The sequence below is a fragment of the Thalia democratica genome, chromosome 2, assembly GCF_965202585.1.
Source record: "Thalia democratica chromosome 2, ktThaDemo2.hap1.1, whole genome shotgun sequence".
Classification (NCBI taxonomy): Eukaryota; Metazoa; Chordata; class Thaliacea; order Salpida; family Salpidae; genus Thalia; species Thalia democratica.
In genome coordinates, this window is record NC_139166.1 from 28,875,628 (window position 1) to 28,947,716 (window position 72,089).

At 24.7% G+C, this 72,089-nt stretch overlaps 3 protein-coding genes across 5 annotated transcripts; 1 reads left to right on the forward strand and 2 right to left on the reverse strand.

Moving 5' to 3' along the window:
• Nucleotides 1-2,907: 2,907 nt before the first annotated feature.
• Nucleotides 2,908-7,996, forward strand: LOC145828517 (gap junction delta-2 protein-like). Its single transcript, XM_082936273.1, has 7 exons — nt 2,908-3,033; nt 3,288-3,416; nt 4,120-4,256; nt 5,685-5,775; nt 6,919-7,057; nt 7,283-7,548; nt 7,819-7,996. The coding sequence occupies exons 1-7, from the start codon at nt 2,939-2,941 to the stop codon at nt 7,964-7,966; spliced, it is 1,005 nt and encodes a 334-aa protein (XP_082792399.1). The 5' UTR covers nt 2,908-2,938; the 3' UTR covers nt 7,967-7,996.
• A 3,912-nt stretch (nt 7,997-11,908) lies between these two features.
• LOC145829829 (transmembrane protein 237-like) lies at nt 11,909-36,789 on the reverse strand. Of its 2 annotated transcripts, none has more exons than XM_082937698.1 (11): nt 36,682-36,789; nt 33,204-33,311; nt 30,875-30,939; nt 29,445-29,508; nt 22,792-23,018; nt 21,838-22,028; nt 15,818-15,948; nt 14,224-14,273; nt 13,704-13,848; nt 13,501-13,604; nt 11,909-12,227 (listed from the first exon to the last, which is right to left on the reverse strand). In XM_082937698.1, the coding sequence occupies exons 1-11, from the start codon at nt 36,756-36,758 to the stop codon at nt 12,166-12,168; spliced, it is 1,224 nt and encodes a 407-aa protein (XP_082793824.1). In that variant the 5' UTR covers nt 36,759-36,789; the 3' UTR covers nt 11,909-12,165. The 2 variants fall into 2 exon arrangements, with proteins under 2 accessions (XP_082793824.1, XP_082793823.1); XM_082937697.1 differs by having other exon boundaries at nt 14,197-14,273.
• Nucleotides 36,790-48,102: 11,313 nt separating this feature from the next.
• LOC145829866 (uncharacterized) lies at nt 48,103-54,970 on the reverse strand. Of its 2 annotated transcripts, XM_082937742.1 has the most exons (5): nt 54,861-54,970; nt 52,591-52,689; nt 49,853-50,046; nt 48,669-48,818; nt 48,103-48,582 (listed from the first exon to the last, which is right to left on the reverse strand). In XM_082937742.1, the coding sequence occupies exons 1-5, from the start codon at nt 54,913-54,915 to the stop codon at nt 48,574-48,576; spliced, it is 507 nt and encodes a 168-aa protein (XP_082793868.1). In that variant the 5' UTR covers nt 54,916-54,970; the 3' UTR covers nt 48,103-48,573. The 2 variants fall into 2 exon arrangements, with proteins under 2 accessions (XP_082793868.1, XP_082793867.1); XM_082937741.1 differs by having other exon boundaries at nt 48,103-48,818.
• Nucleotides 54,971-72,089: the final 17,119 nt, after the last annotated feature.

Sequence of the window (72,089 nt, forward strand, 5' to 3'; positions counted from 1 at the left end):
ACCACAAGGGCGACCAGTTTTAATAAATTCAGACCGACTGGTATTTGGAAAGGTCTGAGGTTTCTTATGTATTACGTCGATTACACTTATAACGACCTCGAACGTGAAATCGATAGTTACCGTAGAAAAAGTTCGATCAAACAAAAAGTTCAAAAAGAAAAAAGACGACTTGTTTTGGACAAGATTCGCAATGAGGAGTTGACGCCTGAAGTTGATACTTCTAAATCAAAAACTTTTACTCTTAAGGAATCGAAAGACGCCACAAAAGCTAAAAAAGTTGCAAAAAAAACACAAACCTCTTCAGTGAAATCATCCAAAGAAGTTTGTTCTTCAAAATCCAAGCCTGTCTTAACAAAATTAACAAAAAAGGAAACTCTACAACCAAAAGCAGCTAATAAGAAGTCAACTTCTACAAATTCCTTTTCACATGGAGAAGATACTTCAAAACAATCTTTTCAAAAGATGACACTACAAACGACAAACAAAGACCAATCGGTTAATCTCACACCAAAAACTGAAAACCAATTGTCAGTTTCTCAAAACACTACAATGCCTTCAAAATGTATAACAGCTCCGGTTACGTTCGGTGATGCTGCTAAAACTCCAATTGTTTTTAACATTAATATAGTTGTTAATGATGAAATTTTGAAAGGCATAACGAGTCAGGGACTTACAATGACTATCAATCTTGCTAAAGAGTAGAGATTGATAGTAATATTTTACTAGTTTACATCTATTAAGCAGAAAAAGAAACAACTATATAAAAATACATTTATAAATAAACTACCCGTGTGTGATGTCACTTGTTTTGTTGTTATAGTTTATGTATAAAAGTATTTATTAAGTGTTTTTTTTTTGCAAGTGGTTTTTATTACGTAGGTCTATGCTAATAACATGAATCTATGTGACACCTCCACTATAAAAAAGGTAAACCATGTCAAGATGCTAACCTCTACGTGGTGACATGGACCATTAGCTAATTAATGTTAAGATTACCGAATAGCAATCATAACATTAGTTGGTGAAGCTAATAGCATCGCTTATTACTGTTATAAGTTACATAAACTATTTAAAATAGCTGCTTTATGAAGCAAAACTTATGTGGTTATATGCTTTAACAAAATATTTTATAATATTACACTTTTGTAAGTTAGTTAAGAGGTAGATTTAACTTTTTTTAATCTGAGAGCTAGATTTAATAAAAAAATTCGGGCCATGTAATTTGGAAACATTAACAAAAAAAAATTCTAAAAACCTAAAACTTTATTTTTTACAACTCTTTAGTAGAAAGAAAAACTTTAATTGTAATATATTTTGTTAAATTTATTAGTGTTTGAGCTTTTAAATAGATTAAATCAGTGGCTCAAGTTATAGCATTTATGTTTTTAATTTTGCAAACTTTCTTTTTACTCTCATAAACAATCATATTTTGATTAACTTAAAAGTTCTTACTTCATTTACATAAACGAAGTTTTTTTTTGTTGCACAAGTTCATAACATAAACCAGTAAATTAGTTTTTTCTCATACAAAATTCTTACACAAAACTAATATGTTTTCTGTAAATGAAAAAAACAATCTTGGTGTTAAAATTTCAAAAGACCACTAACTCTAGCGTAAAATTTACAAAAAAAAAAAAGTAAAATGTTGAGTATTAGTTTTAGCAGTGTTAAGACTTGAATTTGTTATTAGTGTATTTGAATTCGATTGAATTTGACAAAAATATGCCAACAATATAATCAACTTTTTAAAAGAAAATAAAATAGATAGAGAATTTTTTGAAATTTTTAACTAGCTATAAAAATTAAGAACGATAGTAAAAATATTTTAAGCTAGAAGTAAGTTTATTAAACAAAAACGTAAAACCAAGGTGCTCAAAATAAATTTGGTCTAAGGAAATAGGTATGATGAGCTAAAAAAATTAAAAAAAAACCCAACAGTCAAAATTTTAGTAAAATTACAGTGAGATTTTTATAAATAATGAACTTGGATTACATAAAGATGACGGGCTAGGGATAATAAGAAGCAAAACACCTATATAAGCTGAAAATACTGCTAAGTACCTAAATAGATTACTTATACAAATATTTAAGCTGTTATAAAAAGAAGTTAAAACTTGATAGTCTAACAAAATATTTACTACACTCGATACTAGTGTCGAAAACTTATTTTAAATAGTTTATTCACTAGAAAGATCTTTAAAGAGTCTATAATTTTTAATGCAATACAAGAATAATTTTATAAAAGTATAGACATTTGACCAAAAAATTTTCATTATAAACAAGTCTATGCTTTACCTATATGTAAGTTTTATGCATTCAGACAAACGTTATGCGTTATTAAATTTGTTATTTAAAAGAATTAACCTAAAATCGCTTCTACCTACTATAAAAAATGTATTTTTTTGTCTTAAACTTTCTTACTTGTATTCATAAAGTACTTTATCAACAATTATATAGATTGTTTATTGTTTTTACAAAAAAAAACTTATCACTTAAGTTCAACAAATGTTTTAGCTCAACATTAAGAAACCAATGTCAACTATTTACCTTAGGCTAAATTAATTGAGAAAAATGTTGATATAAGTTAAGAGAAAAAATTAAAAGAAAAAAAATTAGAAGTACATACTTGAATTCATTTAGTTCATTTCTTGTCTACTACAAAAAAAAAAGTAGATACAAGACTAAGTTTTTTAAGGTTATCATAGCTCCATATTTTTACATTATGTTGGTATATTAATACGTCTTGAAAATTAAAAAAATGTTTTTTTTTCATAGTAACAATATTAGTTGTTTTTTAGTTTACTTTAAATTTGAAATAACACAAAACACTTGATTTTTTTTGAAACACACTTACAACTTGAAAAAAACTAACTGTTCTACTTTCTAATATTTTAGTTTTTAGGTTATAGCGTAAATTCTAAAATAAACACGATTACATATGGGGTGGCATATATATGAAAAATTGCTAGAAAAAGTTGCTAACTACTCACCTTTTGCTGGTAAAGTATGGATTGTCTTTATATTCATTTTTAGGTTAGTAACTTTAGTTTCTTTAACACATACTTTGTTAACACATACTTAACACATAACAGCAAAATTTATCTTGTTTGTTTTTTTGTTAAAAAAGAACTTAGATTCTTATTTTCAGTTAAGTTTATTAAAACTATTTTCTATTTAAATCTATAGGGGTAGTTTAATAATTAAGAAAATTACCGAAATTTTCTATATTTTTCTTTATATTTTCTAATGTCTTTGATGATTTGAAAAAGTATGAAAGTATAAAACAGGTTAATAATAGTGATAAGTGTAGGCGACACAATATACGATGATGAACAAGCTGAATTTGAGTGTGACACAAACGATCCAGGTTGCAAACAATATTGCTTTTCACAATTTACTCCTCTGTCACAAATCAGGTTTGAAATAGTAATAAACTAAAGTTGTTGTCATTTTGGTTTATCTATACTTTTATACATGCTAAAGCTTTTAAAAAATGCTTGCACGAAAAATACAACACACATTATTCACAGTTTAAACATATTTAGTTTTTTAAAGCTTTAATTTAAATTTTTAAGGAGTGTTTTTGATTTTTATTCAGTCAAATTAAAGTTTTGTTTGACTAACAAACATTTAAACTTTAACTTTTTCTCTATTTCTATTTATCTAAAATAGTTTTGTTAATAAAAAAAACTTTTTGTAAAACTTTTTTTTTTAATCTAATTTGTAAAAACGAACTGTTGGTTATTTTATACTGCCATTTCCGTTTTACCGTTTTGTTTTATATAGTATCGAATTATTCAGAGTTTGACAAAAACTATTTAACCTAAACACAGTTCTCAACATAAACACATTTGTATAATGAAGTTTTTGTTTGTATTTATGTAAAGTGACTAAAACGTATTCTATACAAAATAGCACAAGAAAATGTTTTAAGTACTAACTGTAAAAAGGTTATTTGAAACTTAATTTTTAGCATGTAAATTTAGTCTTTTAATAATAGTGTTACGATTAAAGAAGAAATCGGCGAAATTCTACAAAACTTAAGCCTAGACTTTTGTACTTTACATATCAAATGTTATGATCAAAACTTTATGTAAATGTTGTTTTCTAAACTTTTAGATTTTTTGCTCTTCAACTGCTGTTAGTAGGAACTCCATCGATGATCTTCATTGTTTATTCTCTCCATAAAACAACTCTTCTTCCCATACAGAACCAGAGAGACCAGTCGTCTCAGCAAACTCTCTTTTCAGCAGATTGTTAATATTTTAAGTTATAAAAAAAGTACAATTTTAATTAAAAGTAGAAAAAAAAATCAATACTATAGATCATGGCTTAAATAGTCTCTTTCATTTTTAAAAGTACTTGTTAAGTTTGCAGTAAAAAATTTTACTCAAATAACTTAAATAGATTTATGCAAATTACATATTTTATTTGCGACCGGTGTTGGTGGCAAAAGATTGCGACCTTTTCAAGCAAAAATAAAATATTAAACTGTATTCTTTATTATTTAAGGCAAATAACTATACTTAAATAATTTATGAAAAATATATTATTGAAAACGTTGAAAATTATTTTGTAGTTACGAAACTTAGTCTTTGGAATTACAGTCAGTAAAATAATTATAAATGACAAACGCTTAAAATAATTTTTGTTTGTTTAATAAAGTTTAAAAATTAAATACGTATTAGAAAAAAACTTTTAGTACTCGTTTTTAACAATAAAGTTATTTAATTAAGTTACATATATAAGTGAGCTTGTTTTATTTCATTTCCTTTTATTTTAATTTTGTTTTGTCGAAAAATTCTAAGAACCTTATTTAAAACTTTGATTTGTGTTAAACTAGAAATACTATCAATTCCATACTAAATAAACACTTTGGTTTTTGTTAGCACGGTATGTTTAGGTTATAAAAAAGTTTACAATAAAAAGTCACGTATATAAGGTATGTTAAACATAATCATAATACTCCAAACACATTATTTTAAATGTCAGTCAGACTGCTTGTAAAATACAACCATACACATTTTTTAAATTAAAGTTAATGCCAAAAATCACTTGACAGAAATTAAATGTTGATAATGTTTTTAAGTTTCTTGAAAAACATTCCTTTTGCAGTATACGGTATTTTTATATTTACAAACATCAAAAAACTCTTTTTCAAATACTATAAATTTTTAGTTCTATACAGTAATTTTTTACTGCTTTTGTTGAAATGATATTAAAAATTTTTATTTGCATACACATTTTATTGATTTTAGCTAAAATAATTTTTGAAAACATATATGTATAGTCTTGAATAAGTATTTTTACTTAAGTTTAGGCAAAATGAAGGCTTCTTATAAACTTATGATGATAACACAGTAAAAACTTATTTATATATTATAATAAAGTTTCATGTACTACTTACTCTGTCTAAAAAGTAATAGTTTATGTACAATTTTTAAAAAGAAAAGAAATTAAAAAAGTTGTAGTCTTTTTTAAACAGGTAGTATGTTTGTTTGTAGACAAGAGTCCAAAATAACTTTTTCTTTTAAAAATTCTCTTAATTTGTTTGTTGTAAGTAGTATTCAGTTTTAAAACGAACTTGAGTAATAAAAAAATCACATTTTCATATAAAAAATGACTCAAAAAATTATACTAATCAATTAATACGGTTTAACCTCGTTTTGAATAAAACAAATCAGATTCAAGGTACAAGCGAAGGAGGCGTAAAAAGAGGAAAAGAAGGAGGAGAGAGAGGAGGTTGAAATATATGCAGCATGAATACGACGATGCGTATGAGATACTTGAATTTCCCCTAAACAATGACAATAATTGTAGTAAGACTAACTAGAATGAGAAAAAAACACTTATACACTTTGTATTTTAGTTTTAATAATTTCAAATTTAGAAAAAAATGTAGGTTAAGATGTAAAACTATTTTAAGATGTACTTAAAATATTAGAAAACATTTATTTTACATAGTTTGATCATAAACTTGTACTTTTAATTCGTTCAAGAAGTGTAAAACGTTATTTTCAAATTTAATTTATATAAAAAACTTTATTTCTTTAATATAAGTTACATATTAAATTAAGTATCTAAGTATTATTTCAAAAAAATCGGTGTATAGTCATGTCATCAATTTAATTAAACTTGGCTTTTTTGGGTTTAAAATAACTTTAACCACAAATAAAAAACAACAAATCAGCTAAAAATATTACTTTGTAATAATTAAAAAAACATATATTCACACTGTTTTATAAGCTTACAAATCTTGAATAGCTTTTAAGTAGTTTTTAATTTTACTAGGTAACCAAGACCTTTTAAAAGTGAATCTTCCTTTGGTAAAGAATGATAAGTTAATGAGACCAAGTAAGGAAAAATTGTTGATATCAAGTACAACAGATACAACTTCTAATGACTCAACTACAACTTCAGATGAGTGTATAGTAAAAAGAAAAAAAGTGGAACCTCAAAAAAAGTTGAAGAAGTAGAAAGGTAGTTACAACAACAGATACAACTTCTAATGACTCAACTACAACTTCAGATGAGTGTATAGTAAAAAGAAAAAAAGTGGAACCTCAAAAAAAGTTGAAGAAGTAGAAAGGTAGTTTAAAAGTTTTCTAAAATGGAAAAAAAAATGTGATTTTATTTTACATAAGGTTATTCTAATAAAATTTTTCGAAAGTGTTTGTATTCATTATATACATAATTATTTAATGATATAGTTTAAATAAGTAATTTTTGTATGTTTGTTTGATAGAAAAAATACAACAACTTGTTTTTCATTCTACACATAATACGTTAAGCTTTGTTAAAAAAAAATTTGGTGAGCTTTATTCTTTGCATTGAAAAATAAGACAAAAATTAAAAGAACCTTCTATATATTTATGTAAAAAAAATATTTGTTTTATAAAAGTATTTATTCTTCTTAAGTACGAAAAAATTCAAAACAAAGACGGTGTATCATGCAGATGGTAGCGATGATATTTATCAAACAAGATCCATCAACAGAGCCTATTTTATACAAGCAGTTTTAAGATTAGTATTTGAAGCTGTGCTTATCTGGTTTCAAGTTAGTTTTAAAACCTGTTAACTACATCAAAATTTTAGTAGCTATTTGTTCAAAGTTAGTTGTGATATTTTTAGTTACGGCCAAATTTTACCAAAAACTTTTATTTACTAACGTAAATAGTAAAGTTTATCTAAATTATTTTTAGTACCAACACAAAGAGAAGTAATTAAAAAAAAAAAACCAATGCATTTTACAAGTATGTATAAAATAATAGCTACAAAACAGCACAAAATGTACGGTTTGGACGTCCAGTGGTTCCACGATTGTGAAGGACCTCCCTGCACTAAAGTGATCAGGTGCTACCCGTCGAGGTACATCGAAAAAACTTACCTGCTTCTGTTCATGTACGTCTTCGCCATCATATCTTGCGTGCTCTCTCTATTTGAGATCCTGTCGCTGATGTACAATTATGTGAAGAAGAGAAACAGAAAAGGCGGTGACGATGAGAATGGAATGACTGATATGCCTCTACAGAGAGTCGTTGATCTAAAGTTAGTAAGTATTGCATATCTAATTTGTAGTTTAAATATTTATGTTTGATGGATCAATTTATATTTGTAAGAATTTTTTGTGCAAACACATGTTTTTTTAATTTGATTGTTTCATCTTCGAATTTTTGCAATTTTGAGTTTAATATTTCATCAATAATAGTACTTTTTTGTATGGGGATTAAAAAAAGTAACTAAATACAAAAGCATTCTTTAAGTCTGCGTTTTATCAATTTCGTCATTTAAATAATTGCAATCAAACTTTTCAAACAGTCGACGTAATCCTGCAAACTTTCATCGAAGATTTGTTGGACTCAACACATTTCCCGACCTTGGTCCATATCCGCTTGTGAGGGACAACCAAGTTGGTGGATCGAGAAACGAGGTGATTCAATCAAATCACGCTGGATACCACTATTAAGTCTGTATCTAATGATTAAAACTACGTAAAAGTTTTAGTTTATGAAACTTTTTAGGCACAATTTTTTAGGTACACAAAATAGAAAAGTAGTTAGCATCTATAAGTACTTTTATAACATTTTCTTTATAAATAACATCACTTAAAGATACAGATTTTATTTTTTCAAATTTTATTAATCAATCGAGGATCTTGAACGAGTGAAACATTATTTTGACAATAAAGTTTGAAATTTGAAGTACTATAATTCTCATTATTCTTAAATTGAGAACTTTTATTGTAGTCTCAAAAGTTAAAAGTACACATAAAGAAATATTGTTTGATAAAATTAAATTTTTTCAAAAAAAAAAATTGTCTTCCTTTTTATGTTCTACTATGTCTTTCTTTCTATTTCCTACATTTGCATGCTATAGCTATGAATTTTTTTTAATACGATGATGCTAACTTTAAAGATCTTTTTTTAGAAATTACAAGAATATTAGATTTTTTACTTTTAATTTGGCTTTTAGTGTTATTAGTCATTAGTTGAATATTTATTTACAATACAATTTTAATACTTATTTTTCATTATGCTATGTAATTTTGTTAAAAACTGAATGACTAAATTTGAATACTGGTAAAAATGTACAGTGTATAAAAAATGTTTGTGAACTCAACTGTTAAATTTATTAAGTTTATTCTAATAACTTTGTAACCATCATTTTGTTTCTGAGTTTTATAAAAATACTTGCTACGAAAAACAGCTTAAATTTTTCATGAGAGTTTTTTTGAATTTATCTTTTAATTTCATATGTTTAATGTTGGTAAAGTTATAAACACATAAATTTTGTTATTAAATAGTGAAGTTAATTTAAGATTAAAAAAAAAACACTTTTGTATAAGTTGTTTAGAATTATATAAAAAGAAAATTGTTTATTTGTTTCTAAGCCTTTAATTCGATTAAAGACAACGTTTAACTTCACAGTTAAACATTGAAATGTTGATTTGAATTATTGGATAAAATTTTCTTTACTGTGAACACTACATAGTAAAAAATAAAAATCTTGTTTTATATTGAAAAAAATACAAGGTTTATAAAACAAATTAAATCACGGTGATTATTAAGTACATAACTTGTTTCAGAAGAAATTCTTTTTACACAACTTTTTTTTTGTTAAAATATACTTTGTTATGTTACAGTTTCATTGATTTTTCTTCTTTATTATTTTCTCGTTTTTCTTTTTGTAATATTATTTTCCATTTCAAACAATCTTAAGAAATAAAGACTGTACGTAAAGTGACGACCTCACGAGACAACGCTTACTGTTTTTTAATTATATTTTTTTAAATCCGGTACCAAAAAAAAAAAATTTTTTAGAAATGTTACTTGTAGAAAGTAAATTTTAAGTGCATGTTAAGTCAAAAAGCTATAAAACACATTATGCGAATAAAAAAAAAAGTTGTATTTTAAAAAATTGCTATTTAATAAAAAGATGATAATTTAAACAAACTTGTATTTAAAAAAAAAGTATTGCTAAATTGATTTTGACACGCCTTCTTCGTCTAATTAATTGTTAACATAAACAGTGTGTGTGCTACTTTTAATATCAAACCATTTCATTTGTAAACTTGCTGTGACAATTTCTGATCTTAAAAACTACTGCGAATACGATGAGAAAGCAATAGCAGTAACGAGAGTATAATTTATTAGTTTAATTTACTTTTTGATTACAATCTTATAAAAAGAATTTTTTAAATATTACTTTTAACCGTTTGCAAAGCAAAGTTCCTTATTATCCTAAACTTATAAAAGTAAAGAACATCTTACCTTCCGATAAATAAATTTATATTGTTTGTGTTTAGCATATTTTCAGTATACCGAACGGGTTTTGTAGCATAACTTTTTATACAAATAAAAACTAGTAGTTATTTTGCCTATCTTCAGCAAAGCTAAAATGTTACACCATCATTCAATAAACTCTAAATAAGAATTGCCACATGGGCTGTTGTTGATAGTCTAACAGTGAAGTCTAATGCTTATTAACTATGTAAACGAAACTTTCAGAGAAACTCATATTAAAATAGGTTGTGAAAAGTCTTTATTCATAAAAAATATAATAAAATGCTGCTGAATGTTTCAATTTTAAAGATATTATATAAATATTTAAGGATATTTTCATGTAAATAAATTACAATGAAGTTTTCAAGTACTTTAGTTATCTTAAGTTATGTTTTCTCTCCGTGATTCTGTAAACTAGTTTTCTTCATCAAAGCTGATGTTTTACACCATAGTTCAATAAACACTGCTCACCATCAACAACAGTCCATGTGACAATATGCGACCTGGTCACAATGAACCGTTTATATTTTCACAGTAATCATGCATAGTTTTTTTTATACCAATATTATCTAACTTTATATTTTTACCAATAAATTTTGATCTAAAACTGTTTTACTTGTGTTTATTAAAGGATTACACATATTTTATATTGAATTCTCTCTCAAAAAAAAAGAACTTACGACTTGATTCCTAGCTAAAAAAATGACCTGCATCTGTGAATAGTAGGTTCTTGAAATATCATAGTTGAAATAAATTATCTTTATTTAGCTGACAAATATTTTATGACAACAACTCAATATTGTTTTGCTCAAATGATGTCTTGAAACCATAAACTTTTGCCATGCTCCAATAAAAAAATTGTGCACATTTTTGCCCTGCTGGCTAAAACAAAACAACTTTAATTTTTGATCAAATCTGATAACTAAATGTTTTTATTATTTTACTTTAACTTGTAGACATGTGAGCTATGTCTCATCTAATTATTTTTTCTTTTTATTCTATGCGTTAAATTTATTACTTTTGATCCTTAATATTACGTGAGAAGGTCTTAATCACACATTAAATTGCTTTTACTGTTGTACTTGATTTTAAGAACCTCGACTTGAAAAAAAAATGCTACAGTATTTGTACCTGTTTAATAGTTTTTCAGCGCTATGTTTCGCTTATACAACCTTTGAAAATGGAAAAATACAGCAAAAAACACAAGAGTTAATACTTTATTATTGATAGAATGAGAGATTTATCAAAATTGCAAACAAAATCTAAATATGTATATAATTAAAGCTGAAAGTCTCGTATTTTATTGCTTAAATATTTGAAACCTTCACAAGTTTAGTTTGTTATATAGTTTTCTAAATAATTTTAAATGTCTAGAATCTAAGTTGAAATACTTAAGTTAAACATTGTAATTGAACGTTCTTTATTATATAAAACTTTTAGAAGTTTAATCGTTTTAAATGTACTAAACTTTTTTACAACTTAACTAGGTATTTAACAATTCTGTGTTTATAATTACAGTAAAATTGTTATTTACTTTGCTAAGCTCTTTAATTAACACGTTTAAAATAGACTTCTAGGATGTAAAAATAAAAGAAGTTTCCCTCTTTGAGATATAAAAAACATGCAAGCCATTAAAATATTAAAATATTTAAGCATTATAATTAATGATTTACCATGTAAAATATAAAGCAAACAGTTTTTTACTTATTATAACCTCCAATAAAATTAATTTAAATGAAATAAATTAGTTATTGCTAATAGTTAAATTAGGAGAGTAAAAGCAAATAGTCGATAAGATATCTTATTATGATAGTAATTGAAACAAAATAACTACTGAACTATTACTGAATTTAAAACAATAATCTATTAGTTATAAAATGTTTTTGTAAGTTAAACTGTGCACTTAAAGTATGTAGAAAAAAGGTTAAGTTTACAAGATTAGAAAATATTAAAAAACATGTGAAAAGTAAATATACAGTACACTAAATATTTAAAAACTTATAATTACACAGGTAAAAATGTAAACAATTTTGTGTTATTTTGCTTAGATGACAAGACTATAAAAGTTAAAGAAAGTTTATATTTAAATATTTTGTTGGTACTTAAAGTTTTAAAAAACTATGCATAATAAAATAAAGAATTACTCTAAAACTAAAAGTAAATTAATATAAGATAAAAACAAAATTAACAAAGAAAGTAAAAAGGTGACAATTGTACAATAAACAGCAAAAAGCTATTTTTAAACTTTTAAGTATCTAGTTTTTTAGGTATCAAGAAATGACTTGTTTTGATTAAAAAAAAAATTCTTAAAGATTAGTGAGGTAAAAAACTTATACAGTGAACTTGAATTAAAAAACACAGTGCCAAAAAAAAATATCAGTGATTAAGAATTGGATTCAACAGCATCTACTGCATTAGAAACTTTTCTTAAGTTAGGAAACAAATCTGTTCAAGATAAATTGTTGTTATAATGATGGTATAACTTAACTTTTAAATAACTAAACTTCAGGCAACTTTAATAACAATATTATGTATTATTTTATATTAATTCAATAACACTAGTTCAAGTCACTTTAACTAGCCAATTTGTATGGGTAAAACTAAAAAATAAAAATTAATGTAACATTTCAAATACAAAGTGCAAGACAATACAATACTAAACACTAGTTAAAAAGTATTATTTCAATAACTTAGTTAAAAGTTAACAATTTGATAAAATGAAAAGCTTAAATTTTTTAATAATATATAATCGCATGGTGCGTAATGTCACCTTTATCTAATAGCACTATTGTTTAAAAAGTTATTATTCTTAAATAATAAACATATTAAGAATGTAGTACACAGCAATTGATGTAATTCGAAACAACTATACATCTTGCGACGGAACAACTATAAAATATTTTTAAAACTTATCGATTAAGAAGGGGTCGCTACAAGGTAAACAAGTTTATCAGATAATTAGGATTGAACATTGTATAAAAAGTAAAAAAAAAAGATAGAACTTAAGCTGTACAAAAATGTAACATAAATTTCCTCTGAAGAATATTAAATGTCGAAAAGATTTTAAGACACTAGTCTGAATTTAGAATGAAAAAACTTTTAAGGTATTTAAACTGGGAACGGGTTAAATATGCACGAAGAAACTTTTGCACGAAAGGTCACTTTTACACGTAAGTAAAAAAAAAGTAATAAGAAAATAATAAGTTAAAAAAATTAACTTACCGACCGAGGGTAAGGGTTAGGGGTAACAGTGATAATAAAATAAAATAAATAAAAAATAAAAAAGTTGAAATTTCTTTTAAACCCGTTCAAAAGTGTATTAGTGCAAAAAAGACCCTTCTTGCAAAAAGTCTCTCCGTGCATTTTTGACACCTACCTATTTAAACTAGCCTAGTCTGTGGCAACCCTGATGTTGTTTGATGTAAATGGCTTAAAGGTGTCTTTAAAACTTTTAAATCTACTACATGTATAATATTGTTAAACGATTGTTTTAGTTACATGAAACAGTTAATCAAGAAACCTTAATTATTGAATGACCTATTTAAAACTAAATATTGTTGATACAACTTACAATACCAATCAGATCTAATTTTCATACGATAAAATCAAAGTATATATGCATTATTTTTCAGATAAAAATATTAAAACAAAAGAATTCTATTCACTTAATTAAAATACGATTTTAATATATACTATGCAGTATTTGCAGTAAACAAACTTTTTATAGTGTTGTTCGATTTGTGGTCAGTAGACAAAAGAAGCCACCCAAACAATGTAAATACTGTTCTTATGCAGTTTAGTACCAGCCATGTTGTGAAATTTCTGGTTGATGGTAATGTTAGTAATTAAATTTTTATATAACTTTTACAGTTTGTAAACATTAACAAAGTATAAATACAATAAGTTTATGTAACCACAAACTTCTCAGGGTCTTCATTAAGAAAATTAGAAGTGAATGTGTTGTTGTTGAACAAATTATCACCGCTTTGCAATGTTGGATTGTTGGTTCCTATCCACACAGTTAAGTTTGTTGTTGAATACTCAAATACCACTGCTAGGAAGTTTACTGAAAAAAATTTGGTATGGTATAACAAAATGAAATTATAAACAAATTACTTGCTTAAAAGTATTAGTATTGAATAATATTGTTTTTTATGTAATTATAATTAAGTTTAAAACTGAAGTTTAAAAAGTTTTACAAACATTTGAGAACGACAAAAACACTTTTTGTACCATTTAATCATAAAAAAGTTTTAGCAAGTTAGTAGAGAATCTCAAAAAGCAATCATATATAAAATTAAAAACAGTAAAATCTTTAAAGTACATAAAAAGTATTTTTAAGATAATTTACTATTAAAATAAATCAATCCAATTTTATGTTATTGAAATTAGGTTATTCAAGCATAAAACAAACCAACTACCACCCAAGCTTTAGGATCACCTTTCATAAGCTGTGGAAATATCAAGAACCCGTTTCCACCAAGATCAAATCTATTGAATATTACATAGAAAATACAGACTAAAATCATGGTAAAAATAAAATGAACAACAGTCGAAAAAAAAAAACGAATGATATTGTTTTTAAAAAGTTTATAAATAACAAAATTCTACATCTGATACATATTACTAGGATTAAAAATTCAAAAGCAGTAGAGGTAATCAAATATTTTTAGAAATAATTGCTAAAAATCGAATTATCACTATAGTTTAATATTTGAAAACTATTTTCTCATGATTTAATATATTTATCTTTTAATAATTTTAATTTTAATTAACTATAATTTTAATATTTTTAATAAAATTTTGAATCTTTATAACAGCTAGCAAAGTAAAACTAGGTTAATCTAGTTAGGCTTTCAATGATAAACAAATAAAAAAAAGAGTTTTAAATTTTTAAAAGACATATGATATTATATTTAAGGGCAAAGGGGGGTAAACACCCTTTTTTGGTTTTTGATCTTATTTTATATAGTTTTTACTAAGCTAAAAAATGATTTTTACAGATTAAAAAAATTCAAAATAGTTTTTGAGATATAGCCGGTCAAAGTCGGAGCTAACAATAGGTTCCTTTTGGGAGGCGAAAACTAAAACGGCAAAAATAAACTATTTCACTAAAAATCTATCTTCTCCTACGTTTTTTGAGATAACTACCTCAAACTTTCAGGAAATGTTTCTTGATATATTTAGAACATTATGTTGGAAGGAATTTAAAAAAAATTAAAATTAAAAATTTTATATAAAAAAGAAATAAAAAAACTTTTTTTTTTTTGTTTTTTTGTTATAAAACTTTTACCTTTTAATTTTTAAAAATTCTGTTCCGACAGAACTTTCTAAATACTGCAAGGAAAATTTCCTGAAAATTTGAGGTAGTTATCTCAAAAAACGTAGGAGGATATAGATTTTTAGTGATTTCTAGTTATTTGCCGTTTTAGTTAGCGCCTCCCATAAGGATCCTATTGTTGCCTCCGACTTTGACCGGCTATATCTCAAAAATTGTTTTGAATTTTTTAAATCTGTAAAAAGCATCTTGTAGCTTAGTAAAAACTATATAAAATAAGATCAAAAACCAAATAAGGGTGTTTACAACCCCCCCTTCTATGCCCTTAATGATAGAAATGAATTAAAAAAAATTGTCACAACAAACTTACTTAAATAATTAGGCAAAATTTAAGTAATTAAATTAAAAAATACAAAAGCTATTAAATAAAAAGTAAATTGATTATACGACATTCAAAAAATACTCCATACTTTGTAAATATTATAAAAAAAAATTCAAATATAAATATTAATACAACATTACTTAGTTTACAACTAAGCAAACAGATATATGTTCATCTCTCGAGTAAATTTATATAATATTTTGTAAACTAGCAGAGCGTTTATGATATGAGTGAATGAGTATTTTTTTAGTTTATATAAAATAGTTGTAAAAAACTTTAATAAAACTAAAATTTTTCGTAAAACAGAATTGATAAACTTCGACAAACAAAATGATAGGTTCATAGATAGAGAAAAATATTGAAACAAATACAAACTTATCAAGAGCAGATATGAAACACAGCAGAAGGACCACTTGAAAGGCAAGCCCAACTCCTATTGCCACCTGTTCGTACTGCTCAAAAAAATTATCGACTCCCTTGGCTCTCAGAACAAATATGTAGAATATCTGTTTAGAAGAAAGGTGATTTAAGATAGTTTAATATCTCTTCAGTTAATATTATATTTTCTGTTAAAGTTTAAGAGAATAAAATTTAAAATTAAGGCCATAGGGGGGTCCACTTTGTTTTTTTACAACTTGATCTTATTTTGTAGAATTTAATCTCAGCTATCAGACACTTTTAACCGCTTAAAAAAACTCAAAGTAACTTTTGAGATATAAGCGATCAAAGAAAGGGCGTTCAATAGGTTCCTTATGGAAGGCAAAAACTAAAAATGCGAAAAAAGACTATTTCACTAAAAATCTATCTCCTCCTTCATTTTTTGAGTAATCTTTCTCAAGTTTTTACAGAATGTGTATCATTAAACTTTAAAGAGATCTATTGTAGGAGTTTTTTAAATTTTGAGTAAAAAAAAAATTATTGTCAAAAAACTACCCTTTTTTTTAGTTTTTTGTGGATAAAATTTTTATTTTTCAAAATTTCAAAAATTCCAACATTCAGATTCTTCAAAATATTAAAAGGAAAATTTCCTGAAAATTTGAAGTCTCTAGGTCAAAAAATGAAGGAGGAGATAGGTTTTTAGTAAATTTTTAAATTTCTGAGAAAATTGACCCCGAAAAATTTGCGGTCCATACGTTTGTATCGGAAACTTTTTACAAAAAATAAAATATCTCAAAAGTTAAATTATATTTTTGAATTCTATAAAAACAGGCTTGTAGCTTGTATTTAAAGCTTTTATATAAAAGCCAAAGTTTTTTTTTGTAAAAAAAAAAGTCGGACCCTTCCCTATGGCCTTAATTAAAATTTAGTTTTAAAGTAGTAGAATAACATTACTTTTTGTTATATATACTATAAAATTATAATATGACCAAACTTCATTAAATCTTATAATTTTACTATAGTTCCACATGTTAAACTAAGAGAATAAAGAAAATATAAAAATTTATATTCTTACGTGTAAAAATAGTATAAAAATAATGATGGCAAGATAAAGTTTTTTATAGGGCTTTTTTAAAGCTCTCAAACAAAATTTAAGAAAAAAAAAAGTGGAATCAAAGGAAAAATTTTGGTACTTATATACAGGGATATTTGGTATTTAAATGCTTAATAAGAGCTTTTTGCATGTGGTAGATAAACACCGTGTAATTTTACACCATTGACAAAACAACTTATAACTATTATCAGAAGACTTTTTAATTCAACTTTAAAACCATTCCTGTCTAGCCAGAAATTATTATATTGGATTTCAGCCATACTGATATTTAATTTATTCCTGACAATATAAAAACTGAAAATTATAAAACTTGCGAGTGAAACATTGTATTGTGAATAAAATTTATAATTTATAATTGATCACTCTCCTTTTATTTAAGTTGAGAACTTTGATTGTCATCTTAAAGTATAAAGTACACAATAGAAGACTTACTAAATTATGAGCACTATCTACGTTTACTTGTATTACTGTGAAAAAACGACTAATTGAGAAACGTTAAAAACTAAACCGTTATCTAACTTTTACTCTAAAATTTATAAAAATAATATAATAATAACAAATTACACAGAATCCTTCTTTTATTACACTGACATATGTTTCTGTGTGTTAAACGAGTCTACACACTTCAACATAGCTCTGAAGAAAAAGAAATACTGTAAGGAAAGTAACAGTAACTAAAGTAGATAAACTAAAGTAGATAAAATATTTACAATTTGTTTTAGAAAGGAGCAGTCGGGTATCTAAATTAAAGATCTTATACAGATGTGTGAAACATATAATAATTTGGTATTATATATATTAATAAACAAGGTGGTTTTATGCATGGCGCTGTAACTAAACTATTGGTCAGGACTTTAAAAGCTTAATAACAAGTTTGATTTTTGTGCTTTGTATTAAAAGTTTTTAAATTTAAATTCAATCTGCTTCTTAATTGTATATAACTTTCATTTTATCATAATTTAGATTTAACCATTATAAACAATCTATTGAATAATTCTATTTGAATAAGATTTTAAACAACTGAAGATCTCGTTTTTTTTTTTTTTAAATGAGTGAAACATTGTATTGTAATAAAATTTTAAAAATTTATCATTGAATTATAAACAATCAATAAATAATACATACATTATACTAAGTTTCAGTGGCTTTTATTGCCTTTACTATTGTTTAATTTATAAATCCAACAATTAATATTGTTCTTTTACTTTTTAATCGCAATAGATTACAGATCACTTTTAAAATTAAAGCGCTCTACTACTTTTTCCAAAGATAAGGAATAAGTTATCTAACTTTGTAGTATAAATTAACTAGCTAGTCCTAATGTTCATATATATTGTGACGTAATTATTAGATTCATTTTTTTCACTGATTAGTAACCAGTAAATATTTTTGAATTAGTACTTCCTTCATTAAAGTGCATGTAAGTAGTTTATATTATGATTTGTTATCTTATTTTGTATTTTTATTTTAATTTATTTAATTTAGACTTAATAATTACAAATATTATATAGTTTTATAACAGTCAGATTTAACATTAAAGATTTTATCTATTATTAACCTATAAAAACCTATAGCAACTATTTTTATTTTTAATGGACACATGTATATACCTACTTTAGCATTTATTCTTTCCCTACAGCATTTATTTTTTTACAGAGCTCAGTTGAAGTGTGTTGACTCGGTTAACACACAGAAACATATGTCAGTGTAATAAAAGAAGGATACTGTATAATTTGTTATTATAATATATTCCAGTGAACTTGTTTCGCTAGGATCTTTTGTTAACAAACGCTTAAATTTATATTTTAAATAGTTAAAATAATATATTAATATATTTCAAATGTTGTTAAAAATGTTAATGGATAAAACAGAATTATTTAAGTTTCCTTAAAATAATTTTTTTCTTTAAATTTTACACTAATTAATATAAACAATATAAAAAATTATTTTAGAGCATACTTTAATTTCTAAACAAAAACATTATTTAATTTATTTTCAAAAAATAGGAATAGTCCACTGAGTACATTATTATATTTTTACATCTTAAATACTTTACCTTAAGTTCTTTTAATCACACAAAATAAAGTTAAAACTAACAAAAATCGAAATAAAATTACTGTGTATAACCCCTTTGATTTAAGTTTTCAAACTCTAAAACATAACTATCTTTTATTAAACAAAAAAACTATATCTGATATATTTTGACCAAAATTTCTAGCAGTAGGAAAAAAAGTTAAGTCTTTGGAAAACCAAAGGATTTTTATGATTTTTCAATTTTATTTAGGGAAATCCAATGATTTTTCGGAAATGTGCAAAAGTCTAGGAAAATCCAGGGAAGAAAAGAACCCTGTATGTACATAAATATATGCATCTTTTACGAAATTACAGAGACAAAAATCTAAATTTATGTTTCTTATGTTACTTCCTCATCATAATATATGATTTAAGTATGTTTTTGTAATATAAAAATTGCAAAAATCCTTTTAAAAAATTTAACTTGAAAGTCTTTTTCAGGTAATCCGCAACTTTGTAATTTATAAAAGTTAAGTATTCCATAAGTTTAAACTAAATGGAAAAATCGAAGTAAAACATAAAAAACAATAACAAAATATTTTTGTAAGTACATACTTTTAATAGTTTACCATTTAAATAAAGATACAGCCACTTCTCACAAATCTACGCACTCGTTTGGTTACGCATTTTAGAATTCTCAGAAAATTAAGATAAAAAATTTAACTTTTTTTTTTTTTTGGAAATCTATATATGTTTTGATTTATCAATATATATTATATTTCATATATAAATTGTATATCAAAATTGTCTAAAATTCCAGTTTTTTTCGAATCTTCTCAAAATGTAGGTTTGACCAGTTTTTTTTGCCTAAACTGTCAAATTTCAGGTATTTCCAAGTTTTTACAGAATTTCAGGTTTTTTTGCAACAATACGAAAGGAACATTTTAAGAAAGTTCAAAATAAATATTTAGAAAAATGTAGAAGGCAATACATTTTTAATAACCTTGAGATTTTGCATCATTAGTCTGTGCCTTCTATAAGAAATTCATCAAACTCTATGGCTTCGCTCTTTATATTTTAGGTTTCCTTAGCCCTCTTTTATACCTTTAAATTAAACGAGATACAGTTCCTCACAATATCTAGGGCATAGAGTTTCATTTAAACTCAGTAAATCTCTAATTTTTAGCTAAATTGTTTCTTGCCCACCTAAAATTAAACTTTCCTTGCATGGTATTAGACATTTAGAGAAAGGTCTTTTAAACTGTATTTAATCAATTGCATCACAGGAAAGCAGTCAAAATAGTAGGTATATTTGCTACCTCTCGTTTAGTTACGTTCTCTAATTTAGTTACGCAGTATTGCTGTGGACACAATGTGCGTAGATTCGCGATAGGTGACTGTATTGTACTTAGAAAGATTAAAAATGAATGCATCGTAGTTCCACTATTTACTACCAAAGTATTTTGTAATACAAAGCTTTAAATAATAAAAGTTATTTGTAAAACTTTTAAAAGTTCATAGCTTGTTAGCTAGGGATTTGATAATTGTTAAGGCCACAGTTTGTTAAACCAGTCATTTTAATTCTCATTTTTTACATTATTAATTAACCTACTAGTGGCTTTGAATTTAAAAAGAAATTTTTGAGGTATAAAAAGTAAAAGTGGGAGAGTTTGTTAGCTTTTTCATTAAGGAACACGAAAAAAAAAACTATTTCATTTAAAACAAAATATTGAAAAAAAAAGGAATTTTAAAGATATGAAAAAAAGGTGTTTTAGTTTAACCTTTGTTTCAAAATAAAATATTTAAAATAGATAAACAAAATAGTAAAACTTTTAATGTTGCTTTTAAGTGAAGAAGAATATATGTGTTTATAGTAAATTTTTTTTTGTTTTTTTTATTTGCTCTTGTCATAAGAACCCTATCAAACTCACCGAATTTGATCCCTTATATCTCAAATTTTACTTTAAATCTTTTTAAACGGTAAAAGTTGTGTCAAAACTATTATAAAACTTAATGAAATAAGACAAGCTTTTAAAAAACAAGGTTGACTTCTCTTAGGACATTTTTTGTTTTACTGTTTTCAGAATAAATCTTATAATCTTTAAAAAAAGTTGGGGTTTTATTTCTTCATTAAATATAACTGTTTCCTATAAGTTTTTATAATTTTTGCAAGGAAACTTTCCTAAGAGTTTAAATTAATTGATTTAAAAAGTAGAAGCAGATGAACTTTTAGTAAAATTTTCAAATTCTAATCAAATTAACAAAACACCATTTTTTTAAAAGGTTATTTAGTTTTTTAATTATTTTATAGTACATACATATAGTTTTGAAAGGTGGGCTAATTTTAATTAAAAATAAACTAGACTGCTATTACCTTTTTATAGTTGAAGTTTTGAAGCGAAATGACGCAAAAATGTAGTAAATAACTTTCACCGAACTAAATAAAATAAGTGCTTATACCTGAATTATAGTTTTAAACAAAGTAAACTATTTTTTATACAACAAAAAAATATTCAATTCAACATTTTTACAAAAAAATAGTGAAATAAAAATGATGGTCTGAAGGTAGTCTGCCTCTTTTGAATTTGAAAACTAAACAGTTTTTTAAAACTTGACTAAACAAAAATAAAAAATGGTTAGGAACCATTAAAAAACCACTGTCTCAGTCTAGTACAAAAACACTAACATTGAAAAGATCTTTCGTTTACTAAATAAACGTTATCAAATCATATTCAAATAGAATATAGTTTAGTAGTTATATAGTGTAGTTAAATAGATTAATATTTTTTTTCAATAGTGAAAGATAGACAAAAACTACAACTGAACTGTGTTGTATATTTTGTAATTGAATAATACCATCAGAAAAAGAAAAAACAGTTGAAACACTAACATGCCACAGAGAGATACCAGCTAGCAAGGAGTGCATCAGGTAAGCAAACTTGTCAAACCCGAGTTGTATGGAAGTGGCTATCAAGCAAGATTTGTTGATTCTTGCCTCCATTATGACATCATAACCTGCTTCGCTTTCCTCCATCTTTCGCCTTTGTTGCAGCCACTCAGTAGTGTGACCTTTGAAACCGTCTACAAAAAAATTTGTTATTTAATACTTTTAAATTTATTAAAAAATTTGAAACTCGTTATGGCTTTAAATTAATTAGAGAGCTAATTTTAATTGTTTTTAATGATGGATTTAAAATTTTGTAGTGATCATTTAAAGTTAATTTAAATTTCTGTTTTTTAAAAAGCTTGTAGATTAGAGCTCTATAATGTAACACTGTACTTAAAAACACAAGCTATGAGCTTTAAAATGAGAAAAGTGGAACAAATTGTTCAAAAATATTTAATTTACAAGAGGTTTGTAAAACAACCCACGTTTTAATTATTAAAAAAAATAAAAAACTATTTTTTTATAAATGAAGCATACTACAAGATTATAAATGACTTCAATATTTAGAAATCTTTATTTTTAAGTTGATAAAAAATATACGTTTCAAAAATAGGTTTTTACAAAACAAGTAAAAAGTTTTTTTTTTTTAGTTTGAGTCTCTCTACTTCTCATCGGTTCAAAAACATAATTAATTACAGAAAACTAAACAGTGTACGCGTAATTTTAGATGATTTTCTTTTACTAATAGTAAGTACTTTTGAGTCATGATTTGATTAACTTCTGATAAAATTAAGTAGAAGTAAATAGTTAAGATTCCTAGCTATGAAGAAATCCTTGAAAAAGTTTATTTTAATTCATTTTATCTTCTGATTAGTACAAAACTTACATAACTAAAACATAACTGTATGAAAATATCCATTATAAATGTCTTTATTTAAAACTTAAACTCTAACGAACTCTGCGTTTGTATGTATACTTTGCCTGTTTTGGTGCTGGCTGCTTGCTGTTTGACCTCCTTAACACTTCTTCCCTCTGCTATGTGCCTGTTGACAACGACATCTTCCTCGTTTATGATTGGTTCAAGCGAGTGATTAAACTGATCACGTGACCTTCTCGCATCACTTGACTTTCTTGCAGACGGTATTGGCTTTTCATTAATTGAAACTTCTTCTGAAGGTACATGCCTAAAAACAAACTATGTTAAAATTTTTCTATAGTAAAAAAACAGTAACAGTTGCATCTATTTTTTTTGCAATAGCTTAAAGATTAATAACAAGAATAACTTAGAGTAGATTTTAGAAAATTTAAACATCAGTTGATAGGTAAACTATAAAATTGTACAGAGTAAAGTAAGGGTTGGAAACAACGGCTTGCCATGCAGAATTTTTTGCCCGTAACTAAATAGTAAGCTTGAAAACTACTTTGCAAAAAAAAAAGCTGTAATAAAAATTTTTGATAAGCTCTCAATTAGGTTTTCAGTACAAAGTAGTGTTTATTATTTGATCACTTCATTACAATTTTGCTCTTAAAAAGTTAATTTCGATTTCTACACTACAACTTTTCAAAATCACGCGGCCCAAAAGACTTTTTAAAGATTTTTCTAATATATCTAGTACACACACTAGAAGATTTGTCCACCCCTAGTGTAAAGTATAGATTTCGAGTAACTTTTATATATAATTTGTTATACTCTTAGTGATTCTAAAAATAGATAAAAATAGAGAAATATTTAAAAATTTGATCTTTAAAAAATATTTTTAAATTTACAAAGTTGATGATTCAGTGATATTACACAGACAGATGAAATAGAGTAATGTTGAGTACAATATACTAAAATTTTATAGATGCTTCAGAAACAGCACATAGAACAACCCTATGTAATGTATAGTACAAACACATATACAGTTTTACAACGTGAGCATTGCTAATCCAGTAACAGTGTATTACATGACTAAACAATAGTGCATAATTACTCAGACTCTTTTAGTTCTGTATTAAGTGCAGGGTACTATTTTATTTCTAAAACTCTGTCATGTCATAGCCTGCTTTTAAAGTAACAATTTCATCACATGGATAATTTATCCATCTGTGCAAAGCTGTGTTTAGAATTAAAACAAATATGAAAACTTATGTGAATACATTACTCCAATGCTACAGAATTTCTTCTATTTGCAGCAAAAAAAAAACAGTATGGGTGACCAAAAACTAGCTTGAGTTCATGAAAAATTTATAGAAAAATTTGATAAGAGCCAAAAGCTGATGAAAATTTTTCTTAATCAAGGTTTAATTGTTTCAAAATGATAACAAAAAAATTTAACATATAGACAAAAATGTATAACTTTTAAGTTGACTTTAACTTCATATAAACTAGTCTGAGTTGAAAAAACTTAAAAAGAATCCTGAGTGAGCAAGAGTTTTTTAAACAATCTGGATAAATCTGATAAAACAACCAGAGTGTGTGGCAATCATGTTTCTTGAGTAACCAGTGAAAATAAATACGCTAAATAAAAAATATCATTGACATCAAGTCTGGTCATCAAAGAGTATTTTACCGAGTGGCAAGATCACACTCCTAAAGTTGAAGTTATGCGTAGAAAATAGTCCAGATGAAGCTAAGCTTTTATAAAACCAACCAAGGGGAATGGGAAATGTGAGCAAAGTACCTAAAAACAGTTTAAAAAACTTATGTATTTAAAATTAAAGAGGAACACATAAGCAAAAGAGAACAAACTTTATTTCAAAAAAACATCAAAAAATCGGGATAATCTCGCTATGCCAGTTAGTCAGAAAAATTTAGAGAAAAATTATCTTTATATCATTATGGCTTGTTTCTGGACATAAAAAACTAACGAAAATAAAAAATTGATATTTTTTGTAGTTCAACTTTATAATAAAGTAATGATAATAACAATTTAAATTATGAGTTAACACACTTTTTGTAGCATAAAAGTTTTTTTTAACTTTGTACAAAATCAATTGTCTTTTACAAACAAATCAGATTAACTATATATGGGTTTTATTATTATTATTATATTGTTTATTGAGCAATGTTGGACTCAGGCATCAAAACCTGAGCCACTTAAACAGGACACACAAAAAGAGGAAAAGAAAATAAACTTATTTTCAACACTTTAAGATAAATTATATATATATACAAAAATATAATTTAAATGAAAACACAAGTTAAACACAATATGATATACAAATGAACTAAATTAAGAAAAAATTCAATTCCAAAAATTCAAACTTATATATTACTTAGTACACACAATAAAGAAGCTTGTCTAAAACCATCGCTTATAAAACAAAATTCATAATTACAAAACAAATAAAAGTAAACTAATAGTTTGTAGGGGGGAGGCGTAGGGAAAAGACTTTTTTTTTTCTTTTGTTTATAGTGAAAAATTAGTGAATTTTACTGGTATTTATTGTATTTAAATCAAATCTTTTTAGCTTTAAACGAAATTGTTCAACCCCCTCACAAGATACTATATCCTGAGGTAGTCTGTTCCACATAGCTTTTGCTCTGTGAAAAAATGCGCCTTGCCACTGACTGTTTTGAAAATCATGTTTACATTTTATTTTCAAATTATTTCCTCTTAGTTGATATTTATTTATGGAAAAACTAAAAAACTGGTTAAAAAAACTTTTATATTTGCCATTGATAGTTTTGTAAAGAGTTAATAGATCAAATTCCCATCTTCTATATTCCAGTGATTCTAAGCCAAATTTAATCATTCTATCATTATATGATATGTAAGATATGTTGCAACGATTACAAATATGACGGGTAAAACTCCTTTGCACAGATTCAATTTTATTAATGTCCTTTTTTAAATGGGGGGACCAAATTTGAGTATTAAAGATTTTGGCATCATCTGCAAATAAGCTTAACTCACTTTTAATATCAATGTTTGAACAAATATCTTTAATATAAATTAAAAAAAGAAGAGGACCAACTACACCACCTTGTGGTACTCCACTGTAGATTGTTAAAGAGTCAGAAAGCGTATTATTGATGAGTACTCTTTGTGATCTATTATTTAAAAAGTTATCAAACCAATCAATTAAGTTTTCATGTAGCCCATACTGTTTTAAAATTTTTAATAATCTTTTGTGTGATACTAAATCAAAGGCTTTTTGAATATCCGTATAAACTACTTTAGTAAATTCAGTTTTGAGATGAGGAACTAACCAAGAATGTAAGCATGTTAACAGTTGAATGGTTGATGAGCGGTTTGGGACAAAACCAAACTGTTTGTTAGTTAATAATTTGTTATCAAAGAGGTGATTGAGAATTTTTACAGATACAATATGTTCATAAATTCTTGAAAAGCCACTTGTTAGAGATATTGGTCTGTAATTTAACGCATCGTGTATATTACCTTTCTTGTGCACTGGAATAACAAAAGATGTTTTCCATTGTTTTGGAACATCAGATAGTTCTAGAGAGCAAATAAATATTAATGATAGTGGAAAAATTATTGATTGGATAACATGCTTGATATAATAGGGTGGAATGTTTTCTGGCGTTCTAATGATTTTATCTTTTAGGTGGTTAATTGAACTTTTAATGTCTTCATAGGTTATGAAAGTTTTTGCATTTTACTACAATTCTTTTGGGGTAGCTTAAAAAACTGGTAACTCTCATCTTTTTTAAAAACTTTTTGAAAATTTATGTTAAAAAGTGTAGCTATTTCAAAATTTGAGGTTACTGTTTTGTTTTTATCATTATCATACAAGAGATAAATGGAATTATTTAACTTAAGTTTAGATTTCACGGAGCTATAAAAAAATTTAAATTTGGGTTTTTGCAGAATTTGTTTTCATATTCGAAGTTGTATTTTTTAACAGCTAATTGATATTATTTAGACTTGTTTTTGTATTTTATCAAAAGTGATTTATTTGTCTTACTTTTTTAGTATAGATTCGCTTTTTCTTTTAGTAACTTTTTAAAATGAGATGGACATTTTTGACTTTTGTTATTTTTAGAATAAATTGGAACGAAACGTTTAATTGAGATTTGGATTAAGCTAATGAATTGATCATTGAAATGCTGGAGATTTTCTGAATTTTAAAATAAAGAGGTCTAATTACTTTTTGACAGGAAATCGTTGATGCTTTCAAAATCTGCTCTTTTATAGTCATATGAGACTTTTTTAGCAATAGGTACTATTTTATTTCTAATTTTAATTTTTAGTGAAAGCAAGTTATGGTCACAAGTGTTTGTTAATGGAAACTAGTTGAGTGTGATATGATTCTATCTAGACCAAAATGATTGCAAATTATGAGATCGAGAATGTTACCATTCTTATGGGTTGGACTTTTAACTACTTGGGTTAAAAAATTGTCTGTAGAAAAATTAAGCAAACACTCATGGGGTTTATTTAAATCTGTGCTAGGAATTCTCCAATCTATGTTTGGCATATTAAAATCACCAAGAACATAAAAAGAACACTCTTTTGAAAAAAACCATTTTAATCTTTTTAATTACACTTTGAACAGTCAGTGTGTATATTGCAGACAGTGGAGGAAGGTAGACACAACAAAATCTTAGTTTTATCTTTTTTAAAATTACATCTACACATAGGTATTCAAAATTGATGTTGCTAGTAGAGATAGAATCGTTTTTAACTTTAATAACTAAAAGCGAAATTTTAAAAAGGATAGCAACACCTCCACCCCTATTAGACCTATCATTTCGGTAAATGTTATAGTTAGAAGGACACACTTTGGCATCGTTGACCTTATTAGTCAACCATATTTCAGTCAAAAAATATAAATCAATATTATTCAAATTTATATAGTTCTCTTAATTATAAAATTTATTTAAAACAGATCTTATATCAGTGTAACCAACTTTTAAATAGTTGTTGTTACAATTTATATAGGAAAACTTGTTAGCGTTAAATTAATCCTATCAGTTAAAAAATTTATATCTGTTGACTCACGATTTCCTCCACTATTCCCAGATATCCTGGGATCGGTAACGAAAGGGCTGTCTTGTTAATTCAACTATCTTTTTTTGTTCCTTATAACATATTTTATGTTCAACTTTTTCTCATCAGCGATGGCTTGCTTTATTTTAACTTCTTTTCTCAAAGCTATGAATGCTTCAATTTTCAAGAAAATTCTGTTAGGGTTGATGTAGACTTTTGATTCAATTTCACCATTAAACATTTTCAAATTTAACAGCCTTAACAGTCTGTGTTTGGATGCTAAATTGTTTAATTTGATTATAATGGGTCTGATTTTGTTATCTGCAATTTTACCAACTCGATAAAGTGACTTAAACTCTTCTTTTTTCATTAAATTTTCTCCTAATACTTGTTGAATAATTTTTAGATCATTTTTGCAATTTTCTAGTGCACTATTAGTTGGATTTTTACTTTCTGGAATGTTAAATATTATTACATTTAAAGCCTTTTTTTTTCAGTTTTTGTTCATTTTTAGTCTCTATTTTTTCTGCTACTAAATTTAATTTAGTACTAATGTTTGTGATAATTTCTGTTGGTTCACTTTTCTGCATAGCATCAGCATATTTTGAGAACTTAGTATCAAACTTGTCAAATTTAGAAGAAAATTCAGACTTGAATTCTGAGAAACTTTTCTGTAATTCTATTTTCTGTATTGTCTATTCGCTTGCTATGCATCAAATTTTTGTTACAGCTGAATTCATCTTTTTGTATCTGATCAATGTTATTTTCAATGATCTTACTTTTTTTATTATAATCTTCGCTCAATTTAAGCATCTCAGCTTGAAAACGACTAAATTCATTGTCCTTCTTACTTCCAATTGCAATCAGTTTTTCTTTCAGCTGTTTTCCAATTTTAGAGGACTCAAACAGTGCTTTAATTTCAGCTTCAACAGACATTTACTTTTTTTAAATTACAAAACGTTATTCAATATATTGAATATTATTGGTTTAAATAAACTTTTTAGTATTAAATTAACTTAAAATATTTTCAACAAAAGCGATTGATATAAATTTAACCAAAATTTTAAACCAAACTTAGGCAGTTGCAGCTTTATATAAAACATTTAAATTCCTTTTAATTTTAAAAAATTTAACAGAATTAGATTAAGTAACTGGTAAGCAATATATATTACGCCAAAAACATTAAATGTAATCTAAAAATAACCACTATAAACTTGTAAAAAGTGTTTTTGTTATACATACAATATGATAAATTTATAAGCATAAATGGATAGCTTTACAAATTTATAAATAATACAGAAAACAACAAACATTTTGCTCAGTTTATAGGTCAGTAGATTTTTTTAATGCTAATCTTTTAATTTTATTTTTTGATTTTTTTTTAAATTCAAAATCTACAAATTTCATAATTATTTAGCCTAAAAACTATTTATAACTTGTTAATTAAAGCTATGCTTGGTTTCAATTCAATTCATTAAACTAATAAAACATTTTAAACTTTTTTATGTATTAGTTTGTATTATTAGAGTTAAATAAATTAAGTATATTTGTTTATTATTAAGACTATGTTTAAAACCTTAAGAATTTAAGAGATCCGTAATCTATAAAATATTTCGAAAAAGAAATGTTAAATTTATTATCATAAAAGACAGTATTTGAAAAAACTATAACCTGTTGGACTTTCTAGTTCTACGACGACTCCTAGCATTATTGTTCTTATTTTCTACTTTTTCTGCTAAAAACACATAGTTGTAGTAATCTTAAATGTTTTAATAATCATAAACAAATAAGCTTAATTAAACTATTGCCACTTAAATATTCAAAACTATTATCTCAACCATTTAAAACACAGCAAATTTGAATAACCATCATCTGATGACCAAAAATTAAACTAGATATTTTTTTTATATAGTTAAGTTTTAAATACAAACAATTTTTTACTAAATTAAACTTGTTTTAAACATTTTTAAGGCCATAAATAAAGGTCTACATTTTTTACAAGTTGATCTTATTATGTAGTTATACCTTAGCACTTAGATACTTTTTACTTTTTTACAAAAAAAATTAACTTTTGAAATATAAGGGATTAACTTTGGTGAGTCTGATAAGTTCTTTGGGAAAAGAACAAACTAAAAAAGGTAAAAAAAAAACAGCTACAATAAAATCAATCTTCTCCTTTAAATCGATTTTCCTTTAAAGTTTTGCAGTTAGTCAATTACTTATATTTAAACCAGAAACCATCACGCTAATTAAAAAAATTAAAAAAATATCTTGAAATTAACTTTTTTTATTGAATTTTAGTATTTAGAAAATTGTGACTTGTGAATGCGTTTCAATTACTTAAGGAAATTTTTTCGGAAAACTTGAAGTCTATAGCTCAAAAAAAAGATACGTTTTTACAAAAAACCACACATGATAAGATGGAGTGGAAAATATAATTTGACAAATATGTTATTAGGTCATATAACTTTTTTTAATAAAAAATTCACTAAATAAATAAACATTACTCTGAGGAAGAGTTGGCGCATAAAGTTCTACACATGTGTAAAGCTGTTTTATGAAAAATTTAGATCTTAGTTTAGTTACTTTTCAAGTTTATGAGAAACACTGATAATGAAAAAGTCTATACCTTTGTAGACAAATAAAAATGTCTAACAAGTTAATTAGTTTTTTATTACTATATAAAATTACTTTAAGTTTGTATTTTAAGCTTTTATATAAAAACTATTGCTTGTTCCTAAAAATCATTGACTCTGAGGAAGAGTTGGCGCATAAAGTTCTACACATGTGTAAAGCTGTTTTATGAAAAATTTAGATATTATTTTAGTTACTTTTCAAGTTTATGAGAAACACTGATAATGAAAAAGTCTATACCTTTGTAGACAAATAAATATGTCTAACAAGTTAATTAGTTTTTTATTACTATAAAAAATTACTTTAAGTTTGTATTTTAAGCTTTTATATAAAAACTATTGCTTGTTCCTAAAAATCATTGACCCCTAATGAACTAAAAAACATATTTTAAATTAAAGAAAAATATTATGACTGAGTATAAATTTTTTACTACCTAATTTGTTTCAAACAAAAAACTTATTTCTTACTTTCATAAGTTGGCACTTTGATACTTGCAACAGAGTCATCTAATACCTCAACAGATGTATCTGGACTGTATAAATTTAATTGTTTAAAATATTTTTATTTTAATTTAACAAGAGAAAAAATTGTATTTGTAAACTTATTAGTACATTAATAAAATACTTTCAATATTTTAATTTTTCTTCAGAAACATACTTAAGAGTTTAGACTACTAGAAACAGAAACACAGTTGCGAAACATAATAAAGAATCGGGTATTGTTGTATTGAAAAAAAAACAGACTATTCAATAAGAATTCATTTTATTATAGATAATAAATTTAAGCTTCTTAAACTGGGACTAGCTAGTGATTTTGATAATTTGAATAAAACAAAAAAAAAGTAATTATTCGTAATTATTAAATAACCTAAAGAACTGGGCTACAAAAAAGAATTAAATCAATCTGTTTTTAATGAAATTAAAGTTGTTGGTTCAGTAAAGTGAATGGTCTTACAAAACTACATAAACCTAATACTTAGTAGATCAATGTTGAAGTCGCCCTGGCACAAATTAGCAAAATTTCTTAATTTATTGCTAGAACCAGTGATCATAATTCAATTCACAATTTGTAGAAAACATTTTTTGAAGTATATTAGAATATTCTAAATATTAAGTCTGCAAACATGTTATCTTAATTTGTTGCCAGACAACTTTTTACAAATATGCCATTGGATGAAGTAATATAAACAAGTTTGGATATCCTATATATCTTAAGAAAGTAAATAATTTTAAAAAGTAGTTTTATAAAATTAATGAAAATAGCATAAAAAGTTATGCCCAGTTTCGCTTTAAAAACATCATTTATAGTCAAATAGACGGGTTGCTAAAGGATCTATCTTAGTCCAACTTTAGCAAACATCTTCACAGGATGTTTAGAATGTAAAACTTTTAAGAATTTGTTGCTGCAAGTTCTTTACATCAGGTAAACGGAAGACTGTCTTGTTATATCATTGACGGAGAACAAAAAGGACGCTTTATTTTGTAAGTAAATTTCCTTACTCAAAAACATTTTATTTGTTTAAGAAGTGAAAAATAATAGTCAACTCCTATTTTTGGATTTACTTTTTATCAAAAGTAAAATATATTTTTTTTACAAACGTCCACAGGAAAACATAAAATACAAGACGATTTTCACATTACCAGTAATTTTGTACCAAAAAAGAAAGGTTAACTTGATTACAACTGTTATCCTGAGCTGCTGTATTCTGTAACAGAGAAAATTAAAGATATTTTAGTGAAAAATGTTATCTAAAAGATTTGATTAAAAGGGTTATAACTTCACATGATGACAAACTTGAGAAACCTAAGTTGTATGAACCAGAGAAGTTTCCTGGGGTTCTTAAATTATCTTGTGTTGATAGCTAGTGCAGTTATTGTAGAAAAAAAAAATTTACACAATCAATTTTTTACTAAATAAAGCCCAAAGTATATTCTATTATAAACCAAATTCTAAGATTAGCGCTTAAAGACCTAACACCCTACCTAGGTAAAAGCTGTGTCAAATATATATTTAATTTCTTCTAAAATATAAATTATATTGGGCAGGCCTCTAGACATCTCAAAGTAGGGTAAACATAAACCTATGTATATATTAAACTTCAAATATTAAGATTAAAAATTAAGATAAAGATTAAATTAAGAAAAGATCATCTATAAACGAGCACTTAAATTAACAATATTGATTGTGCTATTAATATTAAAGTTATCTAGATTTTAAATTACCATTGTAGTAGTAGTAGTAGTAGTATGACCTTGTTAGAATCGAAGCTATTTTTGATTTTTTTTTTAAATAATGCAGAATTACGTAAGCAAAAAAAAACTTAAATATAAACCTTATTTGTTTAGTTAATTGACCAATTTGTTTTGTTTGTATTAACCTTAATAAACTATATATTTTAAAGTTTATTAAAATTTTATTTGTATTACTCTTATCAATTTATTTTTAGTTTTTATAACTTAAGTTTCTTTTTTAATTGAAAAACTCTGTTTTTGTATTTAGTAGCCTACAGTATGCTTTTGGAAAAAGGTAGTGAAAATATATTTAAACTTTTAAAAGCAGTAAGAGTATTTATTTTTATAATAATTATTTATATTTGTAAATAGTTAGAATTCTGTAATGCAAACTTTAATGTTGCCTGTTTTAAAAATATTTGTTAAATTATTTTTTAAATAAGTTTTTTTTAATAATCAAAGTGTTAGTTTCAAAATTAATTTAGAAACTACTTAATATTTAAAAAGTAAAACAAGTTTATTTATCTTCAAACCATAAAGTATTGAATATTTTTTTAAAAATTACTTTTCTATAACTTCTGGTTTAGGTCTCCTTCTTTTTTTCTTTCTTCTAGGTTTTTTGTAAACATCATTTGCTTCTGGATGTGATGATTGTTGTGGTTCAAGTGGTAACCTGCAATGTAAGTACACTTATGATGAAAAAGTTTTGCTTATGCATAAAAAATACCATCTTATAAATTTACTTGTTGATTGTGTTCATTGTTTCTTTAAGCATGTAAAAAAAGTAGTTTTCAGTAGGCTACCCTACTATAACTAAACTAACAGCACAATAGTTAATAAAGTATAAATATTGTTTTTATGTAATCGAGGTTTTCTAAAGTAGGCCATTTAAGAAATTTAAGGACTGTGACTAGTAAAGGGGCCATAGATCATGATTTTAATTTTACACTAGATATTCTGGAGTTAATGATGAAGAGTATAAAAAAGGTCTTAGGCGTATTTAAGGGTAGTATTAAAACTTACACCAGATATAACTGGAAGTTTTTTAACTTACACTAGACCAGGGCTTCCCAAAGTAGGCCATTTTAGAAAGTTAGTAACTGCAAAGGGGGATAAGGCCATAAATTGAATTATACGCTAGATATTCTGGAGTTGATGATGAAAAGCAAAAAAAGTTCTAAGGCATATCTAAGAGCTGTTTTATTGATAAATCTTATTGAAAGGTGTCATTGCTTATATAAGCTTTTTAAAGGGGGCATCATGGAAAAAGTTTGAAAAATTCTGATGAAATCTTATTAATATTTCAGTTGAGTTTATAAATTAAAGAAACACTTTAAGTTTAATAAAACAAAAAGTTTTTAAAATTTAAACTTTTCGTCAAATAAAAAGTAAAAAAATGCATAGTTTTGTAGACACATAAACAATTAAAAATATTTTTGTATAAAGTTAAAGTTTAATGAAAACTAAATCACAAGAAAACTTCAATTTTCTGAACAGTATGGTCTTTTTGATTTTCATTAGAACAATTGTAATTTTTTAATGTAAAAATATTTTACTTATATGAAAAAAAACCGATATCAAAATTTTTAAAATAAAACAATTTCTCTAATATTTCTGTTTTAATTTTTTAATCTAAGCTTGCAAATGGCTTATACTTATTTTTAGCAGTGGATTAAAAACAACTATAACTTTCCATATAAGGATATCTAGCTATTGTGAAGATGCAACAAACAACCAATTGTTTAAATAAAAAAATAGGCTTAAAATTTAACTGAAAAAATTAAGCACTATAAGTAATTTTTAAATGAAAGTTGGACATATTTAATACTCATAAAAAATCTTAAACAAAGAAATTTATCATAGATCTATTTTTAAACCACATACCTTGATATCAAACCCATCTTTTTACATCTGATTCTAAATTTATCAAAAAAAGATTAAAACAGCAATTATTAAGAAATTAAACTTATAGAAAATAAATAAATAAGTTCAAGGAATAAAACAGATGACAGATTTAAATCATCCTTTACTTTGTACTTTTGTTTTATAACTTATTTAATTATTAAAAAATTACTATTAATACAATGTTAATTTTTACTTTTTTGCTTGTTTTTTAATTGTGATAAGACTAGAAGATTTCTTAAAAAACTTTAACCAAATATTACAGCAAGTGTAATCTGTTATTATTGATATAAAGTAAGTACAAAGAAGGGGCAGTTTATAAACTTAAAAGAAATACTTTGTTTAGGAAATATTGGGTAGTCAGTATCTTAATTGATTAGACACTACTTGGTGAAAAAATAAATTAAACTCTGTTGTCAATAAAAGTGTTTGTTAAAAATAATAAGTGACAAAGAAGCAATTTTTACATAGGAAATTCTTGATTTTCTCAATCAAATGTTATAAAAAACAGCTCAAAATATTAAATAATAAAAACAAGTTTGAAAAGAGCGTGTCTTCATAATCAAGCTTTGTTAATAATTATATCATTTGAAATATAAGTAAACAATTATATCAATAAAAATATAATATAAATCAGTAGTGCTTTTTCTAAGAAATTAGTTTAAAAAAAATTTCTTATACTTGCCACTTGAACTTTTTTGTTGCCATTTTTTAAAGCAAAAAGCCATATTGAGTGACCAAATACATAAGTTAAATCAAACTAGTTTTAGTCAGCTAGAGTTTGTAAAAAAATTGAAGTATATATTAAGAGCCAAAAAGTGAACAAATTTGCTATATATATATAAGCTTGAATGCTTTATAATAAACCAAAGGTATTAGGAATTAACATTACGAAAAAGAAACTGAGGAAAGAATTTGTTTTAAAGTTATAAAACTAGCCTGCCAATTTCAAAAAATAGCCTAAGTTTTGCAAAAAAAAACTGCAAACAAGCACGAACCAGCCTGAATTTTTATAAATTGTTAAACTGTTCTGAATTAGCCTAAGTGTACTGAGTGTGTGGCCAACCCCTTAAGGTTTATGGCAGGGGTTGGAAAATTTCACAAACAAAAAACAGAAATTCCTTACAAGAAAAAGTATTTTGCAAAATGGGCAAAATGTATTAAAAGATTTTAGCAGCCTATATAATTTTGAATATATGTACTAGAAAAATTTTAAAAAGATCTTTAAAAGCTTAATTTTTAATAATATTTTTTGATAAAAATAACTTGTTTGTTTTCAATGTTTTTTAATGCTTTAGTATGTTGTAAGCCTTTTTTTTTATCTAGATGTGCAGAATCTAGCCCATGGCCAGTAATTTTACAGGGAACAGATTGAATATGCACAAAGACAACTTTGCACATAGGGTCAAATATGTACAAAGGGTCACTCTAGAACGAAGATACTTTTGCACTAAGGGTCATTTTTTTACGAAGTAAAATGTAAATAATTAGTAAATAAAAAAATTACCAACTAAGGGTAAGAGTGATACTAAAAATAGTAAATAGGAAATATAAAATTAAGGTAAATAAAATTTTATTTGGCAAACAAAGTCACGGACAAAGGGTAGGGGTTGTGGTAACAGTGATATTTAAAAATTAAACAGGAAAAAGAAAAAAAGCTACCAAGAGTAAGGGTTAGGGGTAACAGTGATAGTAAAAAAGAAAAATACTAAAAAAATAATTCAACTGGTGAAAAATTAATGCTGTGCGAAAATGTCCCTTCATGCATTTGACACCTACTCAGTTTTCCTACCCCTAGATATTAAGGGTTTATTAACAATAGAAATTTGCAGATTTCATAGTATCCTTATAATTGCTTTCTTAAGTGAAGTTAATAGTTTAAAGTATTTTAGTTGTGTATAGATAATTTGTTTCATGTTTAACATGCTTAATTGATTATTATTAAACAAAAAATAACCAATTATTGCTTTCATTTAGTAAATATTCTGAAATTTAGAAAACCAATTGATGCACAATGTTTATATAACTATTTAAGTTTGTAACACTAGTTCAGGAATGATTAGTCTAAAAATGAATAAGAATATCATTGTTTTAGTTAAAACAAAAAGTTGAAAAAATAAAAATGTCTTATTTAAACTAACAATTTTGTTTTTCCAGGTTGATTTAGAGGAGGTAGAGTAGGTAAAGGTCTTCTATGAGGTAACTCTTCTAATTCCATTACTCAAAAGTAAAGTTTTATAATCTAATCTGCTTATAAAAAATTGTATTAACAAACTACAAATAACTAAAATACACAATGAATATTATTAAAAAAATCAAAAAATGCAGCTTACGGTTAAAATTTGTTACAAAATCAACATACTAAATGAAAAACTAGCCATTTAATTTGATATTTAATGAATTTTGCATAATTTCAATAGTAGTGTAGTGTAGGGTTGCTACTCTCTAAAAATTATAAAATATATATACAACAAACATAGACTTAAGGGCATAGGGGGTTGTAACACTTATTTCACAATTTGATCTTATTTTATATAGTTTGTACTAAGCTACAAGATGCTTTTACAGATTTTATAAATTCAAAATTATTTTTGAAATAAAGCCAGTCAAAGTTGGAGGCAACAATAGGTTCCTTATGGGAGGCGCCAACTATTGTTGACTCTGGCTTTGACCGGCTATATATATACCCCCCTCCCCCCACCTAAGCCCTTAATGGTATAGTAGAAAAAAAAGTTTAGTTGTACATAAAAAGTGTTTGATGAAACTAAAAAATTGCCAAAGAAATAATTAGTAGTATACATTAAAACATTTATAAGGTCACAGAACATCTATAAGACATAGCTTTGTTCAGTTAAACTAATTTAAAAATCTTTCAATGACTTTAAATGCAAAATTCACGATTAAACATGCTTGTTTTAAACCTTTCAATAACAAAAACTGAGCTGTATTGAAAATAATATGACAAATAAATACAAAAATATGTTTAATGCAACAGCAAGTAAACTTCCAGCATTTTTTAATTGGACTGTGAAAGTTTGAACTTAAATGTAGCTGTAATTTCAAAATAAAACTTTTAGAACGGGGAATTTTCTACTAATAAGTTTATTAAACATATGAGTCATTTTGTATGTAACATATGTAAACAAAATGCTCAAAATTATGATCTGAGGACCTAGGGTACAAAAAGATCTCTCCTAAGTTATGGAGTCATACACCCCTTAATTAAAATGTCCATTCTGAGCTTAAATTACTAATTGTTTATACTTAGAATCTGAAACTTAAAAAAACGAACTTTCAATAAAATATCATAAAAACTATACAATAATACTAAACATGACAGGAAAGTATACTTGAAGATAAGTCTGACCACTCTGACCTGAAAAAGCTGGGTCAGCAAGATTTTATTAATTTTCTTTTCTATTTTTATTTATTTATTTATACCTCTATCCCTAACCCACCTTACCAAAACATATAAAATAAAAGGTAGAAAACAATGTTTAGACAATTAAAATAAAAAATAAGATGTAAAAAAGTTTTTTTGTTGCTGACTCAATTTTTTTTTCAGCTCAGAGTCTGAGCCTCAGACTGACCTTTAAGTATAGTAGCTAATATAATAAATAAGTTAGTAAAAAATAACGCAAATAAAAAAGAACTTAAGGTGTTACTTAAATTTTTCAAAACATTGTTAGTCATGTGTTTTTTTTTAGTCTTTTAAAAAAAGTTTAATTAGAGATATTATCATTTAAACTAAATGCTTTAAAGAAAAGTAAACTTTTAACTTATTTTCAAAATATAATTTTAAAAGCTGTAAGTGTATACCTAAAAAAAACTTAAAGCAAAAAAAAAACTTGTTAACACATATAAGGCTTGTTTTTTATTAATTTTCTTTTTTTTATAGTTGTAAAAGTAGGCTAAAATATTTACTACTTAAATATTTATCAGCAGTTTTAATTACGATTTAACTATAACATTTTTTAGTAATTTTACATAAAAAAAAGTATATAATTAATAAGAAAACAAAACCTGTCTAAAAAGTCTTAATCATTTCATACTTGTTTTGATTAGCAGTAAGTTATAGATAAAAGTTTAGATATTTAAATTTATGACTTAAAATATATTTTTATCTGTATTCTTAACTATGTTATTATTATAAAACTAAACTATGTTACCTGACATTAAAGACACATAAAATTTCTTCTGAATTCTTTTTAAGATATAAATATATAGCATTATCATTTTCAACTTAAAGTTTTATCAGTAACTTCAGCAACTAGTTTAACTATTTAACCTTTTTACTTACTATTTATAAACACATTTTTTTATTTAAAATAGTTAACAAAAATTTCTTAAAAAAACTAACCTCAACTAATTTATTTTCCTACAAATAGTAAATTAAGCTAAACTTTAATATTTAAGACTATGCTTAGTATATAAACTAAAAAATAAGAATTCAAACTTTTTTCATTTTGAAGAGTTGTTTTTACGCTTGTAAATAACTACCTAAGTTAAAGAATTTAAGTGTTAATAAGTTATCAACGTAAAACTGGCATAAAAACAGTTTTAAAAAGTTTACTAGGTTACTTTTTAAAACAATAAAATAAGTCAAAATATTTTATTTATTAATTGTATCATTTATTTTGGTTAATGGTAAATTAATTTTTCTAATAGAGTATTTTTAGAGCTTAGCAATGTTATTTACACAAAATAATGTTATGTGTTAAATGAAATTCTTACTAATAAAAAACTATAAGAATATGTTACAAGTTGTTACAATTTAGTCCTAGTTTCTAGATCACAAAACCAAAGTTACTCGAGTTAAACAGTATACTCAAAAATGGCTATTCAAAGGTATAAGGAAACTATAAATTTACTTTTTATATATATTAAAAAAAATTCTTTGTAATGTGACTAAAATTTAATCAGTTTCTTTTTTTTTATAAATTATCATTTAGTTCGCTGTAAAAATAACAATTACATTTGTTAAAGTTAACATTTTTAAAAGGAATTAAAAAAAAAACTTTCACCTAACAAATCAAACATATTAGTTATTAGAAAAATATTTTTTTTATTACAAAAAAAGAAGAATTATAAACATGACTAACTAAGTTGCAGAAATATATTTTTAAGCTTTGACTACATTAAAAGCTGGCAAATTAAAAAAAAAAAATTTTTTTTATATATTAACAGTATATTTTTGAATAAGATATGTAGTTATTTAAACTATACCATTTAAACTTTATCCTGGACAAGACTTTAACTGCTTTAGTGGAGTATGACTCGATAACCGAAAGGATTTGTGTACACCACGTCCTTAGACCAATACTTCGATCGAACTTTTGGTTCGTTAATCTTTATGAAAATTATACTTCATCTGAGATACATTTATGTTTTTCAAACAAATGGTAAATAAAAAAAACTTTTGCTTTAACCAAAGCCATAATTATAAAAGGAAAAACTTGAAACTTTTCATTGAAAAAGAAATTTTTATTGAAAAAAAGTAGATTTGTACCAGAAGAAGGTTTAAATATTCTTAAAAGAACATAAGAGTGGAAACATATTTGTATAAACATACACAAATAATAAAAATATAGCTCATAATTACTCATTATTATTTAAATTTGAAATAGCATAATAAATACCAAGATTATTATTAAGCTTATACTTTTGTTATGTTAATCTTTTTATAATTGTAATTTTTATTGTTTTATTTCACATATTTTAGTTTAAAAGTCCACTCAGGTCAGTGGTTTAACTGGGCGGTAATTGATAAAATAAATAGTAAATCAGTTATATATAGTAGTGCCATAAAACTGAACTTTCAATGCATGGTTGCTAGAATTCGAGAAACAAATAGTTCTAAATAATAAAAAAAACTGTTCGTTTTAATTAGAACACTTAATGTTCGAGTAAATTTGTGGCGACTTTCTTATTAAAATCTTGCAACAGCACTAAAAAACTAAACAAGTCCATAAATATTTAAACCAAGTATTAAGTATTCTTGTGAAGGGTTTGCAGCTTGTAGTTTCAACTTATTTTTCTAAACTAAAAACCACTCGATGAAAATGAAGCTCATTAGTGTATATACTATTTTCTATTCAAGTAAAATGGTTAAATTTGCCATTCTCCGTATTGTTTCAATATTTACATCTGAATTTATTTTTCTTCGGATTTGTTAGACCTCGTGCCTAATGAAGATTATATAATAAGAAAACCAATTCAAAATTTTTGAAACGTTTACTTAAAGATTTAATAAATTTAGTAAACTATTTTATCTAAGTAAATAAATAAATATATTTAAAAAGTCTTAGTCTTTACTAAATTAAAAATAACTAATTTTAGATAACTTAAGTTAAATTGTTAAAAAAATCAAAGAATTTGTACGTGCACGGCTTTAAAATTTTTTAAGAACCACTGGTTTACAATACTTACAACACACTTAAAAAAAAGAATTGGCCTTCACACCAGAATGAATTAAGATATCTTATATTTTCTGATAACCTTGGGGTTAAAACAAGCTTTTTAATTTTTTCAATATCAGATATAGCTTTTTTCACAATAATATTTATAAACCTAATTAAAGTTTTTGAAGTGTAAAGATTAGTGTTGTACTGTACTTGTATGTACCTTTGAGAATGAGTCATGTTGTAATGTGGAGGTGTTTCCCCTAATATTTGCTGAATCAGCAAAATAAAAAATATTTTTTCATATTTTTTTTATTTTAAGTTACTAAAAATTTATTTTTTGATAAGTTTTAGTTATGTTTGGGTAAGTTAGGTTAGGGATAAGGGTATAAATTAATAAAAGTATAAAAAAAGCTTTAAAAATTTTGCTGACGCAGCAAATATTGGGGAAAACACTTTCACATTACAATCGGACCACTTGAGAATTGTAACATTTTGGCATTTTTGTATAAAAGTTTTTTTTACTTTAAATGAATGAAGTAGTTTTTTTCAATCAACTTAGTAAAAGTAACAATATGACACATTTTAAAAGTAACCTAAAACATTAAAAGTTTGAACTTTTGCAAGACATTTTGTTAAACTATTTCAAAATCAGCGAACAATATCAGTAAACAAGTAAAATGAAATTGTATTTTTTTAAATGATAAGTATTTTGTGATAAATTTTACCAGTTTAAAATTTTTTTAAACAATTTTTTTTTACATAACACTTTTTGTTAAATTTTTTTTTTTATTAGTGGCTCTGTATTTAAAAAACGAAAAGAGTCTCTTTAGAAGCTTCAATAAAATCAAATTTATTTTATTCATTAATATTTTTTTAGCTTAAGTAAAAGTTTACAACTTTTAATGAACTGTAAACTTCATCTCATTAATATGCAAAGTGTCTAATATCATTACGAAATTCATAATTACCCCTAAAAGTTTTAAGCAGAAAGTTTGTGCTGTGTTAATCAATATATTAATTCTGTGTATTGTAATACTTATCTTTCTGTTAGTAGAAAAAAAAGTGATGAGATAGACTTTTTGTAACAAAAATGAATTTATAAAGAAATATTATCATATGCAGAAATGTTTGAAAAATGTTAATTTGAGAAAAAGTTTACTTTTCCATTTATTTATATTTTTGTTGAATAATGTAATTGAGACTGTAAATATAAGATCAATTGTTTTATAATAGCACTTTCTTGATTAAATAAAAGTAAACTATAGTATTTTAAAAATTTGTTTAACAACAAATTATTTTTTTAAGTTTTAGTTTGTAATATTTTACTACAGTTAAGCAACCATGATTAGTTAAACTATGATTTTTTAGGTATTTGCAAATGACAACACAACTAAAGAAGTATAAAATAAAATTAATTTACTAAACTAATAAATAAAAAATACAGTCAGTTACCGGCTTTAGTCTGTAAAAAACACAATTTCTTTTATGAAAAGATGCTCTATTATTAAGTCATTAAAGTTTATGTTAAAAAAGCTAAAAATTACAGTTTAAGAAAAATTAAAGTTATAAGTATAGATTTATTATTTCAGCTATTTTAATTTTTGCACGCAAGAAAAAAAAAGTGTAAACATTAAAAATAACTATAATATATTATAAAACATCAAAAAACCTTGATTTAGAGAGCTGTATTGAAGTTTTGTAATCTTTTTATATATTAAACATTTTTTTTTTGTTTTATCAATAAGCATCTTTAGTGTTAATAAAAACTTTTTTTTTTGGTTTGTGAAACAAAAATACTAAAACATTAGCAACATATAAAAATGTGAATAAATAGAATACATTTCTAAATGTCTTAAAAATTCATTCAGACTTAAATAAACCTAGTCTTTAAGTTTTTATAAAATATTATTAAATATTACTATTATTATTAGTATTTATAAAATATTACTTGTGTGAAAATAAAATATATAATAGTACTTTTTTAAATTAGTAAATATTAAATATCTTACAAACTTAATTGTTTTACATAATTTTTTTTGTTTAAGTTACCTTAAAAAATTTGTAGTGTGAATTAATTGTAAAAGAAAAATTAAAAAAGCTTTTGATATTTTTGAAGATTGAATAATAACTCCATATAAATAACTAAACTTTTTCTCTCATGAAGTTTTAAAATTTTTCTATGTTATTTGTTACAAGTTTACAGTTATACTATTGATAATGCAAACATTTTTTCAATTTAGTACATGGTGATTAACAAATTTAAAGGTTGTTGTTTTTAGTTTGATGATTATAGCGAAATTAAAAAAAAGAGTTATTAATAAACTTTATGGAAATAATTTTGACACATGTTTGTGTTAAAGATTTCTTTTAAACTTTGTAATCCCGTCATAAAATATACACATAAGCATTTTTTCTTACAATAACCTTGTAAAATTTTAGAAAAACATCGCAAAATAAAATGAAATAGCCAAAAAGTAAAATAAGAAAATTAAAGTAATATGTTATACAGTTTATTATAAGTTTAAATATACAAATAGTCTTAACATATTTTAAACACAATCATACAGTTTAAACTTTATCATTGTATTACCAAGTTTCCGTTTAGAAAGATAATAACTATAAGCTTTGTTCTATATTGTAGCAGTAATAAATTGTAAATACTGTGTACTATTTCTTTTAGTTTTACTAGTATAATATATATATATATTAAACAAAAAAAAAAAAAAATCCAAAATCCATTTTAGATTTTTTTTTGCAATATAAAATGTAAAAAAAGTGAGTTAGAAACTACAAAAATATGATAGTACATCTAATCAAATTTAATGTATTAAATAAGGCAGTTGTTTTTGTTTATTAACCAGTTCTTATCGAGCCTGAGTATAAAAATTCTCAGTTTATAAAAAACATAAACTATATTACTATATAAAATTAAACTATGAGTTTTAGGTTCTTAATTGTTCTTAGACAGTATAAATTTTTTTATACTTTTTTAACTACATGAAAGTTGAACTGAGTACATTTAAAAAATTAGTTACTATATAAGAAATAAAATTTTTAGTATTGCTTAATTGGTGCCTGAATTTTTATAAGACTACAATAAAATTTACGCTAATAATCATACTTCTGTGCACAGCACAATTAACACTAAAACGGAAAAAAAAATTAGTTGCAACAATGCAGACAATTTCTAATCAATATGAACCAAAAATTATAGCTGTCATAATATTTTAAAAAGAAAACTGCACTATAACTTTTTTTTTAATTATAAAACAAATCAAGTTTAACTTGTACAAACTTACAACTGTTTATTTTTTAAGTTTTTGTTTTAGTATCAGCTAACTAACCAATACTTCTAGACTTCTAGAGGTAGTGTAATTATAGTTGAAATAGTATCTAATAAAAGTAATTTACTATGAAAAAAGAAAAGACACAGAGCAGAAAAAGAGATTTTCCACCATGGCTTCAGGATAAACTCAACCATCTTAACAGTCAAAACAAAAAAGAAGCAATTAAAATAAGAAGAACACAAAAGACTCCTGATAGTATGTGTAATCTGTACATCTTAAATCCATCTGAAGTTCCCGGAAAGGTCCTTTCACTTACAGCTGATATTCCTGACTTTTTGAAAGTAAAACCCAACGAATATTACCAAGGAAAGGTATATGACCAGTCAATTAATCCAGAGACTGAGAACAACACCAAGATGTATGAAGATCGGTGGACTCATGAAGAAATACGTGATTTTGAAAAAATCTGCGAAAAGCTAGTTAAAATTAAAGGAAATGTAATTATTAAGACTTTAAAAGAAAAGTTTCCTTGCATGAAAGTCAAAGAACTAGTTCAGCACCATTATATTTTTTACCAACCAATTAAAAAAAGGGAAAAGAAACATGTCCGTTCAAATAAAAGTTGATGACTTGAGATTGAAAAATGTTTAGTGAAAATAAACAAAAGTTTTAAATTATGATTTTCACAACCGTAATTAATTGTTAAACATAGTATAAGAAAAGTTTTATTTCTTTTTGTCAATAAAAATTTTGTTTATTTTATATTACAATTCTAATTAAAAGTTTTATTTTTGACTAACTTAATTCTATATCAACTAAGCTAATAGTTATCTAATTGTAAAAATTAAAGAGTAAAAATTTACTTATTAGACGCATAGTTGTTTTTAAGATTCAAAATAGCTACTTTCTACAACATCTGTTGCTTTGTAATAAAAATTCTTTCAAACTTTTTTAAGGGATACAAATTACCTTTTAGAAGTTAAAAAAATATGACCTTGATTTGGCTTTAATTTATGATTTATTGTTGGCTGACACAAAACAAATTTTCTAAATTTAATAATAACTAGTTTAATAGTACTTTTGTTTTAATTTTGCTTTTTTTTTTTTTGTTAAAACCTAAAATAGGTTTTTCTCTTAGATAAAATTACTTACTTAATAACATTTATTTTATAACATTGATTATACTGAGAAATAAATTCTTTAGTTTTAAAAGTGTGCATTTTGTATCGCATTTTGTTCAAATTAGGCAACGAAAATCCTCAAGCTGTTTTATATCGACAATTTTTTGTTAATAAAGTCTATTTTTGAAAAAAAGTTTGTTAGATCTTATTCTAGAAATAATTTTACTTATAACAAAAACAAGTCAACACGCATAAATTTGTCAGAAAAAAGTTCTACTAATAATAAATTTTTAAGCTTTTTCAGTATAGAGTTAAAATTTATTAGGATTATCAAACAATAATTAAGTAAATATTTTCAATAAAAACAGCTAAAATTAGTAGAAATAAAGTTAAAGTATTAGCTTGAAGTTTCTATATAATATATTTTAAATACGTTAAATAAAACGTAGCAAATCTATGTTCAGTTGCAATTAAAGCCTTATAAAATATATTAACTAAGATAATGTTTTATCAAAGTAATAAAATATCTAACTCACTTCAAAAAAAAAAGTTTCTGTTGTTGAAGACATAGATAATATTAATCAGTGTTACCTTAAAAATATGAATATGGTGTTTTTTTAACACAAAATTCTAATGATTTTGCATTTGTTGTAATTTAAATTAGTACCTAACTATTTTCGTGTAAACTATTTATTGTTACAGAATTTATTGTTACACATTAGAAAAAGAATTGAGGAGCCTGATCTTAAAAGATAACTTGAAGTAACAAAAAGCAAATGATCTGAAAGGTATAATTATTAAGATTAGTTATTAAAGTTATCGTTTAGTTATTAAGCATTTAAAAAGATAATCCGTATTGGTTAACAACTACCCTTACTACAGTGAAGTTTGTCCAATTCACATAATATTTTAAGTTAATTAATTGTTTCTGAGTAGGACAGGGGTCGACAAATTGCGGCACGCGAGGTAATTTTTACCTCAAAATAAACCATTTTAAAATAAGTAATAGGAAATGTTTTTGTCGTAAAAGCTTACAATTAGGATCTTAAGTTAATAGCTAATCACCACTTCTGCTCAACTATTGCTTTACTTACCAAAGTTTTGGTTTAAATTGGTATTTTTATGTTGTTTACTACAAATATTCAAAAAACTGCGGTTCGCAAAATACTTTTTTATATAGTGCGGCCCGCAAGTTTTTCTGAGCAATTGCCCGCGATTCACAAAAGGCTGCCGACCCATAGAGTAAAGGTACAATTTTTTCTTTTATAAGTTTTTTATATCTATCCTTTCAGTAGCAATTTATTTTTAAGTTTCAAATAATGAATTTGTTTTTAGTTATTTATGTAAAATAGGAGATGTATTAAAACTTTATAAATATCATAAAGAAAAGATTTAGAGTTAAATTAACGACCCTTATCTAAACTCATAATTATCATAACACATAAATGTTATGACAAAACGTGAAAAATCAGACAACTGCTAATTTTTAAGAGCTACCTTAATTTTTTTTTAGTTAAACTTTTTCAAAAAATAGCATTAAAGAAAAGTAAAATTTGAAATAAGTATGTTTTCTTTATCATACTACTTACTTTTGATGCTTGGTACCATAGTTCATGTATATTTGTTTTGACTGTTTAATTCTTATTATTTTCTAAAAAGGTTGTTCCCATTGTTTTTAAGTAAGAAAGTTTTTGAATTTTTTTTTCATTATAAAACATTATAAGATATTATTCAATACTTACTTTATTATAAACACTCTATTTGTTGGTTTTTAGAATCATGGATGGTATAATAGTTGGTCGTAGTTACCATATTTTAAACGAAACACTACAAAATATTTTTTGTTTTGAGAAAATATTTTATGAAATATTAATAAAAGTGAAGAATGTTTTTTTTTGTTCTGATAGAGTTAATGTTTTTTAAGTTATTACTTAGAAACCAGTTCTGAAGATACGAAAAGGGTTTTATTTATTTTTCTTCTGCCTTACTCTACGTAAAACTTTTTTTTTAATGGTGGTGACCGGTGTCTACTTACAAGTAACAATGACAAGTTAAACGCATTAAGCTATTTGTACTATCCTAAATTAAGAACCGCTTGTCAAAATGTAAAAGTTTTTGAATGTTGGACTTGTAAGTCAAAAAGTTGAGAAAAGTTTATTTTAAGACTTAAAATATTAGTAGCTTTTTATTTCAATAGAAAGATAAAATTTACTTTTTATGTGCTTACTCAGCTTCAGAAGATAGGTTCTAACAAATAAAAATTTAGAATTCTGCAAAATATCTTTACGTAAATTAGTATGTTTTAAATATCAATAAAATTAAATTTCCTACCTCAAAATAAACGCCTTAAAACGACCCGTTCATATATTAAAAAAAAATTATGCGTTTAACATAAGCATTATTATATTTGTTCTGCAAGTTTTATAATAACAAAACCTTTTTTGTTTAATATTTATTAATAGGTCTTTTCTGGAAAAAAAACTTAAATATTTTATTGTAATAAAACATTAAAATAAAAGATTTTGGTAAAATATAGACAAGAATAAAAAACTTTGTCTATTCTAACAGCCTTGAAATAGTTAGCAATTTTTAGTAGTATATTTAAAGTTTTAATTTCATATTCAAAAAAAAACCATGTTACTAATCCTTAAGTTGTTAGGAACTACAGTATACTACTAAAAATACTTTTATCAAAAAAAAGGTATTTTATTCGTAAACAAACAATAAACTAAAAAAAATATGCTGTTCAAATATCAACAGTTTTGCAGCTCAACATTGTTACATACATTTAAATGTAAAAACAACACATGTGATTTAAAGACAGTTTAACTACCGTCATTTCCTTCAGCTGTCTCATAGCAAAAGTTCAAGTAGTTTGTTTTATACTAAACTATTATATTATGGTTTTTATAGTTATAAAACATTATAAAAATTAAATAGTTCAAAAGGATGTCATCAAAATGTTTTAGGTAACAATAATAGTTATATACCGTGTGTATGTCATGTGCCATATCAATATGAACAAAAAATAAAAAAAGTTGTTAATCTGTACTCTAACACAGATAATGTGTACAGTGTAGTTTTGGCACCACTACTTAGGAACAGTTAAATAAGTAACAAATTGCAGCAAAAGTACACAAAGAAAAGGAGAAGAAGAAAATTTGCTTTCGACTGCAAAATTGACTAGAACTTGCTAGAAGGAGCAACCACCACTGTAACGCCTAAATTTTCTGTTAACATAAATAAACAGATTGACATTCGAACTTCAGTTTTTTTCCCTATCAGACAGTAAATCAACATAGCCGCTACTTTTTACCTCATTGTCACGCACGATTGAGCATTCATTGTCATAGATGGTGTTTTTTTCGCTGGCAACCGCCACGCTCGATCTGTCGTCGTTGGAAAACTCAGTGGTTGCCACAAAATCGTTTGACGTTGCCTCGGAGTCTATTTCAATTACTTCGTCCTGTGTAGAATGTTAAATAAATAAAAAAAGTATTAAAAAAATTGATTAATTTATTATAGAGCAATGAAAAACTGTATGAAATGAGTGAAAATATACAGAATTATTTTTGTTAAATTAATGCTGTTTAAGGTGATGAAAAACTTATAATTTTTTTTTTGTAATTTAAAAATTATTTTCCAGATTGCATTGAACTAATTTTTAAAACAATCTAAATATAAAGTTTTTGTTAAAAAAATCTATCTTATTTAAATAGTTAAGACTACTTATTGTGACAGATGTATATTATAGACAGAAGGTAGTTTTGGTCATTAGATAAAGAGCGAAACTGAAAATTTCAAAATAATCAGTAAAAAAAGTATTTTAATAAACAGTAAAGATTAAAAAAAAAATAAATTAGATTTCCTACTATTTTTAAACAAAACATTTTTGACTTTACTTTTAATGTTTAATGTACAAACAAAAAATGATCCAAATTTTATCTATTTGGAGTATGATTCTATCTATTAAGCACAGTTTAAAACTTTAATAAATAAAAGATCTTTGCTGAGTTTTTTTATTTTTAGAATTGTGCTTGTAACTTTCAACGATTTTCAACTTAATTTAACCTAAATGAACCAAAAAATAAACCCAAATGAAAATATTTTTTGCACGCATGAAAACTAAATGAATAATTTAAATTATTCATAAGTTTATAAAGGTTTTAACAACAAAATGTTCTTACCAAATGACAAAGTAATTTATACTTTTTAAAATCATTATAACCAAAAATAGAAGTACAGTTGATAATATTTTTTTTCTTGCTCAACTTATCACATATTCTAAAATTAAATGATTAAGTTTAAAATATAGATTATTAAAATTAACTAAAAAACAATTATTTGAAATAATTTAAAGCAATGAAATAAAAAGGTACCGAGAGCAGCTACTTACTTTTTTTCAAACTTCCAACACTTTTAATTAAAGGAACATAAAATTTAACTATAAAATGTTTATTTCCTAGCAGTTTATAAAAAAAATCTGCACATCTGACAAACCTCACAACTGTCGAGTTTTTTAATCTGCATCATTTCCTGCTGCTCCCTCCTGGTCTCGTACCGCTTCCTTCTGTTCTTCCGTATGGTGTACATCAGCAGGGAGAGAAGCAGCGCCACAACAAAAACCACAATGACGGGGTAAGTGAGGGTGAGGAGCCAGTTGTTGGGGGATGGCAGCTGTCTTTGCTGTTGAACTGTTCAGAAAAAAGCTGCTTTGATGTTTTTTTATGTTCAAACTATTTTTTGTAGCCGTAAGAAATTTTTTAGGTTAGAAAAAAGTTTAAATTTACTTAAAAGTCTAATAAACACTTAACTACCTATAAAATTAAGTACAAAAAACATTAAAAATAGAAGTGCAATTAAAAATAATTAAGTGGTAATAAAAACAAATTAAGTTTCCAAGGTAATTGACTTTTATTACTATGCACAATTAAAACTATCTTGTTTTGTATTGAGTTGTAAACTATTACTGATAGTTCGAAGTTAGTTTTCCATATTAATATGCTTACATTAATTTTTAATTAAAATCATAAGTAATTAGAGTTATACTTTCAATAGTTTAGTAAAATTTACATGAATAATAGCGTATGAACATATGCTAAACGATAAAACTGTAGATAAATCTCTAAGTACAATGCTAACCGAAAACTAAGTACAAAAATAAAATATATTTGTTGAAATTTTCAGCTATAATTCATTTGAAACTATTGAAGATGTTTACAATATTTTTCCAAAAAAATTATTATTTGCTTAACAATTGTTAGTTTAAGCAATTTATCAGTAAGTAGTTTTTTAAAGGTTTATTTTCTTCCAACTTTTAAGCATAAAACTCATTCTAACTTTATTTTTTCATAACTTATTAAAAATAGAAACTTCGAAATAAATTCTCAAAAAAGTATTTACTTTAAAAACATTAGGTATAACAAAAAAAAACACAAAATAAAATCTTATGCTTAGATGTTTTAAATTTCACTGTTTTAGGTCTACAAAAGCAAAAAAAAAACGATAAAAATGTGTTAAGTTATACAGTTTTCACGACGAAATGGCTTAATGTTAAAACATTAGACTTTTTTTAGATTTAGAATAATCTATTTCTATTTAAGTCTAAACTGCTGATTTAAAAAGATAATTTTTCAAAGAAATAAAAAGCACAGAAACCTTTCTAAAGCAAAGTAAGTTTTGTACTGTTGCTATGTTAAAATAAAAAAATTTATCACTAAATATTTAAAGATTAACAAAAATTGCATTAAGTTTTTTTTGCAGACAGTTGTAGTTATGTATATAACTATATAACACTAAAAATAAATTCGAAGTTAAAAAATCATTTATTTTTATTCAATTGATTAGTTTGTATTGCATGAAAGTCCAATATACTATATAATCAATACAAAACTACATGCTTAGATTATAACCTTTGTGTAATTTTCAAAATAAAATTTTACATATTATACAAAGAACTTAAAAACTATTTTAAAATGTTTGTTCTTAAATCTAAAGAAAAAATGACGTGCCATTTAATTACTTAAAATAAATATTAGTTTAGATTAAAGCTGTGACTCAAAAAAAATAGTTTGTAGTACAGTAGTTTAAAAAGTATTTGATATTTTTAGACTTAAATATGTTTAAGTCAGGTGTTGGTAGACTAATGCTTAGATTCAGGATCAGGACTTCTAAGCAAAAATATCTGGTGCAAGGCTTATTTATTTAAACAACCTAACTATTTTTTACTATTTTATGTTGAGCAACATGCTTCAAATTTCATTGTTAGCCAATAACATTGACATTTGTATAACTTTCTATAATCTGTTTTTGATTTTTTGTTTATACAATTTCCAAAAATAAGCCTGCAAAAGACGTTTTCTTACAAATATGGTCTGTTACTTATTGAAAATGCCTTAATTAAAATTAAAAAATAAAAACAATTCTATTCATACACTTAATTAAAGTTCATTTTGGTAAATAAAATAATTTTTATTTTCTAAAATTAAAAAAAATTTAATATATATTACACAATATTTTGTAATAAAAATTTTAAAGTTTGCTTATATCAAAATAGTTTTTTGTATAACTTATGTATTTTTCGTTTATTGTACCCTGTTTTTGTATTGTGGTTTTGTAAAACTTTTTGTTTTGAAACTATAAACATGCTAACAAAAAACAATTTAAAAATAAAATTATATTTATGCATTAAAACGTTTTAGTTTTAGAAGTTTTGAATAACCTGCTGTTATTTAACTACAAAACAGGTAATAATTAGTATATAATTTAATTTTATAAAACATTCTGATTTTAAAATCAGCAATATTTTCTCAAAAATTTACGTACAAACAATTATGTTATACTTTCTGTTTAGGGAATAAGCAGTTTTTTTAGTCCGCTAGTCAGAATTAACTCAGTGGATGGTGTAGTTTTCAAAAAATAATTTTAAAATTCAATCAAACATTTTAATACAATCAAAAATACATTTTATAATACAATCAAACAACATTTAAAACTGTTTGCTAAAAGTCAAAAGGAGCAAATTTTAACCTAGTTTTTATAAAAAATCCCAGTTTTTTGTTTATAGCACAAGTCATTTTTTATCTAAAAGTTATTTCACTAAATAATATTTTCGTCTATTGATTATTTTAGAAAATATTTAAATATATTTAGTTGTCAAGCCCATTGTCGTAAATATTAAGCTTATTTTATTTTTATTAGAAACAAAAGTTAACTGATATGATATTGGAATCACTTACTTGATGGTTGAGGACTTTGTTTCAATAACTCATGTTTGCAGAAGTTTTTTGAAGTAACTACAACATAATCCCATAACTCCTGTTTTTCTTTATTCATGTCTGGAAATTTATAATACAAGGTTATTTTATAAATTTTTTTATAAGAGTTTGTGAAAACATATAGTCACTTTACCTGATAGATTTTAAAGACAAAACTAAGCTAAATGTATTAAAATATCTTACTAGGATAGTATCGAGAGACAGTTACAAACGAATTTGACAATATTTATTGTGAATTTTTTTGAATAAGTATTTTTTAAGTTTGTGAATACAAAAATTGAATCATAAAAAAGTAATTTTTCCTTAGTCTTAAACGCTTATGTACTAATAGTAACATGTATGAAAATCAAAGCTTATCAGCAAAATACAGTAAAGTAGATTTACTAAAGTTTATAAACCAGTCAAACTTAAAATAATTCTATTATGTTTACTTTAAAGTTAGAATACTTAATTATGTTTTTACAAAAATTAGTTTCGAATAATATATAAATACAGATTGTATTTTTTATTTTAAGTACAGCGGTCTGTACTTGTAGTTTTTTTTAAACATTTAGCTCATCTCATACTGTGTGTACAAGTAGAAATAGTTTAGTTATATAAATTAATTCTTTATATTTATATAATTAATTTAGTAAACATAGATTAAGTTTTTTGTTGTAGCAAAATAATAAGTACCTGTTTTGTATTATATCATGAATCATTTAATTAGAGACAGACAAAATTAAAAAATAATAACAAAAAGTGTTATTCTGGTTAGTTTAACAAAAAAATATTTTTTTAAGAAAAACACTTAAACATAAACATATATAAACTTAAAATTATTAATGTAAGAATTAGTTATCTTGTTAAAACTTTTATGCCTATTACTTTATTTATGTTTTTTTTATTAGTATTTAACCTCTATTTTTTTTTGCTGAAAAGAAAAATGTAGTAGATTTAATTTATTTAAAAATAGTTAGTATAATAAAAATCTATTTTATTTCAATAATTTTTCAGTTTTTAGTAACTAGAATAACAAAAAAAGGGTTTATGACACGATTTGAAATAATAAAACGTTTTCTCATTTTATTAATCAAGCAAATGAAAAACTCAATAAGTAACATTAGTTTGTATAAATTTCGCTTGAAATATGAAAGTTCATTGTAAATTCCGTAAGTATAAACAATTTTAATATACTTTAATCTAATAATGTATTTAGGCAAATAGTATTTTTTATTATAACTCGAATCGAAGTAAGTTTTACTTTTTACAATTTTGTTTTCTTTTGAAAAATCGCAAAAAGCATTTTAAAATTTTTACAACTACTTAAGTCGAATTTGAAAAAGAAAATTTTTATTAGTCAGGCAAGGTAAATTAGAGATTTTTAGACAGCAAACAATGCGGAAGTCCCAAAATGTACTGCTTTATAGATTCAGAGTAAGTTTGAAGAATTTTATATCTTAGCAAACGTAGATGTTTTAAGTTTACTTTAATACATTCTAACACATATAACTTTATCCATGGTACTTAGTGTATAAAGAAATAATACTTTTGTTTAATTTACTCAAAAACATTGAAAACAAAAACAGGATTGCCCTGGTGACACAAGATTACTTGGTATACTTGTTGGACCCCTTACAATTAAGATAAAGTTGTCAGTTTTACATTTTACAATAACTAAAAATCTGGTGACTTTATTAAAAGATTCAGAAATAATAAGTTAAATAAAATAAGTCTTTAAATATCTAATATTTCTTTAAGTTTCTATATTGACAAGATACTCATTACTTACAGCTGTTCAATAACTTTAAATATTTTTCATGTATTTATATAATTGTTAGGTAAAGTTTTAGCTGGTTCTAGTTGCATTAAATGTGTATTTGAATTTAAAAAATTTAAAAAAACAATAACTATGTTATGTTTTTATACTATAAAACAAAAAATAATATGCTTATTTACAACTAGCATAAAATAGAACAAGGCTTTTAAAAAAACAATTATGTTAAATATATTTTATAGTATTGTTATAATGATTATTCTAAAACAGTTTATGTTAAAAAGTTTTTAAATTATAAGTTAGTTTTAAAATTATGATAAACATATTGGAACAAGCTTTTTTTTCTTTGCTACTTTAAAACTGATTTGTTTGCAAAAAATAGGTACAAAAATATCTATAAGTCAAACTTGTTTTTTAATAAATACTAGTGTTATGTTTCGAAATTTAAAAAAAATATTTGTTTGAAATATCTAACCAGGTAAATCTTGATTTCTAAAAAAGTTGCAACCAAGTTTTTTTAGTGCTTCCATCACTGTTGGGATTATATCCAAATAAGTATGTTAACTTTGAGAATCAAAACTAAAAAAAAAACAATTATTTTCTATTTAATATTTTTGTAAATTAAAAAAAAATTGTTTAAAGCTAAAATCAAACTCAAAAATAAAAGACAGTCTTTCATATTTTAATCCTAAAATTTTATCTAGTTGATTTTAAGTTTTAAACAGTACTTACAAGTTTTTATTTTTTTACAGTTTTTGTTTTTCAATTAAATCCTTATACTAACTTCAATTAAATATTTTTAAGTTTCAAGTAGTACTTATTGCTATTAGTTTTTACCTTTGACGTTAAATATTTTTCTCAATGTTTTAAAAATGTTTAGTAAAACACGAAAAAGAAAGATAAAAAGTTTTTAACTTTTCGAAAGATTTAAAACCAAAATAAGTAACTTTTATGTAGTATATTACGAACAGCCAATTTTATTTATTAAATAGGTTTTAACATAATATCTAAACACAAATTCTCTCTTTTACTGTTAAATACTTATTCTGATAAAATAGTTTAAATGTAACAAATTAAATCTTAAAAATGAAAATGAAGAAACAAACTAAACAACAAATTTATTAATAATAATGTATTTATCATTGATCTAATTTCAAATTAAGGTACACAAAGATATATTGAATAAAAACATAATTAGACAAAAAAAAAATGTTATCAAGGTAATGTAATACTCTCTTAGTGCTAATTTGCTTTAAACTGTAAAAACAAAATTGTGCTACACTAAAACAATGATGTGTAGATGTCGTTAGTATTTTATAAGCTTTTTCAAAGTTGTTCTAAGGCTTTTAGTATAATTTGATGAATTATATAGTATTTTAACTTTTTCATGCTTACATTTTAAATTGAAGCTGTTGAGAAAATATTTTTTTAGTTTAATTTAAAAGTTTTTAACTACAAACACGTCTCATGTACAAATACACTTTTAGTGTCTCAACTTAGATTAATAATTATTTAGCCTGCGGGCTTTTTAGCAGCTTAACAAGTTTTAAACAAAACAAAAAACTTAAGTAAAAATTTTAATTGTTAATTTTTGTAGAGAACATAAATTGTTAAAAAAAACAAAATCAGTTGAACCACTGTGAAAGAAAACAAAAAAGATCTTAAAGAGTGTCAGTCTTACACTGAATCTCAAGTTAATTCTTACTCCGAACAGTTGCTACTGTATTACGCGCCAATGGTATTATTTAAAAATCGTATGATGCTCTTCAAATGTTACGTCATAACTCAAAAGTTTACTTAAGTTCAAAAAAAAAAATTCTCATGATTTCTTTTAATTAGTTAAAAACAAAGTAAAATTAAAATATATTGAATAAAGGAACTGAAACAGAAAATTTCATTACAAACTTAAATATTCTATTCTTTTAACGAAACTCAAATTAAAAGAATCTACTTATATTTTACTGCTTAAAATTTAACAAGAATCTAGTAAACTAAACTTTTTTAAACGGATGCATGGTTTATCTGCTTTTAACAATAGATTAAAACATTTTTTTTGATACGTTTTAACTATTTTAAAATGTATTTTTTTTAATTTTTGAGTTTTAAAACAATATACAGTCTAGAAAAAAATTCTCCAAATAGACACAAGCTATAACAAATGAAAGCTTACATATTGTAGCTATAAAACCAAAGCTTTTTTCTCCTTTCTCTTTTATTCAAACTTACTATCGAGTGCTTAGGGTAATGATTTTTAGTTTTTATTTTACTTTATTTTCGTTTCATATAAATTGATCTTAGTTCTATGCATTGTTGTATACTTAGAAACTACTATAAACTTAACTAAAATTATTTGAAAAAATATATTACTATTGTAAACAAATCTTTATATTTTTCTTTTGTTTGTATAAACTAATTTAACATAATATTTTATTCTTGTGAGTATAAATAGTTTTACACTGTTGAAAAATCTATTCAAGTCTTTTTTCTAACAAATTAAAAAACAATAATTTAACAGCAAGTTTGTTTTAATTTATAAAACATTATATCAGAACTGAGTTTTGTCGGTGTAACTAATTTATTACATCTAATTCCTGTGTAAATAAACTAAATGGTTATATTTTTTCTGATAAAATTAAATATTTCTGTTAGTTTGTTTAAGTAACTTATTTTGAATTTAACTCATACTTTTTTAGGCTAATTTTTCTGATATATATATTTTTATATAACTTGATTTATAAAATTTTAATTAGTATAATTTGAATAACAAATTTTTCAAAGAACACAATTTATTGAATTACTAAGACACAACTACTTGTGTTTAACTTATAACACAGCTAAACAAATTTTTGAAAAGTATAAGTATTTAAAAGAATAGAAGAAAAGTAAGGGTGTTCGATCAATATAAAATATAAAAATAAGTTTAGAAGTTTTTAACTAATATTAATTACATTATATTCTAATCATGTACAGTATTAGTTTACAAGCATTAATTGTTAAGCTTCGACTACAGTAGTATAAAACTTTGCATTACAGTAATACAAAAGTGCTTGAAATGGTTATAATTTAAAATATCTTACATTGTTGATAGTCTAATTCTAATAGATTATAAATAATAAATAAACTTTAACGAATAGATAATTGATAGTTTATTTATTCTAGACAACATCAATTTGGGTCGTCTAAAAACTTTAAGTTTTATTGTAACTATTATACAGTATTTTATAACTCTACAGTTTAAGTTTAGCAATAATTGTTGGTGGACTAAAACTCTTGATGACTAGTAAATGTTATAATATGTGTAGTAGTTATTATTAGTTTTTACTTGTTAACCTATACTTTTGGATTATAGAGTACATATATTTATCTTATAATATTTAAATTAGTCGTGTTTTTTCATAATTCCATTAGGCTGTGTTATTAGGTTAACACAGAGAAACGGGCGTTTATTAGTTATTTATTCTATATTGTAGTTGTTTAAAACTCTAATTTTTATATAACAATATGGCTTTTTCTTATTTTAAAGATGGAAACTAAAAACAACATTAATTTATTAAAAAAAACGAACAGTACTTTTCGACTATGTTAATTCAGAAACGTTTACAATAAAACTAGTTTTTTTTTATTCCAGTAAATTCAGAGCTAATTCTACGAAATGAGTTAAATTTTCGATGTCTGCTTGTAAATATAACTATGAATCAAAATTACGTATTTCTTTAACACTGTTCGAACTCGTTTACAGCTTTAAAATTAAGTTATTTTAATAAACTATGTTTTTATCACCAAATTTACAGTAATAGTAAAAAAAGTGTAAAATAAAAACAATTTAACTTTTTTATAAACATAAACTTCATTACTACCCTTTTAAAAAATCTTGTTTAATTTTTACTATAAAAATTGGTAATGGTCCGTTTGCAGCCGAAATCGACTGTATGTACATGGCTCGAATACAAGATTTTCATGACAACACAAAACATAAAACAAAAACAACATCAAGTAAACATGACATATTTAAGAGTTAATAACTTAATATAAGTTAACAAATTTACAAATAAAAGACTTTTATAATAACAATAGTTAATTGAAATAAATTTATTGTTATTCCTTTATTCTCACGGGTCTGCTAAAAAGTTTTTATCTTTCTTATGTTTATTTTTTTCTAATGAGATAACTCAAAATATTGCGATCATCAGTTATTTTTCCCACTCACCAATTCCTACAGTCAAGCTTTTCCAGGTTACGTTTGCAAACTTTTTTGTAACGTAGTCAGGGGCAACAGTGTTAACAGATCTTTGGCAGAGTAAGCTTTATACATGTGCAACATCATCAGCAATAGGTAAATTTTGTACAAAGAATTTTATCATATTCGTATAGTATTTAGACATGCAGGGTTTACTAGGCGTCTAATAAATATCGTTTGAAGCGTAATGCTCATAGTAAATGAGTAAAAAGCACCCTTTAGTAGCATAAAAACAGAACCCTTAAAAAAGGATTGAAGAACACAACCTTAGACTTAATCATAAATAAATCAAAAGTTGTAAGATTATAACTTAGTGTTGGTGTGAAAAGACTTCACAATATAAAAAAGATTTATAGGACAGATAATCTTTATAAACTTCGCAATTTTTTTTTTTTTCTACTTCGAAGATCTAAAATAAAAACATGACTTTGGTAATATTCTTAGGTTTTTGGTAAGTTAGTATCTAATAAGTAGAGACATTTTCATTCAGTTTTGGTTTTAACATACTTTTGTAAATATACTTAGTAAGTAAACAACATCTGTATAACAAATTATCCCGTCAGTTATCTACTTTAAAATTTGGTACCACACTATTTGATATTCAATACACGTCTGAATCTTACTTAGACAGCTACTAATTGAAGCAGTAGAAATAGAAACATAAGTATTAACTACGATGTTTGTTTTAATAAGTTTTTGGAGTGGTCTAAAACAAATCGTTAGTTTCGATTTTATAAGCTTTATTAATTCAGTTAACCCTTGACTATGTATGTACTGTAAGCTTTAGAATAAGTAAGCTTTTAATTTAACTTTGTTTAAATATAAAACTTTAACAAAAATATGCAAAGTTAATGAGCAGAAACGTAGGTAATAAAATATTTACATCTTTTATTTTAGTTTACAAACATAAGTATTTAAAATTTTACAGTCCTTCAAATTAATATCAAGCATTATTATAATAATTTTTTTTATTTTTATATTTTCTTAGCGTTACGTTTCTTATTCTGACTTATAAACTAACTTTTTTTAAATTTTGTTTATTGAAACTGCTTTTTTCTATATAGTTTTTTTGACCTGTTTTAATATATTTAAATCTCAATATTCAAGGCTGTCCAATTTCTAATATAAAAAAGGCAGACTACCTTCAAACAAATCATTCTAAATTTTAAGTAAGGAATGCCTTTCCTCATTAATAAAATATGTTGAAAAAGTTCTAGTTTGTTTTTTTAAGTATTTTCTAAATGCTAACTTAGTAATATTAAGCTTAGTGTGATTTGTTATTGCTATTTTTTTATAAAAAGTATTCGAGAAAATTTTAAATTTACTATAAAAAAGTATCGTATATATAAGTTTAAATACTGACTCAAAACTAGGATAAAAAGTATGAATTATAAAATAAAAGTTTATTAGAATAAATTACAAACGAAAAAAAAACTGCCAGACAATAACAAAATCATTAAATTAGACCAATTAGAAGTTAACCAGAGTTTCCGTTTGCTAATAAATTATCAGCAAACTGTGAGAATAATTACACAAAATTAGCTAGTTCGAATATCCTGTTTAAATTTTTGTTTTTTATAAAAAAGACACTTGTTTAAAAGTATAAAGGTTGAAAAATAAATCATTTTAAATAAAAAAATCATTATTCAAAATAAAAAAACAACTAAAAACAAAGTTGTACAAAAACTACGACAATTAGCTAAACTTTTTCTTAGCAAATGCTTATAAGTGTTTTAAGTAAAAAAAACTTTACAGCTATAACATGGTTAAAAACTTAAAGCTACATAAAAAACTTACGGAAGTCAAATATATTTTATAATTTTGGACAGTCTTTAAGTTGTAGAGCTTACAAAATGTAACTTATTTCTAGAAAACAGTAATTAATACTTCTCATATTACTTAAAAGCAATGTAGAATGAAGTATATACAGATAAAAAGTAATAAAAAACTACAAATTTTAAAGAATATTAAAAGAGTATATAAACTTTGTAATTAATTGATTTTTGTTGCTGCGTATTGTACAATTAAAGTATTAATTTTAGTTCAGTTTATTTTTTTTAACATTATACATCTTAATTTGTGTCATATTTGGTGACAAAAGTCTTAAAGAGTACAAACTCTTATGTAGCTTTAACAAAACAACGGGTTTCTTTCAATTTGGATATTTCAATAATAAACTAAACGTACCGTTAGATAGCGAAAAAAAGCTGAAAAACAATAAAATATAGTAGAATTCTTAAAGTAAAAAGAACATGGGTTTCTTCTTTGAAAAAGCAGATTTTTGGTATAATCGTTCTTTATAAAATAGTAATAAGATAAAACAAACTTGAATTCTTTTTAAAGATATATAAACTTAAATTTTGTTTATAAATTAAGTTTAAATTTTAATACTCTAGTTAACTTTACTTTATTTTCTATTAAAAAGTTTATGCTTTTTTTTTCGATATATTAAAATAAGTTTAAATATTCAATTTAAGACTATTGTGTTTAATGTTGGTTAAAAATTCTATAAAGTTACAACAATTAAGTTCTTGTAATTTTTCTTAAAAAGCTCAAATCTAAGAAACGACATTAATAAATGTACCGTAATCGAATGTTAAATTAATAATAATTATAGTTGTATAAAGTTTTGTGTTTTAAATAGTGTAAGAGATGATATGTACTCAACAAAAATGAAAATATTTTAGTAAATAAAAAGTTTTTTTTTTGCTATATTTCGAAAAATTAATTAAGTGCAAACAATAAAAGCTGTACTACTTAGTCTAATAAAAAAAACATTATGGTAGTAAAATGGTAACACAGAAATAAGATTAAAAATTTAAATAAGAATAAATCAGTGTTATCAGAACTTGAAATGTCTTCTTCGATTAGAATTGTTTTTGATTCAAGTAAATTAATTAAATTTTATTTAAAAATGTCAGTAGTTAGAAATATACAGTTATTTTATAAATGGATACTGTTTTTTTTTTCAATATCAGTCATTGAACTCTACAAAATTTTAACTTTATTTTTTATATGTTGAAGAAGACAAAAACATTATAATCTAATAAAAACTAAAAAAAAAGAAAAAAATTAATTACTTAACATTTTTAGTGTTGTTTTATATTCTGTAAAAGTCAAAAACTAAAAGGCCTTAAATTTATTGACGTAATAATCTTAGTTATCATATATTTTCTGTTTTCTGACTTTTTTCTTATGCCGTAGGAAATATTTTATAGCTATTGTTAAAATTATTTGATACTTTTTTTTTAATATTTTTTCCCAAATTTCTTTTTTTAGTTTTAAAAACTAATTAATTTTGAAGTTTATTTTTTATAAAAGAAGTATAACAGTTTATACACTTGTTACTACATCTTTAAAATTAGTTCTACAGTTTATTAAAATCTTTTTTAACAAAAAAAATATTACTAATTTCTAACATTATTAAACTAACATAACTAAGAACATTTGTAGAAAGCTTTTTAGGAAAAATTATAACAAAACATTGCTATAACCAGAGTAAAAGTAAGTGTTTTAGTATTCGATATTTACTCTAAGTTCTTTAAAAAATAGGTGAACTTAATACTAGAACTCGACAGATTTTAAGTTACTAACTTTCTAAATTTACTGAAGCTATTCTAATATAAATAACTTTATATCGCATTTAAGATAATGATAAAAAGTATTTGAAAACAGCAATTATATAAGACATAATTTTATACTTGCAACTTCTTTATACAAAATGTGTGATAGTTTTTATAGAATAAGTTATTTTACGATGCAAGAGTTTTAAGTAAGATGTCTAAAAACTTTGTTTGGGTATTGAATAACTGCTAAGAATCCTATCAAACTAAAAATTTTATTCACGTATTGAAGCTACTTTAAATTAAAGCTACGCTAGAAATCATACTTTTATAAAACTCATTTAAAAAATTAAACAAGGCTTATTGTTTTTAAATTTTTATATACTTTTAGGTTTTATTTTAAAAGATCATGAGTTATATAATTTCTTATTCAAATAGAATGTACATTGGTATTGTTTTAAACTATATTGTTATGTTAGTTAAAATTTAGAACATTTAATTTTCCACTTTGAACTAAATATCTTAACACACAAAACAATAATTATTCTCAGATATTTTTAATATTACTAACTTAACTAATATTAATGGTTGTTGTTTTTATACTATATTTTATAAGAAATTCAATATGTAAATTACATAAATTAAATAATTAAAGTTTTTTTCTGTAGGATTCATTGGATCGTTGCTAGAGCTTATCTTTTTATTTATTTAAAGTTCCACAATTCAAAAAAAGCGTGAAAAATATGTTAAATTTAATATTAGATATTCTTCAGTTAGTGAACTTTTTTAAAGAAATATTTTTTTGTTAAATGTAATACTTTTTAAAATATTGCAAATTTTTAGTTTTATAAGTTTTGGTCTTTAATTAGGGTGTTTATGCTTGGTTGAAAAGTCTTTTATTTTTTGAAAATCTAAATTTACTCAGCAATTAAGATTTTTGGTTAAACATTCAATGCCACTAGAAGTAAGAAACATTTTTAGACCTTTTCTGGCTTCTCAGATTATACACTAAACCAGCCTATTAAAGTGGCCAACTTTCCTGAAAAAAAATTCCTTGCGGGCCGCACAGTATAAAAGAGTTTTCTGCAGGCCGTAGTTATTTCAAAATACTTTTATTAATAAACAAAAAAAACACAATATTATTTAAACCAAAAATGTGGTAAAGTAAGCAAAAGCAGATCAAGAATAATTGATATTTATTAGATTAAGATCCTAATTCTAAGTTTTACCACAAAAATTTTTCTTATTTCTGTATTAGAAAATATATATTTTGAGCTGAAAATTACCTCCCGAGCCTGAAATGTTGGCTTTGAGAGCTGCATTAGGCCCGCGGACCGCAGTTTGCCTACCTCTGTGCTAATGCATATGAACCAATGTCACATCCTTCAAGTAAAATGGTTTCTCATTAGCAGATATAAGATATTAATTTGGCTAAACATTATTGGCTTCAAAACATATTTGACTGCTGAAGTTTTTAGTTTTAAGCAACCCTTATTTGTATTTAAGTCATTACTTTAAATTGATTACATCTAAAGTCAGTAATTTCGGTAAAGTGTCTCAGATCGGTAATTTTTATGTTAGTCTTTTTAAAACTAGTACTATTGAAACCAATGCTTTTAAACAGTATTGCAAGTTATCTTATTTATTTTTTTATAATACTCAGCTTTTAATTTTTTTTTAATTCGTCTTAACTTTATCAATAAACACACACGAACTAATAACAATGCTATTACTATTGAATTAAAACAATAAACGTGTATAGATTAAATAGTGCAAAAAATAAGACCTCGAGACGTATAATTATGGCAGTCGACAATCGTACAAGATGATTATTAGCTTCAAAAAACACACGTGCAAATAGGAAGTGACCAAAAAAGATGTTAAACGGAAGACAGTTTACAAATATTAGTATTTTTGTATCATTAAAACTTTATCTAAATATTATTTTATTGTCTAATCCTTTGTACGTTTTTGATTAGTATACTTTTGTATTAAACTATTTAGTTTAAAACAATTAGACACAGTAATCGAACCACAGGGAGATTGAAAATTCTATTTGAATAAGATCTACAACTTGAAAATCTGCTTTGCGGTGAAACATTGTAATTGTTTTTCTTGAAAATAATAAGTTGTTACTTTTATGTTAGATTGATTTGATATGGCAGTTTTGTTTAATTTAGACTTTTTTCTAAACTACAAGTTTTTAGCCTACTTAAGTTTTCAAGAACTAATACTAAGCTTTTTTTCGCTTTTAATTAATAACTAAGGGAAGGAAATGAAGTTCTACTTCTCTAAATTAAGTTTCGTGGTTTAAGTTTCATTTTAGATTTTATAATTATGATAATATGCAACACCTAACGTTAGATTTTTTAGACTAACTACTTAAGTATGAAACAAAATTTTGCACGGAATAGATAAAAAGGAAGTAATTGTCTTAAACTCTAAGCTATGAAATGCTACTACAAAATATTTTATTATGACTTAATATAAAAATATGAATCAATCAATAATTGTTAAATTGTTAATTTGATAATGCAACATATAAATTTTTAGACAAATTGAAAAACCAAATTTTTTAAATATAAAATGTTCCAAGTAAACATAATTGTTAGGATCAAAACGACAGAGAAAAATCTTGATCAAATGACGAACTTTGACCTAAATTTCTCATCACACTTTGATTGTAACGTCAGTAGAGTACGGTTTTCCCTTATTTTCACCGTTTACTCTCAAAATTCCACTATTGTTGCCTTTATCATCAATCTCAAGCTTAAGAGGCGACTTGTTGCTCGCATGTTGTTGACATTGTTTTGAATAAGGTTCAACTTCACCAGGGTCGCACACTGCTGATTGGTTGATTCACCATTGCTAAACTTGCTTAGCAGCACTGGTACGGCTGTTTTGGGAGCATCAGATTAGGCTTCACTGTTATCATTTTGCAGCGGTGATTCAAGACTCACGGTTGATAAAATACTAGAAGTTCCGAATAAAAAAAAAAGGGCTGTGGGATTTTATTTACATTCCGTTAGTAAAATCTTCTAAATCAAAAAACGACCGTGATCTCATCACTATGATTTTGGTGCCACAGATTTCAGAGTTGCCCAAAAACCAAGCGACCTTTGCTGCCTGTAGAAAATGTATCAATTCTACTAAAGAAAAAACAAGTATTGCTCCCACAGTTCACAGTTTCAAACACTTGACCTTTTAGTTGATCTTATGGTATCAAACTTTGCAGGATCAATGTCTTTAATTACTAGTGATCTAGAAAATAATTCAAGCAAAGTTTATTTGGTAACTATGATTTTGTAGCAAATCAATCACGGACATAACAACTTTTGAACACCATTGGATTTTTACCTATGTAACTAAAAAACATTGTGTCTTCGCAAGTAGCCGATGACATAGCCTCAAAGAACGGATGCACTATTACTGCATCAGCCAGCATGCTTTAAAATATTACCGCTACTATTCACTGTTCTTCAGCGCTGTTCACCTGCTTAAACTTGACGAAGCCGTATCAACCGCTTACTTAATGCGAAATTTTATTGTATTGCAGGCCAACACTGCAGATCTCACCGAAACTGCTTAACTTGTTTTTAATGGAACTTGGGTTAGCATTGCGTAAAACGTTCTCCACAACAACTACGCGATTCGTTGCTTGTAAAACTAAACAAACTAAAAATCTATAATATTTTATTATAACTTTTAATAATTTTAATGCTAACTTTTATTGATCAAATAGAAAAATTAGTATAATTATGTGACTTAATAAACATTTTTATCTTGCTGTTAGATCAACTTAATACTGAAATAACAGTTAAATTGACTTAACATCTATTGAAAATTAGTCTTATTGTCATTGATATATGTCAACTTCAATATATATTTTTTGATGTCTTAAAATACAGTAAACTTACTTTATTAGCTCCGATTGTTTTTCATAGAATTAAACAACTTCAAATATTGAGATTGTACTTAAATTTTACAACATTATCTACGTTAAATTTATAAGAAATGTCAGAAAAAGTTAACGGATTAACACACTTCAACGGAGCTCTGTAAAAAAATAAATACTGTAAGGAAAGAATAGAAGCTAAAGTAGGTATATAGATGTGTCCATAAAAAATAAAAATAATTGATGTAGTACTTTATCTATTATTAACCATTAACCTAAAAAATCTATAGCACTTATTTTAATTTTTAATGGACACATGTATATACCTACTTTAGCTTCTATTCTTTCCTTACAGTATTTATTTTTTACAGAGCTCCGTTGAAGTGTGTTAATCCGTTAACAAACAGAAACACGTGTTAGTGTAATAAAAGAAGGGTACTATATAACTTGTTATCATCATACTTATTTTATTTGTTTTATTGTACATAATTAATAAATTGTTTGTTTTACAAACTTTTAACGTGTATAAAACAATACATTTTATTTAGTTATGTCAGAACTACTTTAACAAGTTAAAACAAACTGGTTACAATTATTGCTTTAACTATGAACATTTTTTGTGAACTAGTTTCCCGCGTACTACTTATTACTTGCATAACAAAAAGACTGTTGATTAAAAAAAAAAAAAGAAAAACTATTACAAATCTGACTTAAAAAATACTGACTTTTTTTATATGATTGTGATACATTTGTGTTACGTATGTGAGAATGATGTCCTTAAATTTAACTTTAATAACATAAAATTAGTTATCATGCGACTATGAAATTTTGTATGCAGAAATTAGACAAACTTTCATTTATCAAAAGTTAACTACTTTTTACCTGCATTGCAAAACAATATTAAAAACAAAATTACTAAACTATACAAAAAACATATACGTGTTTACTTTCTAAAAAGTGCATGTTAATTATTTTTTCTTAAAAAGGTGAATTAAAACAAGTAGAGCTACTTTTACGTTATTTTACTATAAAGAGTTTTTTTCAACGCTCATATAGTAAGCTCATTTTTAACATAAAACTTCTCTTGAACTAATAAATTTTTATAGAATTTTAGTTGATTCACCTTTTTGTTTTAAATATTACTTACAGAGTTGTTTTACCAAAAACCTAATTTGAGATTTTTTTTTTGAATTTTGCATAAAATCCTTAAAAAATGCGTATAAAATACATGCATAACTTATTATTTGTCAACTATTTACAAAACAACTTTTAAGACTAGCTAATTGTTTTATTTGCTTCTAATTAGTGGTTTTTAATCGGTATCTTAGGCGATGTGGTTGCTTTTGCTAAGAAATTTGTATTTTTACAACGTTTCTAAAATTTTTTAACATCGTTTGAGCTGTATAAACAACTTAAAGTCAAGTAGGATACTAAAAAAATATTTTTTGATTATAATTTTTCTATGGCTAATAAAATTATGCAGAAGTTTATTTAGAGATAAATTACATATTTATTAATTACAGTAACTTAGTAAGTAGTTCTTAATGTTCTTTAGCTCGTAATACTGATGTTCGAGTTTTTATTTTATTTATTTTTTTAATTCTTAAAACGTAAAAATCTTAGTTTTGATAAAGTTAAAGGAAGTTAAGCTTAAAAATTTTTAAGTCTTAAAAAATTAAAACACGTTTTTAACTTAAACAAGCTAACTTATTTTTATTTAAATTGTTATATATATATTGCTGTTTTTTTCTTCCTCATCGTTTACTTAAAGCACATTTTGAGCAGACTTTTTTAGAAAAATTTCAATATTATTACTTAACTAATCTAGGTAGACTTGAGATGAAGTTGATGAAAGGTTTATCTAGAAAATTTTACAAAAATAATTTTTTTTTATGAAATTAATTTTTACTGTGTGACACGATGGCGTAGGAGTCTTATTGACGAAATAAAAACTCCCTGAGTTTAACGTTGCAAGATCAAAACCCAGTTGTCGAAATAAATTAAAGCATAAATATGATGTAATCTATAGTAAAATTATTTTGTTTTAAAGTAAATTAGCTTTATTATCCATTTTTATATATTTTATAATTTTATTAAAGATTTCATTTTTAGTTAATTACAAGTTAAACTTGAAAATTTGATTTAGAAATGCAAAACTGCTGTTTTATAATCTTTAAAATTTATTTAGTTTAAAAAACAAGTTTATGAAAAGTTTAAAAGTGTTAAACTTCAGAAACTTTTTGTTGATCATCGCAATTTAATTTTTTGTTAGAATTTTCTCCGCTAGGTTCGCCATCTACACACTCTTGAACTATATCATCTTCAACCATTTCGCTTTGAATATCTTGTTCAAATAACTCGTTATCATTTCCTTGAATCTCTTGGTTATCATTTTCATTTCGAAGCTTTTCAAGGTTGTGCTTTCGTACTAGTATGACGTAAATAAGTGCTACAATCAATAAAATTAACAAACTAGGTGTGATAAAGTAAAGAGCTTTCTCGAGCAAATTATCACAAACAGCCTCAGAATCGAAACTATCTTGTGCACCGGTGGGCAACAGCAGCACTTGTTGCTCATCGACATGCCTTGTTGGGCTGCCAACACAAAAAAACGAGTGTTTTTCGTCACATCCACCACATGCGTACTGCACACTGCCTTCACCCAACGGGGTGTCATCAGAAGCGTGAAAGTAGCACACTTGACATCCCTCTGAAGGCGACAGCCCGTTTCTAAACCATTCTGAATGATTCTTCGGTAAAAACTGTTCTCCGGAGAGCCACTTTCCCACGCCATCTAGTGTTCTGAGGCCACCGTGGTAGGTGTGTGAAAACCTGTCTATCAGCGCACCGTCATTCTCGCAAAGATACCTCGTCCAGTTCTCCGCTTCTTTCCGTTTCGCCTCTTTGTCGAGCGAGTAAAACTGAAGCTGTTCGCCCACGCAGTGGCTAACCGCTTCCCTCAGCGTCTTTTTCTCGTTAAAGATATGAACGAACCCGTCAGCATCAGCGCTGTAGAAAGGAGCTTTGCAGCACAGTGGGAGAGTTGGTTCGTACAAGTGCGGACAAGAAGCGTCTGTTGCCTCACAGTTGAAACTTGCCATGGTATGATGCAAAAATGTCAAGTATATGAAGTTTTTTGTAAATTTTGCTAAAATTTTTTTGTTACTTATTTTTACTCGAGCAAGTTATCGTAAAATTAATGCTGAAAAGTAAGTTGTCGATAAGGTAGTATAAATTTGAAGTACTCTGGAATTAGCAATTTAATGTCAAACTAAAAACAAAGATTTTAAAGTGTTATATAAAAATTAATAAAACAAATCAATCTATCAATGTTTTAATTTTAAAAGAGTGGAGTAGTTAAGTGAAAACCTGGCTTAGCGTAATTTTAAATGCAAAAAAAACTGACAAACACTATACAAATGAGACTTATGTAGCATTGCACAAAATCTTAAGGTTTAGAAACATTACTGTTTTTATTATACTACATTTTTATTATCTAATAAAATTTCAAACATTAATAGAAAAAAAACCGTCATAGTTTTCAAGAACGTATACAGTTTTAAATCTCCTTATTAAGTGAATACATATTTAACTATTTTAATTAGAATGTTTTAAAAACAAAAACAAAAAATAAATCGGAAACAAACTAGAGTGATAATGTTATTTTTAAATTTTTTTAAGCAACTAAACTAATACTAAAAACAATATATTTTTTTGGCACAAAAAATTGTGATTTTTTTTAAATAAAACTAAGTTAAATGCTCAAAATAAAGTAGACATAAGTTTTTTATTTGTCTGGTTATAAAGAAAATTAACTTCAATTAAAAAAAAACTATAAATACTTCCAATACTCAAAATTAAAGCTTGTAAATTTATTATGAGTATATCAGCTAAAGAATAATCATTTTAGTTAAGCTAAAGTGACGTCAGTTTTGTATTTAAATTAGTATAAGGAAGTTTATTGAAGATGGCTAGTAAAAAGAAACAGCTTTAAACACATCGTAAGAGTAATAGTTTTATCAAATAAAAAAGCCTATCTTCGAAACGTTTTCAGTGTTTTATTAAAATTTAAGTTGATTTACACTTCAAGCACTACAAAAAAGTATAAGACTTAGACTGTTTTAAAATTTAAAAATGAAAATTTGTAAAGCAATTAATTATAGTTTTTTAATATCTCACTACAACTTTTTTGGTTTATGATAATAATACTGTTATTAGTTAAGTAACCACAAAAAGATCCAAAGTCTTATATAACTGTAATTCATAATTTGTTAAATTTTTAAATGTATTTATTTATTATTGTAGAATATTACAAAACTTGAGTTTTTGACCAAAAAGCTTTTTAAATTTAAGTACGGTACTTTCGTACACTAATTAAAAAATTATAGAAAATTTCGATGAAAATAATTTTAAAGAGTTTTGAGTCGAAATAAAGCATTATATAGATAAATTATATTTTTTTTAACCAATTAAGTTAGAGAAGAATCTTATTTAAAATTTGTTTATTTCGATTTTGAAAACAATTAGAATAACTTTTTATTAATATACTGGAAAGTTAAACAATATTTACTCAAAAAACAAAAAATCTTAAAGAGTTTATTACTACAAATACACACAAACAATTTTCATAAGTTTATGGCGTACTTTGTAATCATTTTCAGGGTAAATGCATATATCTTACTACCTTACATACTTAAATGGGAATTTTACTTTAAAAGACGAGTGTGAAGTTAGCTTGAATATTTTTTTTTATTGTCCAAACTTTGGATCTAATTATTTTCCTTATCTTAATAGCTAGTTAAAACTTTTTCTTTTATTCTGGAGAACGGTCCTTTGTCTAAAACTAAAAAAAATCCATTGGATTGGGGTTTCGTTTTTTGAGTGGGGCCCCAAAGAAAAAGTTAGGTTTTTTATAAGTTTTTTTATTTTATGAGTTTGAGTAAAAAGAAAAATAGTAATATTTTTTTTTTTAAATCTTCTTAATAGTATGTGTATAAACGGCTATATTTTTTTTTCTAACTGTCAATATTTTGTAAAATTTGGCCTTAATTGGTTTTTTTATGAATTTTATGAAATATGAACTCAAACTCATAAAATAAAAAAAATCATAAAAAACTCTATTAAGGCCAAATTGTGCAAAACATTAACAGTTAGTAAAATAAAAACATAACCGTTTATACACATACAATTAAGAATAGTTAAAAATACATTTTATTAATATTTTTTCTTACTCAAACTCATATAATAAAAAAATTTTAAAAATAATCAATTTTTTCTAAGGGACCCAACTCAATAAACAAAACCCTAAAAATTGTTTTTTTTTCAGTTTTTAGACAAAGGACCGTTCTCTAGAATAAAAAAAGTTTTTAATTAGCTATTAAGATAAGGAAAATAATTAGATCCAAAGTTTGGACATTAAAAAAAAATTATTCAAGCTAACTTCACACTCGTTTACAAAAGTGCAATCTTTTTAAGTTTTACCTTGGAAAAATAATCAGCTTAAACGTTAATTTAACGATGTATTAAAACTAAAAGAACTAGATTATAAGTTACAAATCAATTCAATAAATCAAATAAAATGTTAAGAACGTGCTTCATTAAAAAAGATAATAAGTCATTATGTTGTAAATTATTATTATGTAATTGTTATTATGTAAAAGTCTTACTAAGTCCTCGTGCTCAAGGTTTTACTTGCTCAAGGCATTTCATAACTCTGCCTGTAACTACTGTAATTATAACTTGTTTTGTTACAAATTACACCTCAACAATTTTATTTTAAAGATAAATTGTCCGATAAGAGAAAATTTTTTAAACGATTTCAGTTATTTTTCGAAAACATTTTCCGTTAAAAGCAGCTAATTGCTTATCAAAATTTTGACTTAAAATTATTATTAATAGTAAAGTAGTAGTTTAAGTAAACTAAATTTGTTTTGCATGCAATCATCAAGAATTTTGAACTACGCTGGTATTTATAGTGTAATTTAAAACTTTATAATATTCAATGAATTT

Coding starts and splice junctions, on each gene's coding strand:
- LOC145829829 (XM_082937697.1), bottom strand. CDS start 36,758: ATGGAATTAGAAGAGTTACCTCATAGAAGACCTTTACCTACTCTACCT. Junction 13,605..13,703: donor CTTAATGAAGACCCTGAGAA/GTTTGTGGTTAC, acceptor ACCATCAACCAG/AAATTTCACAACATGGCTGG. Junction 12,228..13,500: donor ATCGAACAACACTATAAAAA/GTTTGTTTACTG, acceptor TATCTTGAACAG/ATTTGTTTCCTAACTTAAGA.
- LOC145829866 (XM_082937741.1), bottom strand. CDS start 54,915: ATGGAAGCACTAAAAAAACTTGGTTGCAACTTTTTTAGAAATCAAGAT. Junction 52,690..54,860: donor TAGAAATCAAGATTTACCTG/GTTAGATATTTC, acceptor ATAAATTTCCAG/ACATGAATAAAGAAAAACAG. Junction 48,819..49,852: donor AAAAACTCGACAGTTGTGAG/GTTTGTCAGATG, acceptor CATTCTACACAG/GACGAAGTAATTGAAATAGA.
- LOC145828517 (XM_082936273.1), top strand. CDS start 2,939: ATGGGGTGGCATATATATGAAAAATTGCTAGAAAAAGTTGCTAACTAC. Junction 3,034..3,287: donor GTCTTTATATTCATTTTTAG/GTTAGTAACTTT, acceptor AGTATAAAACAG/GTTAATAATAGTGATAAGTG. Junction 7,058..7,282: donor CTGTGCTTATCTGGTTTCAA/GTTAGTTTTAAA, acceptor GCTACAAAACAG/CACAAAATGTACGGTTTGGA.